This window comes from Arachis ipaensis, chromosome B6, assembly GCF_059453495.1.
Source record: "Arachis ipaensis isolate K30076 ecotype BB chromosome B6, ASM5945349v1, whole genome shotgun sequence".
In the NCBI taxonomy this organism is placed as follows: Eukaryota; Viridiplantae; Streptophyta; class Magnoliopsida; order Fabales; family Fabaceae; genus Arachis; species Arachis ipaensis.
In genome coordinates, this window is record NC_142441.1 from 117,730,589 (window position 1) to 117,802,677 (window position 72,089).

A 72,089-nucleotide genomic window follows, 5' to 3' on the forward strand; every position below is an offset into this window, starting at 1 on the left:
TAATAAATCTTAAGTCACGATGACCGCCAGCTGCTGCAACAAATGATTGATATGTCTTACTTGGTATAATATTAGCTTCATCATTATTCTCAATTATGCAGTATACATACTTAGCCCCCTATGTTATTTAAGCATCTCTACTTGGTTCGGACAACATGGATGTAAATGAGTAAAAACAACCTTTGAAATAACCTAAGCATTAGTGTTCTTTACTATATGTACATAAATTCTTGCAGGATAATTTTTTTCAGCTGAGGGGTTTGTCTTCTGAGTAGGCAATATGTTGGATTTTCATTTTCTCTCTCTCTCTCTTACATGTAATGAGTTGATTCTTAATTTTATTTCCCTTCTTTTTTTTAGTTTTTTATTTTGGTAGAAAAATCTGCAAGTTTAGAATAATATTTGTATAATTTTTTAGCTTCTTCAAGTGTATTGGAAGTCATCCCAACCTTTGGTATAAATTGTTGATCAACATCATACATAAACTACAAAAGCACATGAAGTTTATAAGAATGACACCATATTAAATTAAACAAAACACCAAAATAATGATCTTCAAAATCACAAATTTCATTAGCTCGTAGGTAAATGAAAATCACATAAAAGTAAAAAGCACAAGAACTAAGTCCATTTAGCACCAAATGTATAACACAGAAAACCCATAATATCAATGACAATATCGTATATGAAAGTAATCAAACAAAATAAACAACAAAGGAGTTAAATCTACTTCACATTGAAATGTGTTTTAGACAACCCCAAAACTATCTTTAAGCGTAACATAAATAGATTGATTGAAAAACAATTCAAACTCCTCGATTCCATTCACATTCAAATCAATAATTCTGAACAATGATTTACACAAACAAAAGTGTAACAAAAATAAACTTCTTCAACTTCTATACAAAGCAACCACACGAGCATTGGTGCGCGGAATTACACTTCGCACAACTGAACCAGCAAGTGCACTGGGTCGTCCAAGTAATACCTGAGTGAGTCAGGGTCTATCCCACGAGAATTGTTGGCTTGAATCAAGCTGTGGCTATTTTGTAGATCTTAGTCAGGCAGATAGAAAAGTTGTTTGTTTGTTTAAAGTGCATAAAAGTAAAATAAATATAACGTTACTCAATTGAAGGTGAATGCAATGATTAGAAGATGGTTAAGGCTTCATAAATGCTTTATTCTTCTGGATTAATTCGGTCTCACTGTCTACGCCAACTGTGAATGATTTCTTCTATAGCAGGCTGTATGTGATCAACGCCTTTCTTGAGAGGTCGCGATTCTCCTCTAGGCTGAACACCAGGGTTAGTGTGCAACTAATCTGAATGAGGGTGAAGCTTCTGCAGTTCATTCCCCTTGATGATCCTACTCAAAACGCCATAGACAAGGTCGAATTTCCTGGATCAAAGAATTTTGCGCCTTTGGTTCTAGCCTTTACCACAAAGACCCTAATCTCCCCATACCTCGGCTGAACTGGTGTCTCGAGAAGTCCCCAATGAAGTCGTGGATTAGCCGTCTAAGAGATGTATAATCAAGCTAGTGGTTCATTGATATCCGATGAAAGACGTTCGCTGATCCTATGTAGAATAGAGATAACCTTGTGTCGGTTCAAGTTATTCATAAGGTTGAAGAACGAAGATACATCTTAGAATAGAGAATCAAACACGAATTGAGATAAACAGTAATACTTTTATTAATCCATAAAACTCAGCAGAGCTCCTCCCCTTAACCTAGGAGGTTTAGAGACTCATACTGATAGAAAATACAATAAAAAGTTCAAAAAATTCTAGGAGATCCCCTAAACAAAGATGATCTTCTCCTTTTAACTAAACTAATGACTAGGGATTACAAAAAAGGGTAAAACAGTCTTTTAGTGCAAAAAATCCACTTCTGGAGCCCACTTGGTAAGTGTTTAGGATGAGCTTTAGTGTCTCCCACGTGTTAAGACTCCCTAGGGGAGTTGAACGCTGGCTAGGAGCCCCCTTTTAGGCGTTGGACGCTGGTCTCCTCCTTGTGGGTGTTGGACGCCAGAATAGGGTAGATAGCTGGCGTGGACTGCCAGTTTTAGACCTTCAATTATGAAGCAAAGTATAAACTGTTATACATTGCTGGAAATTCCTGAATGTTAGCTTTCCATAGCCGTTGAGAACACTCCATTTAGACTTTTGTAGCTCCAGAAAAGCTCTTTCGAGTGCAAGGAGGTCAGATCCTAACAGCATTTGCAGTGCTTTCTCTACTTCAGAATCAGGCTTTTGCTCCAACTCCTCATTTTTAGCCAGAAAATACCTGAAATTGAATAAAAACACACAAACTCATAGTAGAATCTAAAAATGTGAATTTTGCACTAAAACTTATGAAAATATAATAAAACTTAAACAAAACATGCTAAAAACTATATGAAAATAATGCCAAAAAGCATATGAAATATCCGCTCATCAAGCATCAACTATACATGAAGTACGTTAATTAAAAGAAGGAATCAAACCTCTCTTCGCCGTCATCTTCTCCTTCTTTCTTTTCTTCCTCCTTCGATGGCGATTCTCCCTTTCTCATTTTCTTCATCAATCTTTGTGTCTCTCCCCTCACTGTGCTCACTTTTTCTTCTCTTTTCTCTTTCTTCTGCTCCCTTATTTTTCTAACACAACGTAAAACCCTAAGCCTCTTTTGTTGGTTGTTCTCTTTTGATCTTAATTTTGTGTTTTATTGTTAGGTTGCTTTTGTTTTTTTGTTATTAAGTTGAACTTTTATTTTAAAATTTATAGAAACTAGGAATCAAAGATAAAATATGTAAGATTTATTTTTGGGAGAGGCATTAAAAATCATAGACAATACTTAGGAGGGAAAGTTTAAAATAAATTTAAAAACAACTCTTAGAAAAAATAATATATTGACTTTATAATAATTATTTCTGTATATTTGATATAGCAATGCTGTGATAAGTATCTTCTAATTTATCAAGGACATTATTTATAGTGTGTTGATTAAAAATGCATTGTTAAAGCTCTATTTATTAGTCACTAATATAAAGTGTTGTCTATATTTATTTTAGGCAACTCTTTTAAATTATTATCTTAAACATATATTGTAATAGATAAAAAATATTATAGTGTTGTTTAGCTTTTTTGAATTGAAAACCGTCTATTAGCTTAAAAAACTGCGGTCATTGAATAAATTTAAAGTAATATTATATCTTTAAAACTTAATTACAGATATCGAATTTTAACGTTGAGTATCCAAATATATTAATGTTGATCGAAAAATATTTTCGATGAAGGTGAAGTGTTCGAATTGATAAAGCGGTAAAAAACATAAGCAGTTTTCGAAAAGACACATGCGTAAGCATTAGACGGAGGTTTTCGACACGGATTCGATTTTTGAGGTTTTCCGATAAATCAAGCAAGTCAATCGAATAGGATATTCGAATAGGTTATTCGAATAATTGATTCGAATAATTATGGTAGTGGAGAAGTTAAAGGCTTTCATCACGTAAGAAAATCATGGGGAATGTGTACAATCAAAAGTCCGAAAAGGTTACCAAGAAGAAAGCATTCAGAATTGTAAATTTGTAGTTAATTATAATTAATTGTCAGTTACCAAAAGTAGATTGTAAATATTAGGAAGTCTTAAGGAATTATGGTTGGAACTTCGTTTCAGAAATACACTCAAGCACACTCACATCCCCAGAGAATTTCTGAGTTTGCATTCGAGTTCAATTTCTGTAGGGTTGCTTCCATGTTTTTATTCTTCCATTTACATTTTCTGTAAACTCTATTTTTCAAGTAAATTTATCATTTAAGCAACCTTTAATTTTTATGTTCAATTTACATTTAAGTACTTTTATTTTTCATGCTAAAGTCTTTTGACTTAGTTGAAGGCATTTTATTGCTTTATTTAATTTCAACGCAATTTCTTCAATTCAAGTTAATCTTTTATTTTCGAAAACTTTATTTTGTTGTCTTTTATTTTGAATTACAGACTTTAATTCGTCTTTATTCCCAAATCCCATCTAATCAAAGACACTTTGATGCACTTTTAGAAAACTGGTACCTACAAAGAGGAGTAAGTTTCGCTCCCAGACCATTAGATATCGAACCACCATCGATTTGCTAAAAATTGACAAAACAAATTGGCACGTCCGGTGGGACAGTTTTAAAATCAAAGTGTGTCAAATAAGTATTTTGTGGTATTATCCAGTGTATGCGATTACGAAGTGGAAAGATCATTCACATGGCTGATGAAATGTCAAATGTGAATGGTGGTTCATCCACCAATGATAACATACCAGTGTCCATCCAGTAAGCGGACGTGAATTCACGTTCGGAAGGTGCAATCGGAACAGAGAGTATAGCAGTTACAACTGTTCAAACTGGAAATACTGGGCGTGATATTCGTCCACGTGGCACTTTGCCACCATTCCAGCCTCCACTTACCATTGGTTGGCCTCTATATGGTCTTCATCCTGGTTATACCCCACCGGTGGGTGGCTTTGTGCCACCTATTCGTTTTGGGAATACAAGTGGAATGAATAATGTACAAAACCCACAACAGCAGTCCGAGTATTCTCGTGATTATAATGTGGGCTCTACTTCGAATGCCGCTAATTCAATGACAGTATATCGACAACAAGTAGAGGAAAGTCATCATGACTTAGTCAATTTATTGACTCAACAAATGACTACAATTCTGAACCCTATGATGGCTGATCACGAATCGAGATTCGAATGCCTTACCCGACAAGTCGAACGAATTGCTGGAATTGTTGATTATGATGAAGGTGAAAGGCATAACGCCAGGGGAAATAATGAGGGGTTTGAAAATGTTTTTCAAAATGAAAATGTTATTGTTAATAGAGAGATTCCTTATGTAGTTCCCCGGAATCAAAATGCTGATGATTTTCTAGCCAGATTACGTAATAATCATGGCGGTGAACATTATCAAATCACCAGAATTGTGGAAGAAGTGTTGAATCGAGTCGGTTTGAATGTTGGTTTTATGAATCAACCCCATTTTGTGTCTTTTTTTCCCCAAGTTGTTCAAATGGCTGAAGTGCCAAGAGGGTGAAGAATCCAAAGATTATCACAAAATTTGTTGGAGAAGTCGGAGAGTCAACTACTGAACATGTTTCCTGATATTTGGTGGAGATTGGAAATTTAGCCAATGATGAAAATTTGAAAATGAAGTTTTTTCCTTCTTCGTTAACGAAGAATGCATTTACTTGATTTTCAAATCTTCGACCAAATTCAGTAACAACATGGAATCAGTTAGAAACTTCTTTTCATGCACAATTTTATCGAGGGCAAATGAATGTGGCAGTTATTGATTTTGTAGCCTTCAAACGTGAAGATGGTGAAACCATCGATGATTACATGATACGTTTCAAGAATGCTAGAAACAAATGCTATGTTTTATTACCTGAGAATGAAGTGGTGAAAATAGCAACCATGGGGTTAAGATTTTATATGCGCAGGAAGTTACTTAATGTGCATGTTCCTGATTTAGCCCATTTGGCTGAAAAGGTTCGTCAAATTGAACTTATGAAAAAGGAGAAAGAGAAGTATAGGAGTGATCAGCGATCAAAGAGTAAACCCTTTACTCGAAAAGAAAAAGTTGCTTATGTGACTATGGAGTCCTCTGAAGAGGAATTCGATTTCGAAACTAAAGTCGATTTGGCTGAACTTAAGAAAGGCCCTCCTTATGTTTGTTCTTTACTCAAAAAGCTTCCTAGTAATGAGAAGTCGAATGATTCAAAACTAAAAAGTGGGAAGAAATATAGTTTTGATATTTCAAAATCTGATCAGATTTTTGATGTGTTGCTTAAAGATAAATAGTTAATTTTTCCTGAGGGTAAAACTTTACTTTCGATGAAAAATTTGAAAGGAAAGCCTTATTCTAAATTTCACCAAGCAACAAGTCATTCGACTAATAGATGCATTCGTTTCAGGGACTTAATTCAGGAAGCAATTATGGAAGGACGGTTGAAATTTGATGATGGCAAGAAGGAGATGAAGGTTGATACTAATCCCTTCGAAGCAGATGCCAGTTTTGTGGAACCATGTTTTGGGGTTAACATGGTTGGCATGTCCTATGATTTTGATGTGGCTCTTGATGATTTTGAGTCACAGGTTCGGTCAGTGTATCCCAGAGCAGGAGACGGTTTATTGGATTTTCTAGTTCAGCAAAAGATCAAAGACTGGGACGTATCTCTGTGTCCACTGTGTAATGCCGTCTTTGATGCCGAAGCAGCGGAAATCTTTGAGAAGGAGAGAATGAAGAAAGAATTGGTTCACAGAGAAGAGCAAGCATGCCAGAGACAACCTATTCGGCGTTTTGAGGGTCAAAGTTCTAAGACTCCTCAACAGAGTACTGCTGCACCTTTAATCCGATCTCAGGCTATAGGTGTCCAGTGGATTCGAAATTGTCAGGAGTTTCAGAAAAGAGATCATCTGTATCGACCACTTGAGAAAAGCGTTTATTACCATGAGAAAGAAGGGATTAAAAATGAATCCTTTGAAATGTGCTTTTGGTGTATCTGCTGGAAATTTTTTAGGTTTCGTTGTTCATAAGAAAGAAATTGCAATTGATAAAAATAAAGCAGATGCAATATTGGCATTATCCGCACCCAAATCGAAGAAAGAGGTACAATCTTTCTTAGGCAAGGTAAATTATCTTCGAAGATTTATTTCGAATCTTTCAGATCGAACTCGGGTGTTTGCCCCTTTGGTAAAATTAAAGAACGATTCACAGTTCGAATGGACAAAGGCGCATCAATTAGCATTCGATTCGATTAAGACTTATTTGTCTAAGGCTCCAATTATTGCAAATGTTCGTCCATATGAGCCTATGAAATTATATTTTGCAGCGTCTGAGAGCACCATTGGGTGTATGTTAGCCCAAGATGATGAAAATGGGCATGAACGGGCTGTTTATTACCTAAGTCGAGTTCTAACTGATATCGAAACAAGGTATTCTCCGATAGAGAAATTATGTTTGTCTTTGTATCATGCTTGTATGAAATTAAAATGTTATATGGTGGCTAAATCGATAAAAGTTATTGCACAAACTGACTTAATCAAATATATGCTTAGTTTCCCAATGTTACGCAGGCGATTGGGAAAGTGGATGCTAGCATTAACAGAGTTTGATTTACAATATGTCCCGGCCAAGGCTGTAAAAAGACAGGTCATTGTAGATTTTCTTGTGGGTAATTCGAAAGATCTGAATAACCAGAGGGCAAATGTAATCGAAGTGAAAATCGATTATTGGAAGTTATATTTTGATGGGTCAAAACATAAAGATGGCGTAGGAGTTGGAATTTTAATTGTTTCACCAGAGGGAATTCCATCGAAATTTTTATTTGAAATAAAATATCCTTGTTTGAATAATGAGGCAGAGTACAAAGTTTTGATTTTGGGCCTCGAAATCTTAATTGATAAGGGAGTTTTGGAGGTTCAGATATTAGGGGATTCCCAGTTAGTTTTGAAGCAATTATCAAAAGAATTTAAATGTAATAATGAGAGGTTACAGAAGTATTTGACAACTGCTTGGGAGTTGTTAACTTCTTTTCAAAAAGTTTCTTTGGTTCATATTCCAAGGATTCAAAATGAAATGGCTAATGAATTAGCCCAAATTGCTTCGAATTATAAAATCGGTCCAGGAACCCTTAAGAAATTGGCCAGTATTCATAAGATTTTAATACCTGCAAGTGAAAGGAAAGTTTTGTGCATCGATGAATGGGAAGATGTTGACTGGAGGAAGCCTATTGCTCAGTATTTGAAAGATCCCAATATTTCAGTTGATAGAAAGATGAAATTGCGAGCAATGAATTTTGTTTTAATGGCTGATGAGTTGTATAAAAAAGGTATCGATAGGAGTTTATCGAGATGTTTTGGTCAAAATGACCAAAATATTGCTTTGGGTGAAGTTCACAATGGGAGATGCAGTGCCCATCAGGCTGGAAAGAAAATGAGATGGGTGTTATATCGCAATCATGTATACTGGCCATCCATGATTAAAGATTGCATTGATTATGCAAAAGCATGCCTAGAATGCCAGAAACATGGCTCGATTCAACAAATCCCAGCATATGAATTACATTCGAGTAATAAAACCATGGCCATTTAGAGGTTGGACTTTGGATTTAATTGGGTTAATTCACCCTCCTTCATCAAAACAACACAATTTTATCTTGGTAGCAATTGATTATTTTATAAAATGGGTCGAAGCGATTCCCCTGATAGAAGTAAGTCAAAGTGAGATAATAGATTTTATCGAGGAACATATTATTCATCGATTTGGAATTCCTCAAACATTAAGTACTGATCAAGGAACAATGTTTACTAGTCAGCGAATTAAAAATTTTGCATTTTCAAGGAGTATCAATATGGTTACTTCGACTCCTTATTATGCACAGGCTAATGGGCAAGTAGAGGCAGCAAATAAAATTTTGATAGGTTTGATCAAAAAGCATATTGGGAATAAGCCTCGAACGTGGCATGAAACCTTAAGCCAAGTATTGTGGGCTTATCGAAACTTACCAAGGTGGTTCGAAAGGTACTTCTCCATATAAGTTGGTATATGGTCATGATGCAGTGCTACCATTAGAAATAAATCTAAACACTTTAAGAATATCGAAGCAGAGCGACTTACCAGTCGATGATTACTGGAATGTAATGTTCGCTGAATTGAATGAGTTGGATTTGGAGTGAATCTTGGCACTCGATAATATGATTCGACAAAAAGCAAGTATTGCTCGAAGTTATAATCGTCGAATCAAGGAAAAATATTTTGATATAGGTGAACTGGTTTTGAAAGTTGTTTTACCAATGGAAAACAAATCAAAATTTTTTGGTAAATGGTCTCATGCATGGGAAGGACCTTTTCAAATGATAGGGACATATTCTGGAAATGCCTATCAGATTAAAGATATCGAGTCAAAAAGAATAATTAACTCGATTAATGGAAAGTACTTGAAGCAATACTATTATTGGAAGAATTAGAGTTCAGTACACACAAATTCATAAAAAAATGTCATACAGAGAGAGACTTGAAATGAAAAGAAATTCAAGGTGCCAATAGGTGTGCTAAATCAGAGCGTAGCTTTGCCCTTCTGCTGTCTAGAGTCGAAAGCACCTCAATTTGTTTAAATTTGTCAAATTGAACTTTCTCAAGTTTCTTTTCAAACTCTTCTTGTTTAGTTTCAATTGAAACAAGCTCTAGGATAAGGTGTTGTTGTTCCTGTTGGGCAGTGGCCAGAGGTTTGGCTATGATAGCTCATCTCTGACGTATTTTTGCAAGCTTTTCATTAATCCGAGCCAGTTTCGCTTCAAGTTTTTCTTCTTCTTTGTCATAAAAAGCATGGATAGAAATAGTATGAGCAATCCTCAAATCGAATTCCTCATGGGAAGCTTGAACTGGTCGAAGGGCTACAATACAACTTTCTATATTAGATTTAACCTTAGCTTCCTCAGTCTCTGTTTCCTGGAGTTGAAATTGAAAAGCTACGCTCTCATTGAGAAGCTGCTTGAATTTTTGAATTGAGGCAGAATGTGGTAAGGTAGCCAGAATTTCAAAAGAGGAATTCAAAAGCTCAGACAAAAGTTGGTTAAGAATTGTATCATTAATCCATGTGGCAGGAGGATGATCCAAAAGCTTTATGAATATGCCAAGGTGATGATTTTGATTTCTGGGGAAAAAGAGTGATAGCTAGAAAGGAAAGGCAGCGAGCCCTTAGCGACACTATGCAGCTGGGAATGAGTTGAAACCAATGTAGGGGCACCCTTCCTGAAAGCATTTCCGAAATGCGAGAGGTTTGACAGATGACCAGCGGAATAGATCGAAGCTGTTCTTGGGTGTCAGCACTTAATTCGAATGAAGGTCTTGATGTAGCAGGCTTTGGGAGTGTTGGCACTAGTACAGGTACTTCATCCTCTTGAATAACTTGGTCCAGAACAGAGATCAGACTGGCCAATGTAGCACTTGTGGGAGTAGTGGAGGCATCCAATGGTTCAGACACTTGTCTAAGGGGAGTTTGAAAATCAGCCTGTTGAGGAGGACTAGGCAGTTTTGGAGGAGTCTCTAAGACCCTAGATCGAGGAGAATCTGAATTGGTGGTGTCAGCGATTCTAGAAGCAGATTCAGAGTCTGGAGCCACCTGGTTTTCTACAAAAAGTGCAGCTTGATTGTTTGGTGAGGTTGACTCAAGTATATGGGTGTCTGCTGAAGAATGCTGTAAGGGATCTGCTGTCAGGTCAACCATCTGTGCTGTATGAGGAACAGGCGGAAAAATAGTTGGAATTGGTTGAATAGGGCCTGTGAATTGAATTGAATCATGAGATGTGGAGTGTCTTGGGTCATGATGTTGTTGTAGAATTGGTTGATCAGGTGCCACAAAAGATGAAATTGATTGAGCAACAGTGGTAGGCTGGTAAAAAGGTACACATTTATAAGTTTAAAATTTATTTCAATTTAAATAAGAATGTATAGAGATAATTATGTTACCGGAATAAATCTGGGTTCTCGAATTAGCTGGGAACCAGGATCTGAGTCAGCTATATCCTCTGATTGAGGAGAAGCAGCAAAGATTTTCCGAATGTTTTGCTAATTTCCATCAGAACTCTCACTTGACGATTGTAACCGTAACTGATGAAGAAATGAAAATTGAAAGTTAATATGTAGATGTGATTTTCAGATGTGTTAGTTCGAGGTGTATGATTATGTGTGGAACAGTAAATGGGTAATGGTTACCTTTTTGGAAGTCCTGGTAGGGGTTCTTCAACTTTTGTGTTGTGGTTGATGGGAAGAAGTTGTGGTATCAGCTTTTCTTTTTTATGACTTTTTGGGAGAACTTTCAGCAGCAGGATCTGTTCGAATGACAGATTGCTGAATTGCCTCTAAAGTACGATTGTACTTAGAGTAGTAGGTAGTCCACCATTCGAGACAAGATTTAGTGACATATGTGCTGGAGTCATAAACAAGGAAATTGAGGTGATCTTTGTGTTATTGATTTGTTGTGAGGAGGAAATCAAGGTCACGTTGAGAAGACAGAGTAACATGATAGAGTGGTTTGTTGTTCCGAGGAAAAGGGATCGGGATGGCCTGTGAAAATTCTGGCTGTCTGGCTGTAAAGTGAGGAGCATATAATGTCACATTGAGCTTTTCCTTCTTGTGTTGGGGTAATCCTATCGGAATTATTTGAACAGCTAATAGATTTGCCAAATTTCGATTAGCCAGTTCACTTTTTGCTGTGTCATGTGGGAAAAGTAGGTGATCGAGCCATGCAGGACCACGTATTCGGCGTAAAAAGGGGGCAAAATCTAGATCCTCATTGTCGAAAACTTTGCAGGAGTGGAAGAGAGAAAAGACAGCCCAGAATCGGTCCTCACTGTTTGTGTATCTGGGAAGTTGGGTTTATAGTCATCTAATCGAAAACCTTCGATGTGCTATTTATCAGTGCCACCACCTCCAGGTTTCATCATAAATTTTTTGAAAATGGCATTGAGCCATAGTTGGAGGAGCCAGAGAGGGCCACTTGTACTGATTATACTATTGTCTCGGAGGCATTTAACAAATTGGCCAAGTTCTTCGAAAATGTGCCCTAAAAGAAGCTTGGCCAAGTTAAGAACTTTCCCTTCGTGAAGCAAAGCGGCCAAGGGAAAAAAGAGCTTCGTCATTTGAATGCTTCGAGAACAAAAAAGGATTGCATTTAGCTAATAGAATAAAAAGGCTACATGTTTATCATCTGTAACATCAGTACTTTCAGCACCCGTGTTATTAGCAATGAAATCGTTGTAAGAACTGGTCAAGATGAAAGTGTATTGGTGTTCCAGTTGCATGTTAGGAGTACAATCTGGAGAGTTTACTGGAAGCCCTGTGATGGCGGTTACGTCCAAAAGAGACATTCCGATCATTCCACAAGGGAGGTGGAATTTGTTGGTTGTTTTGTTCCAAAAGCAGGTTACCACTCCAATCATCCATGGAAGCGTTGTAAGTGAGAAATGGGAGAGCCTTAGTAGTTCTTGTATTCCTAGAGCCCCCCAGTCAGCACTTTTTGTGGGCTCACGGCGTTGATACTAGGCTGAGAAGTCGTATTCTCGAGGATTAATCTTTGGATTATTCCTCAATGGTTTTTGATTAATGAAGTGGGAGATGTTGAAAGCTTGATTAATCAACAGATCTTCCCCTTCAGCACTAGGGAATAAAGAAAGTTTCTTGTTTGCCCTCTCTAGGGATTCAATCGGTCCAAGAAAACAATTGGTATTGATGAGCGGATAATTTATACCCTTTTTGGCATTGTTTTTAGTATGTTTTAGTTAGTTTTTATTATATTTTTATTAGTTTTTATGAAAAAATCACATTTCTAGACTTTACTATGAGTTTGTGTGTTTTTCTGTAATTTCAGGTATTTTCTGACTGAAATTGAGGGACTTGAGCAAAAATCTGATTCAGAGGCTGAAAAAGAACTGCAGATGCTGTTGGATTCTGACCTCCCTGCACTCCAAGTGGATTTTCTGGAGCTACAGAAGCCCAATTGGCGCGCTCTTAATTGCGTTGAAAAGTAGACAACCTGGGCTTTCTAGAAATATATAATAGTTCATACTTTGCCCGAGATTTGATGGCTCAAACTGGTGTTCAAAGTCAGCCCAAGGAATTCTGGCGTTTAAACGCCCAAACTGGCACTAGAATTGGAGTTAAACGGCCAAACTGGCACCAAATCTGGCGTTTAACTCCAGGAACAGCCCAAGCACGAAAAAGCTTCAATGCTCAGCCCAAACACACACCAAGTGAGCCCCAGAAGTGGATTTCTTCATTATTGGTGCACAAAATTGTGAATTACACTTTTCACAACTCCGATGCCACTAACCAGCAAGTGCACTGGGTCGTCCAAGTAATACCTTACGTGAGTAAGGGTGGATCCCACGGAGATTGTCAGCTTGAAGCAAGCTATGTTTATCTTGTAATTCTTAGTCAGGAAATCAATGATAATTCTTAATTTCAATAGTAAAAAGTAAAAGAGCATCAAATAAATACTTGTTATGCAGTAATTGGGAACAGATTGAGGTTTTGGAGATGCTCTGTCTTCTGAAGTTCTGCTTTCCTACTATCTTGTTCTTCATGCACGCAAGGTTCCTTCCATGGCAAGCTGTATATTGGTGGATCACCGTTGTCAATGGCTACCATCCGTCCTCTCAGTGAAAAAGGTCCATGTACATGGCTGATCATCTGTCGGTTCTCACCTGTGTTGGAATAAGACCCATTGATCCTTTTGTGTTTGTCACTACGCCCAATACTTGTGAGTTTGAAGCTCGTCACAGTCATCCCTTCTCAGATCCTACTCAGAATATCACAGACAAGGTTTAGACGTTCCGGATCTCAAGAATGCTGCCAATTGATTCTAGCTTTTACTACGAAGACTCTGGATTCATGGAGTTGAACGCTCTGTTGTCAAGAGAGGCAATCAAACTCCTGAACTAGGAACCCAAGAGATATACACTCAAGCTATTACAGATAGAACGTAAGTGGTTGTTAGGCACGTGTTCATAGGTTGAGAATGATGATGAGTGTCACGGATAATCACATTTTTCATGGTTAAGTACGAGTGAATATCTTAGAACAGAAACAAGTGTGTTGAATAGAAAATAGAAGTAATTGCATTAATTCATCGAGACACAGCAGAGCTCCTCACCCCCAATCATGGAGTTTAGAGACTCATGCCGTAGAGATACAATATAAAACGTGAAAATGTCATGAGATACAAAATAAATCTCTAAAAGTAGTTTTTATACTAAGCTAGTGACCTAGGTTTGCAGAAAATGAGTAGACTAAGATAGATAGTGCAGAAATCCACTTTCGGGGCCCACTTCGTGTGTGCTTGGGCTAAGTATTGAAGCTTCCATGTGTAGATACTTTTCTTGGAGTTAAACGCCAAGTTGCTGCCTGTTTTTGGCGTTTAACTCCAGTTTTTATGCCAGTTCTGGCGTTTAACGCCAGAATAGGGTAAAGACTTGGCGGTAAATACCAATTTGCATCATCAAAACTAGGATAAAGTATGGACTATTATATATTTCTTGAAAGTCCTGGATATTTACTTTCCAACGCAATTGAGAGCGTGCCAATTGGGCTTCTGTAGCTCTAGAAAATCCATTTTGAGTGCATGGAGGTTAGAATCCAACAACATCTACAGTCCTTTTTCAGCCTCTGAATCAGATTTTTGCTCAGGTCCCTCAATTTCAGCCAGAAAATACCTGAAATCACAGAAAAACACACAAACTCATAGTAAAGTCCAGAAATATGATTTTTGCATAAAAACTAATAAAAATATACTAAAAGTAGCTAGATCCTACTAAAAACTATATGAAAATACCCCCAAAACGCGTATAAAATATCCGCTCATCACAATACCAAACTTAAAATGTTGCTTGTCCTCAAGCAACTAGATAAATAAAATAGGATAGAAAGGAAATCAAGAGGCAATAACATCTCAGAGTTTCATATGAAGCTTAAATTCTCCTTAGATGAGCGGGACTAGTAGCTTTTTGCTTCCGAACAATTTTGGCACCTCCATTTATCCTTTGAAGTTCAGAATGATTGGCATCTATTGGAACTCAGAATTCAGATAGTGTTATTAATTCTTCTAGTTTAGTATGTTGATTATTGAACACAGCTACTTTATGAGTCTTAGCTGTGGCCCTAAGCACTTTGTTTTCCAGTATTACCACCGGATACATAAATGCCACAGACACATAACTGGGTGAACCTTTTCAGATTGTGACTTAGCTTTGCTAAAATCCCTAATTAGAGGTGTCTAGAGTTCTTAAACACACTCTTTTTGCTTTGGATCACGACTTTAACCGCTCAGTCTCAAGCTTTTCACTTGACACCTTCACGCCACAAGCACATGGTTAGGGACAGCTTGGTTTAGCCGCTTATGCCAGGATTTCATTCCTTTAGGCCCTCCTACCCATTAATGCTCAAAGCCTTGGATCCTTTTTACCCTTGCCTTTTGGTTTAAAGGGCTATTGGCTTTTTCTGCTTGCTTGTTCTTTTTCTTTTTCTCTTTTCTTTTTTTTTCCGCAAGCTTTGTATTCACTGCTTTTTCTTGCTTCAAGAATCAATTTTATGATTTTTCAGATTATCAATAACATTTCTCCTTTTTCATTATTCTTTCAAGAGCCAACAAATTAAACATTCATAAACTTCACTATCAAAAATTATGCACTGTTCAAGCATTCATTCAGAAGACAAAAAGTATTGTCACCACATATAAATAATTTGAATTTTTCTTATTAAGAACTCGAAAATAAAATTGCCTCTTTATTCTAAAAAATCTGCCATTTTATTCATGTTTAATGATGATGAGAAAAATAAATTATAGCTTAATTGGAGATAATAAGAAAATAAAAATAAAGATACTAATTACTATTATTCATATGACTCCTAAGGTAGATCTCTAATAGCAAAAGTTATCACAGTGTTACGATTAGGACTCAACAACCTTTATCTTGGGAGATGGATGCTCCTTCAATCTGTGGGGTGTCTGGCCCTTCAAGAGACAGCTTGTGGTGCTTCAGCTCCTGTAGCTCAAGCCCTTGCTTCTCTTGTTCCTTCAGTAGTTTGCAGAGCATGTTATTTTCGGTTTGCTGCTCTTCTTTCAGTTGATCCATAGCTTCTTGCAACTTGATGACAGATGCTTCTAGGCGGGTCCAGTAGTCTATCTGAGGGATTTCTGGGAGGAACTCTTGTGCCCTTTTTTTGATGGAGTTATCCTACACTTGTTGTCCTTCCATTACCTTTTTGGTAATTGGGTGCTCGACTGAGATATACTCATCCACTCCCATCTTCACCCTAGCATCTTTACATAGCAGAGAGATTAGGCTTGGGTAAGCCAATTTGGCATCAGTGGAGTTCTTGTTTGCCATTGTGTAAAGCTGACAAGAAATCAGATGATGAATCTCCACTTCGTTTCCCAGCATAATGCAGTGGATCATCACTGCTCTTTTGACAGTGACTTCAGAGCGGTTGATGGTAGGCAGTATAGAACGCCCAATGAAGTCCAGCCAGCCCCTAGCAATTGGTTTGAGATCTCCTCTCTTGAGTTGATTTGGGACACCCTTTGTATTGGTTATCCACTTGGTTCCAGGGATGCATATGTCCTCTAGAACTTGGTCTAAGCGCTTATCAAATCTCACCATTCTCCTATTAAAGGATTCTGGATCATCTTGTAGTTGAGGCAGCTTGAAGACCTCTCTTATTTTGTCCTGGTGGAAGTAAATAATCTTCCCTCTGACCAAGGTTCAAAAGGTATAGAAGGCGGCTCCAGTTAATCTCTGCTTATCTGTTTGCCACAGATTTGAGTAGAATTCCTGAACCATATTTCTACCCACCTTTGTCTCAGGATTAGCCAGAATTTCCCAGCCTCTTTTTCGAATTTGCTCTTGGATCTCTGGATATTCGTCTTCTTTCAGATCGAATATAACTTCTGGGATCATTGATCTTAGACCCATTATTTTGTAGTTATGGTCTGCATGTTCTTTGGTTAAGAACCTCTCTTGATTCTAAAGTGGTTTTGGAATATTCTCTTTCTTGCCTCTTGAAGTGGTTTGTTTTTCTTTAGGAGCCATGATCTTAGTGAGTCTTAGCTCAGTGATCACGAAAAGCACACCAAACTTAGAGGTTTGCTTGTCCTCAAGCAAAAGAAAGGAAAGGAGGGGAATAGAAGGAGAGACAAATTCGAATTGTGGAGAAGAGGGGTGGCCGAATGTGAATTTAAAGAGGAAGGGGTGTGTTCGAAAATTTTAAAAAAGATATGCTAGAAGATATGATTTGTAAAAAGATAATTATGATATGCAAAAGATGTAGTTTTAAAATTGAAAAGACAAGGGAGAGATTTGAAAAAGATAAATCTAATTTTTGAAAAGATAATTAGATGATTTGAAAAAGATTTGAAAAGAATTTAAAAAGATAGATGAGTTTTAAAAAAGATTTGAAAAGAAGTTGAAGAAGAATGAAGAAAGATTTTTTTAGCTTGAGATTATTTTGAAATTGAAATTAAAAAATGAGAATTTGTAACATGTTCATGCAAGAAATCATGGATGGAAACATGAAAATTTGAAAAAAATTGAAGTGAAAAACAAACTTCCTCCCTTCCACACTTCTGGCGTTAAACGCCCAGTTGTTGCTTGTTTTGGGCGTTTAACGCCCATTTGTTGCTTGTTTTGGGCGTTTAACGCCCAGCCAGGTACCCTGGCTGGCGTTAAACGCCAGAAAGCCTTTATCACTGGGCATTTTTCTAAACGCCCAGGATGCTGCAATTCTGGTGTTAAACGCCCAGAATGGTACCCATTCTGGCGTTTAACGCCCAGAATGGTACCCATTCTGGCGTTTAACGCCCAGAAAGTTATCTTTACTGGCGTTAAACGCCAGAATGGGCACCATTCTGGCGTTTAACGCCCAAAATACCTCTTACTGGTGTTTTTGTGCCAGTGAGCTCCTTTTCTCTACTTTATGCTTTGAATCCTTCTGTAACTCTGTGAATTCTTGCAATTGATAATTAACCTTGAAGATAATTTATATCAAACTCTTATAATTATTATATGAATAACAAATAAACTTCACTAATGGCTGGGTTGCCTCCCAGCAAGCGCTTCTTTATTGTCTTTAGCTGGACTTTACTGAGCTTTAATCTAGTCTCAACTTTGAGCATTCTTGCTCAACATTGCCTTCAAGATAATGCTTGACTCTCTGTCTATTAACAATGAACCTCTTATTAGAGTCAATATCTTGAAGCTCTACATACCCATATGGTGACACACTCATAATCACATATGGTCCCTTCCACCAGGATTTCAGTTTCCCGGGAAACAATTTGAGCCTAGAGTTGAATAGCAGAACTTTCTGTCTTGGCTCAAAGACTCTGGATGACAGTTTCTTATCATGCCACCTTTTTGCTTTCTCCTTGTAAATTTTTGCATTTTCAAAAGCATTGAGTCTGAATTCCTCTAACTCATTCAACTGGAGCAATCTTTTCTCTCCAGCTAACTTGGCAACAAGATTTAGGAATCTGGTTGCCCAGTAGGCCTTGTGTTCCAGTTCCACTGGGAAATGGCATGCTTTCCCATACACAAGATGGTATGGAAAGGTCCCTGTGGGAGTCTTGAATGCTGTTCTGTATGCCCATAAAGCATCATCCAGACTTCTTGCCCAATCCCTTCTACGGGTAATTACAGTCCGTTCCAGGATTCTTTTTAGTTCTCTGTTAGAGATTTCAGCTTGCCCAGTTGTCTGTGGATGATATGGAGTTGCTACTTTGTGGCTAATTCCATATCGAACCATATCAGAGTAAAGCTGTTTATTGCGGAAGTGAGTGCCCCCATCACTGATTAGTACTCTAGGGACACCAAACCTGCTGAAGATATGTTTCTAGAGGAACTTCAGCACTGTCTTAGTATAATTAGTGGGTGTTGCAATTGCCTCTACCCATTTAGATACATAATCTACTGCCACCAGAATATACGTGTTTGAGTATGATGGTGGGAAAGGCCCCATGAAGTCAATACCCCATACATCAAACAACTCAATCTCCAAGATCCCTTGTTGAGGAATGGCGTAACCATGAGCCAGATTACCAGCTCTCTGGCAACTGTCACAGTTATGTACGAACTCTCGGGAGTCTCTATAGAGAGTAGGCCAGTAGAAGCCACATTGGAGAACCTTGGTGGTTGTTCGCTCACCTCCGAAATGGCCTCTGATGAGCGGATAATTTATACGCTTTTTGGCATTGTTTTTACATAGTTTTTAGTATGATTTAGTTAGTTTTTAATATATTTTATTAGTTTTTAAATAAAAATCACATTTCTGGACTTTACTATGAGTTTGTGTATTTTTCTGTGATTTCAGGTATTTTCTGGCTGAAATTGAGGGACCTGAGCAAAAATCTGATTCAGAGGTTGAAGAAGGACTGCAGATGCTGTTGGATTCTGACCTCCCTGCACTTAAAGTAGATTTTCTGGAGCTACACAACTCCAAATGGCGTGCTCTCAATTGCGTTGGAAAGTAGACATCTAGGGTTTTCCAGAAATATATAATAGTCCATACTTTGCCCGAGTTTAGATGACGCAAACTGGCGTTCAACGCCAGCTCCCTGCCCTATTCTGGAATCAAACGCCAGAAACAGGTTGCAAAGTGGAGTTAAACGCCAGAAACACATTATAAACTGGCGTTCAACTCCAAGGAAGACCTCTACACATGAAAGCTTCAATGCTCAACCCAAGCACACACCAAGTGAAACCCAGAAGTAGATTTCTGCATTATTCACTTATCTCTGTAAACCCTAGTAACTAGTTTAGTATAAATAGGACTTTTTACTATTGTATTTACATCTTATTATCTTTAGTTTTATCTTTGGATCACATTTTGGAGGCTGGCCATTCGGCCATGCCTAGACCTTGTTCTTATGTATTTTCAACGGTATAGTTTCTACACACCATAGATTAAGGTGTGGAGCTCTGCTGTTCCTCATGAATTAATGCAAAGTACTACTGTTTTTCTATTCAATTCAAGCTTATTCCTATTCTAAGATATTCATTCGCACACAAGAACATGATGAATGTGATGATTATGTGACGCTCATCACCATTCTCACTTATGAACACGTGCCTGACAACCACTTCCGTTCTACATGAAGATGAGATAGAATGAGTATCTCTTAGATATCTAATACAGGGGACCGAGTCTGAGATATTAGAGTCTTCGTGGTATAAGTTAGAACCCATGGACGGCCATTCCTGAGATCCGGAAAGTCTAAACCTTATCTGTGGTATTCCGAGTAGGATCTGGGAAGGGATGGCTGTGACGAGCTTCAAACTCGCGAGTGCTGGGCGTAGTGACAGACGCAAAAGGATAGTAAATCCTATTCTAGTATGATCGAGAACCGACAGATGATTAGCCATGCAGTGACAGCGCATTGGACCATTTTCACAGAGAGGACGGGATGTAGCCATTGACAACGGTGATGCCCAACATAAAGCTTGCCATGGAAGGGAGTAGGAATGATTGGATGAAGACAGCAGGAAAGAAGAGGTTCAGGAGAAACGAAAGTATCTCTATACGCTTATCTGAAATTCTCACCAATGAATTACATAAGTACCTCTATCCTAGTTTATATTTTAATTATGTTTTAATTATCAATTCTCTATAACCATTTGAATCCGCCTGACTGAGATTTACAAGGTGACCATAGCTTGCTTCAAGCCGACAATCTCCGTGGGATCGACCCTTACTAACGTAAGGTTTATTACTTGGACGACCCAGTGCACTTGCTGGTTAGTTGTGCGAAGTTGTGACAAAGTGTGTGAATGACGTTCTGAGCACCAAGTTTTTGGCGCCGTTGTTAAGGATCACAATTTCATGCACCAAGTTTTTGGCGCCGTTGCCGGGGATTGTTCGAGTTTGGACAACTGACGGTTCATCTTGTTGCTCAGATTAGGTAATTTTATTTTATTTTTAAACTTTTTGTTTTTGTTATTTTTATTTTCAAAAAATTTTCAAAAAACAAAAAAATAAATTATTCTATATTCTTCAGAATTTTTAAGAATGAATTCTAGAGTTTCAGATGATGCTTTTATCATCACATGAGTCAGTTGATTTCCATCAATTTGGCTGTTGTATGTAATGTCCTGCTGAAGCTTGTTCTGCCCTGTCTAATCTCTTTAGACTGAAGCTTTAGACTAACATTGCATGATTCCTGGAATCTTTATTAAAAATTTTATGTTTCTTATTTTCTTTTTCCAAATAATTTTCGAAAAATCCAAAAAAAAATTTTATAAAATAATAAAAACCAAAAATTTGATGTTTCTTGTTTAAGTCTAGAGTCAATTTTTAAGTTTGGTATCAATTGCATATTTCTATTTTCTCAAAATTTTTGAAAAAATTCATCCATGGTGTTCTTCATGATCTTCAAGTTGTTCTTGATAAGTCTTCTTGTTTGATCTTCATATTTTCTTGTTTTGTGTCTCATCTTGTTTTTCATATGCATTCTTGCATTCATAGTGTCTAAAAACTAAAAATTTCTAAGTTTGGTGTCTTGCATGTTTTTCTTTTCTTAAAAATTTTCAAAAATAAGTTCTTGGTGTTCATCTTGACATTCGAAGTGTTCTTGGTGTTCATCTTGACAATCGAAGTGTTCTTGGTGTTCATCTTGACATTCATAGTGTTCTTGCATGCATCATTTGTTTTGATCCAAAACTTTCATGCATTGAGTCTTTTTCTTGTTTTTCTCTCTCATCATTAAAAAATTCAAAAATAAAAAAATATCTTTCCCTTATTTCACTCATGAATTTCGAAAATTTGAGTTGACTTTTTCAAAACTTTTTAAAAATTTAGTTGTTTCTTATGAGTCAAATCAAATTTCCAATTTAAAAATCTTATCTTTTTCAAAATCGTTTTCAAAAATCAAATCTTTTTCATTTTTCTTTCATAATTTTCGAAAATTCTAAATTTATTTTCAAAAATCTTTTTCTTATTTTGTTTCATAACTTCAAATCTTTACTAACAATTAATGTGATTGATTAAAAAATATTAAGTTTGTTACTTGCCTAGTAAGAAAGGCTCAATCTTTAAATTTTAAAATCATATATTTTTTGTTTCTTGTTAGTCAAGTAATCAACTTTAATTTCCAAAATCAAATCTTTTTAAGTTTCTTTTTCAAATCTTTTTCAAAATAAGTTTCAATCACATCTTTTTCAAAATCAATTTCAAAATCTTTTCTAACTTCTTATCTTTTCAAATTTGATTTTTAAATCTTTTTCAATTAACCACTTGACTTTTTGTTTGATTTTTATCTTTTTCAAAACTACCTAACTAACTCTCTCTCTAATTTTTGAAAATCACCTTCCTCTTTTTCGAAATTCCTTTTCAATTAACTAATTGTATTATATTTTAATTTAATTTAATTTCATTTTTCTTTTTAATTTTCGAATTTTAACTTTAATTTTTAAATTAAAAATAAAAATTTTATTTTATTTTTCGAATTCTCTCATCTCATCCCCTTCTATTTATTTATTTATCTACTAACACCATTCTTTCACTCAGAATTCGAACCCACTCCTCTCCCTTGTGTTTGGATTCTTATCTTTTTCTTTTTCTATTCTTCTATTCTACTCACATAAAGGAACCTCTCTACTGTGGCAAAGAGGATCCCTATTATTTTCTGTTCCCTTCTTTTTCGTATGAGCAGGAGCAAGGACAAGAACATTCTTGAAGCTGATCCGAAACCTGAAAGGACTCTGAAGAGGAAGCTAAGAGAAGCTAAAACATAACACTCTGAAGAGAACTTTACTGCAATTTTCGAAAAAGAAGGAGATATGACCGAAAATAATGACAATGCAAGGAAGATGCTTGGTGACTTTACTGCACCAAATTCCAACTTACATGGAAGAAGCATCTCAATCCCTGCCATTGGAGCAAACAATTTTGAGCTTAAACCTCAATTAGTTTCTCTGATGCAACAGAACTGCAAGTTTCATGGACTTCCATCTGAAGATCCTTTTCAGCTTTTAACTGAATTCTTGCAGATCTGTGATACTGTTAAGACCAATGGGGTTGATCCTGAGGTCTACAGGCTCATGCTTTTCCCGTTTGCTGTAAGAGACAGAGCTAAAATATGGTTGGACTCTCAACCTAAAGATAGCCTGAACTCTTGGGATAAGCTGGTCACGACTTTCTTAGCCAAGTTCTTTCCTCCTCAAAAGCTTAGTAAGCTTAGAGTGGATGTTCAAACCTTCAGACAGAAAGAAGGTGAATCCCTCTATGAAGCTTGGGAGAGATATAAGCAACTGACCAAAAAGTGTCCATCTGACATGCTTTCAGAATGGACCATCCTGGATATATTCTATGATGGTCTGTCTGAGCTATCAAAGATGTCACTAGATCATTCTGTAGGCGGATCCATTCACCTAAAGAAAATGCCTGCAGAAGCTCAGGAACTCATTGACATGGTTGCTAATAACCAGTTCATGTACACTTCTGAGAGGAATCCTATAAGTAATGGGACGCCTCAGAGGAGGAGAGTTCTTGAAATTGATGCTCTGAATGCCATATTAGCTCAGAACAAAATATTGACTCAACAAGTCAATATGATTTCTCAGAGTCTGAATGGAATGCAAGCTGCATCCAACAGTACTCAAGAGGCTTCTTCTGAAGAAGAAGCTTATGATCTTGAGAACCCTGCAATAGCAGAGGTGAATTACATAGGGAAACCCTATGGAAATACCTATAATCCCTCATAGAGAAATCATCCAAATTTCTCATGGAAGGACCAACAAAAGCCTTAACAAGGCTTTAATAATGGTGGAAGAAACAGGTTTAGCAATAGCAAGCCTTTCCCATCATCCACTCAGCAACAGACAGAGAATTCTGAGCAGAATCCATCTAGCTTAGCAAATATAGTCTCTGATCTATCTAAGGCCACTTTAAGTTTCATGAATGAAACAAGGTCCTCCATTAGAAATTTGGAGGCACAAGTGGGCCAGCTGAGTAAAAGGGTCACTGAAACCCCTCCTAGTACTCTCCCAAACAATACAGAAGAGAATCCAAAAAGAGAGTGCAAGGCCATTACCTTGCTTGGTGTGGCCGAATCCAAAGAGGAGGAGGAGGACGTGAATCCCAGTGAGGAAGACCTCCTAGGACGTTCAGTGACCAATAAGGAGTATCCCTTTGAGGAACCAAAGGAATCTGAGGCTCATCTAGAGACCATAGAGATTCCATTAAACCTCCTTCTGCCCTTCATGAGCTCTGATGAGTATTCTTCTTCTGAAGAGAATGAAGACGTTATTGAAGAGCAAGTTGCTAAGTACCTTGGTGCAATCATGAAGTTGAATGCCAAATTATTTGGTAATGAGACTTGGATAGATGAACCTCCCTTGCTCACCAATAAACTGAATGCATTGGATAGGCAAAAATTACCTCAAAAGAAACAGGATCCTGATAAATTCCTAATTCCCTGTAACATAGGCACATTGACCTTTGAGAAGGCTCTGTGTGACCTGGGGTCAGGCATAAACTTAATGCCACTCTCTGTAATAGAGAAACTAGGAATCTTTGAGGTGCAGGCTGCCAAATTCTCATTAGAGATGGCAAACAAATCCATGAAACAGGCTTATGGACAAGAAGAGGACGTGTTAGTAAAGGTTGAAGGCCTTTACATCCCTGCTGATTTCATATTCCTAGACACTGGAAAGGATGAGGATGAATCCATCATCCTTGGAAGACCCTTCCTGGCCACAGCAAAAGCTGTGATTGATGTGGACAGAGGAGAGTTAGTCCTTCAACTGAATGAGGACAACCTTGTGTTTAAAACTCAAGGATCTCCTTCTGTAACCATGGAGAGGAAGCATGAAAAGCTTCTCTCACTACAGAGTCAACCAAAGCCCCCACAGTCAAACTCTAAGTTTGGTGTTGGGAGGCCACAACCAAACTCTAAGTTTAGTGTTGAACTCCCACATTCAAACTCTAAGTTTGGTGTTGGGAAGTTCCAACCTTGCTCTGATTATCTGTGAGGCTCTATGAGAGCTCACTGTCAAGCTATTGACATTAAAGAAGCACTTGTTGGGAGGTAACCCAATGATATTTAATTATATCTATTTTATTTTCTTTTTGTTATTTCACATTTTATTAGGTTGATGATCATGTAGAGTCACAAAAACTACTGAAAAATAAAAAACAGAATGAAAAATAGCATTAAAAATAGCACACCCTGGAGGAGGAGCATTCTGGCGTTTAAACGCCAGAAACAAGCATCTGTCTGGCATTTAACGCCAGAAATAAGCACCAAGCTGGCGTTTAACGCCAGAAACAAGCATCTACCTGGCGTTAAACGCCAGAAACAAGCAGCAATCTGGCATTAAACACCAGGATTGCACAGCAAGTGCGTTTTACATGCCTAGTTGGAGCAGGGATGTTAAGTCCTTGATCCCACTGGATCTGTGGACCCCACAGGATCCCCACAGGATCTGTGGACCCACAGGATCCCCACCACTTCTTCTCTCCTCTTCACATCTTTTCATAACTCTCTTCCCCAAATACCTTTCACCAATCACCTCACTCACTCTTCCCCATCACCTCTTCACCACTCACATCCATCCACTCTTCCCCATAAACCCCACCTACCTCCAAATTTCAAACTTTTTTCCCTCCTAAACCCAACCCTAATAGCCGAACTCTAAACCTCTCTCCACCTCCTATATAAACCCCTCATTCCTTCTTCATTTTCATACAACACAACTATTTCTTCTTACCTTTAGCCGAATACACACCTCTCTCCCTCTCCTCCATTCTTTTTCTTCTTCTCCTTCTTTCTCTCTTCTTTTGCTCGGGGTCGAGCAAACATTTTAAGTTTGGTGTGGTAAAAGCATTGCTTTTTGTTTTTCCATAACCATTAATGGCACCTAAGGCCAGAGAATCCTCAAGAAAGAGGAAAGGGAAGGCAATTGCTTCCAACTCTGAGTCATGGGAGATAGAGAGATTCATCTCAAAGGTCCATCAAGACCACTTCTATGAAGTTGTGGCCAAGAAGAAAGTGATCCCTGAGGTTCCTTTCAAGCTAAAAAAGAATGAGTATCCGGAGATCCGACTTGAGATCCAAAGAAGAGGTTGGGAAGTTCTCACCAACCCCATTCAACAAGTCAGGATCTTAATGGTTTAAGAGTTCTATGCAAACGCATGGATTACTAGGAACCATGATCAAAGTGTGAACCTGAATCCAAAGCATTGGCTTACCATGGTTCGGGTAAAATACTTAGATTTCAGTCCAGAAAATGTAAGGCTGGCGTTCAACTTGCCAATGATGGAAGAAAACGCACGCCCCTACACTAGAAGGGTCAACTTTGATCAAAGGTTGGACCAAGTCTTCATGGACATATGTGTAGAAGGAGCTCAATGGAAGGTTGACTCAAGAGGCAAGCCGGTTCAATTGAGAAGACTGGACCTTAAGTCTGTAGCTAGAGGATGGCTGGAGTTCATTCAGCGCTCAATTATTCCTACTAGCAACCGGTCTGAAGTTACTGTAGACCGGGCCATCATTATCCATAGTATCATGATTGGGGAGGAAGTAGAGGTTCATGAGATTATACCTCAAGAACTCTACAAGGTGGCTGACAAGTCATCCACTTTGGCAAGGTTAGCCTTTCCTCACCTCATTTGCCATCTATGTAATTTGGCTGGGATTGACATAGAGGGAGACATCCTCATTGATGAGGATAAGCCCATCACTAAGAAAAGGATGGAACAAACAAGAGATCATAGACCTCAACAAGAGCATGAAAAAATTCCTCACCATGAAATCCCTGAGATGCCTCAGGGGATGCACTTTCCTCCATAGAATTATTGGGAGTAAATCAACACCTCCCTAGGAGAATTAAGTTTCAACATGGGATAACTAAGGATGGAGCACCAAGAGCACTCCATCATCCTCCATGAAATTAGAGAAGATCAAAGAGCTATGAGGTAGGAGCAATAAAGGCAAGAAAGATACATAGAGGAGCTCAAGAGCACCATTGGTTCTTCAAGAAGAGGAAGACGCCACCCTTACTAAGGTGGACCTGTTCCTTAATCTCCTTGTTCTTATTTTCCTGTTTTTCATTTACTATGCTTTATGTTTTAATTATGTTTGTGTCTTTACTATATGATCATTAGTGTCTAAGTGTCTATGCCTTAAAGTTATGAATGTCCTATGAATCCATCACCTCTCTTAAATGAAAACTGTTCTAAAAACAAAAGAACAAGAAGTACATGGTTTCGAATTCATCCTTGAAATTAGTTTAATTATTTTGATGTGGTGACAATACTTTTTGTTTTCTGAATGAATGCTTGAACAGTGCATATGTCTTTTGATATTGTAGTTTATGAATGTTAAATATGTTGGCTCTTGAAAGAATGATGAACAAAGAGGAATGTTATTGATAATCTGAAAAATCATAAAAATGATTCTTGAAGCAAGAAAAAGCAGTGAATACAAAAGCTTGCAGAAAAAAATTGCGAAAAAAAAAGAAAAGAGAAATGGCGAGAAAAAAAAGAAAAAGAAAAAAAGCAAGCAGAAAAAGCCAATAGCCCTTAAAACCAAAAGGCAATGGTAGTAAAAAGGATCCAAGGCTTTGAGCATCAGTGGATAGGAGGGCCTAAAGGAATAAAATCTTGGCCTAAGCGGCTAAACCAAGCTGTCCCTAACCATGTGCTTGTGGCTTGAAGGTGTCAAGTGAAAACTTGAGACTGAGCGATTAAAGTCAAGGTCCAAAGCAAAAAAAGAGTGTGCGTAAGAACTCTGGACACCTCTAATTGGGGACTTTAGCAAAGCTGAGTCACAATCTGAAAAGGTTCACCCAGTTATGTGTCTGTGGCATTTATGTATCCGGTGGTAATACTGGAAAATAAAGTGCTTAGGGCCACGGCCAAGACTCATAAAGTAGCTGTGATTCAAGAATCAACATACTGAACTAGGAGAATCAATAACACTATCTGAAGTCTGAGTTCTATAGATGCCAATCATTTTGAACTTCAATAGATAAAGTGAGATGGCAAAACTTTTGAAGAGGCAAAAAGCTACTAGTCCCGCTCATCTGATTGGAGCTAAGTTTCATTGATATTTTGGAATTTATAGTATATTCTCTTCTTTTTATCTTATTTGATTTTCAGTTGCTTGGGGACAAGCAACAATTTAAGTTTGGTGTTGTGATGAGCGGATAATTTATACGCTTTTTGGCATTGTTTTTACATAGTTTTTAGTATGATTTAGTTAGTTTTTAATATATTTTTATTAGTTTTTAAATAAAAATCACATTTCTGGACTTTACTATGAGTTTGTGAGTTTTTCTATGATTTTAGGTATTTTCTGGCTGAAATTGAGGGACTTGAGCAAAAATCTGATTCAGAGGTTGAAGAAGGACTGCAGATGCTGTTGGATTCTGACCTCCCTACACTCAAAGTAGATTTTCTGGAGCTACAGAACTCCAAATGGCGTGCTCTTAATTGCGTTGGAAAGTAGACATCCAGGGCTTTCCATAAATATATAATAGTCCATACTTTGAAAGAGTTTAGATGACACAAACTGGCGTTCAACGCCAGCTCCCTGCCCCATTCTGGAGTCAAACGCCAGAAACAGGTTGCAAAGTGGAGTTAAACGCCAGAAACATGTTATAAACTGGCGTTCAACTCCAAGGAAGACCTCTACACGTGAAAGCTTTAATGCTCAACCCAAGCACACACCAAGTGGGCCCCAGAAGTGGATTTCTGCATCATTCACTTATCTCTGTAAACCCTAGTAACTAGTTTAGTATAAATAGGACTTATTACTATTGTATTTACATCTTTTTATCTTTAGTTTTATCTTTGGATCAGATTTTGGAGGCTGGCCATTCGGCCATGCCTAGACCTTGTTCTTATGTATTTTCAACGGTAGAGTTTCTACACACCATAGATTAAGGTATGGAGCTCTGCTGTTCATCATGAATTAATGCAAAGTACTATTATTTTTCTATTCAATTCAAGCTTATTCCTATTCTAAGATATTCATTCGCACCCAAGAACATGATGAATATGATGATTATGTGACGCTCATCATCATTCTCACTTATGAACACGTGTCTGACAACCACTTCCGTTCTACATGAAGATGAGATAGAATGAGTATCTCTTAGATATCTAATACAGGGGACCGAGTCCGAGATATTAGAGTCTTTGTGGTATAAGTTAGAACCCATGAACGGCCATTCCTGAGATCCGGAAAGTCTAAACCTTGTCTGTGGTATTCCGAGTAGGATCTGGGAAGGGATGGCTGTGACGAGCTTCAAACTCGCGAGTGCTGGGCGTAGTGACAGACGCAAAAGGATAGTAAATCCTATTCCAGTATGATCGAGAACCGACAGATGATTAGCCATGCAGTGACAGCGCATTGGACCATTTTCACAGAGAGGACGGGATGTAGCCATTGACAACGGTGATGCCCAACATAAAGCTTGCCATGGAAGGGAGTAGGAATGATTGGATGAAGACAGTAGGAAAGCAGAGGTTCAGGAGAAACGAAAGCATCTCTATACGCTTATCTGAAATTCTCACCAATGAATTACATATGTACCTCTATCCTAGTTTATATTTTAATTATGTTTTAATTATCAATTCTCTATAACCATTTGAATCCGCCTGACTGAGATTTACAAGGTGACCATAGCTTGCTTCAAGCCGACAATCTCCGTGGGATCGACCCTTACTCACGTAAGGTTTATTACTTGGACTAACCAGTGCACTTGCTGGTTAGTTGTGCGAAGTTGTGACAAAGTGTGTGAATTACGTTTTGAGCACCAAGTTTTTGGTGCCGTTGTTAAGGATCACAATTTTGTGCACCAAGTTTTTGGCGCCGTTGCCGGGGATTGTTCGAGTTTGGACAACTGACGGTTCATCTTGTTGCTCAGATTAGGTAATTTTATTTTAATTTTAAACTTTTTGTTTTTGTTATTTTTATTTTCAAAATATTTTCAAAAAACAAAAAAATAAATTATTCTATATTCCTCAGAATTTTTAAGAATGAATTCTAGAGTTTCAGATGATGCTTTTATCATCACATGAGTCAGTTGATTCCCATCAATTTGGCTGTTGTATGTAATGTCCTGCTGAAGCTTGTTCTACCCTGTCTAATCTCTTTAGACTGAAACTTTAGACTAACATTGCAGGATTCCTGGAATCTTTATGAAAAATTTTGAGTTTCTTATTTTCTTTTTCCAAATAATTTTAAAAAAATCCAAAAAAAAATTTTATAAAATAATAAAAACCAAAAATTTGATGTTTCTTGTTTAAGTCTAGAGTCAATTTTTAAGTTTGGTGTCAATTGTATATTTCTATTTTTTCTCAAAATTTTCGAAAAAATTCATGCATGGTGTTCTTCATGATCTTCAAGTTGTTCTTGATAAGTCTTCTTGTTTGATCTTCATATTTTCTTGTTTTGTGTCTCATCTTGTTTTTCATATGCAATCTTGCATTCATAGTGTCTAAAAACTAAAAATTTCTAAGTTTGGTGTCTTGCATGTTTTTCTTTTCTTAAAAATTTTCAAAAATAAGTTCTTGGTGTACATCTTGACATTCGAAATGTTCTTGGTGTTCATCTTGACATTCATAGTGTTCTTGCATGCATCATTTGTTTTGATCCAAAACTTTCATGCATTGAGTCTTTTTCTTGTTTTTCTCTCTCATCATTAAAAAATTTAAAAATAAAAAAATATCTTTCCCTTATTTCACTCATAAATTTCGAAAATTTGAGTTGACTTTTTCAAAACTTTTTAAAAATTTAGTTGTTTCTTATGAGTCAAATCAAATTTTCAATTTAAAAATCTTATCTTTTTCAAAATCATTTTCAAAAATCAAATCTTTTTCATTTTTCTTTCATAATTTTCGAAAATTCTAAATTGATTTTCAAAAGCTTTTTCTTATTTTGTTTCATAACTTCAAATCTTTACTAACAATTAATGTGATTGATTAAAAAATATTAAGTTTGTTACTTGCCTAGTAAGAAAGGTTCAATCTTTAAATTTTAAAATCATATCTTTTTGTTTCTTGTTAGTCAAGTAATCAACTTTAATTTTCAAAATAAAATCTTTTTAAGTTTCTTTTTCAAATCTTTTTCAAAATAAGTTTCAATCACATCTTTTTCAAAATCAATTTCAAAATCGTTTCTAACTTCTTATCTTTTCAAATTTGATTTTCAAATCTTTTTCAATTAACCACTTGACTTTTTGTTTGATTCTTATCTTTTCCAAAACTACCTAACTAACTCTCTCTTTAATTTTCGAAAATCACCTTCCTCTTTTTCGAAATTCCTTTTCAATTAACTAATTGTTTTAAATTTTAATTTAATTTAATTTCATTTTTCTTTTTAATTTTCGAATTTTAACTTTAATTTTTAAATTAAAAACAAAAATTTTATTTTATTTTTCGAATTCTCTCATCTCATCCCCTTCTATTTATTTATTTATCTAGTAACACCCTTCTTTCACTCAAAATTCGAACCCACTCCTCTCCCTTGTGTTTGGATTCTTATTTTTTTCTTTTTCTATTCTTCTCTTCTACTCACATAAAGGAACCTCTCTACTGTGGCAAAGAGGATCCCTATTATTTCTGTTTCCTTCTTTTTCGTATGAGAAGAAGCAAGGACAAGAACATTCTTGAAGCTGATCCGGAACCTGAAAGGACTCTGAAGAGGAAGCTAAGAGAAGCTAAAACACAACACTCTGAAGAGAACTTTACTGCAATTTTCGAAAAAGAAGGAGATATGGCCGAAAATAATGACAATGCAAGGAAGATGCTTGGTGACTTTACTACACCAAATTCCAACTTACATGAAAGAAGCATCTCAATCCCTGCCATTGGAGCAAACAATTTTGAGCTTAAACCTCAATTAGTTTCTCTGATGCAACAGAACTGCAAGTTTCATGGACTTCCATCTGAAGATCCTTTTCAGTTTTTAACTGAATTCTTGCAGATCTGTGATACTGTTAAGACTAATGGGATTGATTTCGAGGTCTACAGGCTCGTGCTTTTCCCGTTTTCTGTAAGAGACAGAGCTAGAATATGGTTGGACTCTCAACCTAAAGATAGCCTGAACTCTTGGGATAAGCTGGTCACGACTTTCTTAGCCAAGTTCTTTCCTCCTCAAAAGCTTAGTAAGCTTAGAGTGGATGTTCAAACCTTCAGACAGAAAGAAGGTGAATCCCTCTATGAAGCTTGGGAGAGATATAAGCAACTGACCAAAAAGTGTCCATCTGACATGCTTTCAGAATGGACCATCCTGGATATATTCTATGATGGTCTGTCTGAGCTATCAAAGATGTCACTGGACCATTTTGCAGGCGGATCCATTAACCTAAAGAAAACGCCTGCAGAAGTTCAGGAACTCATTGACATGGTTGCTAATAACCAGTTCATGTACACTTCTGAGAGGAATCCTGTAAGTAATGGGACGCTTCAAAGGAGGAGAGTTCTTGAAATTGATGCTCTGAATGCCATATTGGCTCAGAACAAAATATTGACTCAGCAAGTCAATATGATTTCTCAGAGTCTGAATAGAATGCAAGCTGCATCCAACAGTACTCAAGAGGCATCTTCTGAAGAAGAAGCTTATGATCTTGAGAACCCTGCAATAGCAGAGGTGAATTACATGGGGGAACCCTATGGAAATACCTATAATCCCTCGTGGAGAAATCATCCAAATTTCTCATGGAAGGACCAACAAAAGCCTCAACAAGGCTTTAATAATGGTGGAAGAAACAGGTTTAGCAATAGCAAGCCTTTTCCATCATCCACTTAGCAACAGATAGAGAATTCTGAGCAGAATCCATCTAGCTTAGTGAAGGAGGATGGAGTGCTCTTGATGTTCCACCCTTAGTTGCTTCCAATAATTGTGTGGAAGAAAATGTATCCCCTGAGGTATCTCAAGGATCTCTTGATTTGTAGTCAAATGTTCTACCACTGAGCTATAGACCCTTGATGAAAGCTTTTGTCTTCCCTTTCCTCTTTCTAGAGGTTTCTCTGGCCTTAGGTGCCATCAATGGTTATGGAAAAACAAAAAAGCTATGCTTTTACCACACCAAACTTATTACTGTTTTTTGGATGGCTACTCAGGCTATAACCAGATTGCAGTAGATCCCCAGGATCAAGAGAAAACAGCATTCACATGTCCATCTGGAGTGTTTGCTTATAGAAGGATGCCATTTGGGTTGTGTAATGCGCCTGCAACCTTCCAGAGATGCATGCTCTCTATTTTCTCTGATATGGTGGAAAAATTTCTGGAAGTCTTCATGGATGACTTCTCAGTATATGGAGACTCATTCAGCTCCTGTCTTGATCACCTGAAACTTGTTCTGAAAAGATGCCAAGAGACCAACCTAGTTTTAAACTGGGAAAATTGTCCCTTCATGGTGACTGAGGGGATTGTCCTTGGGCATAAAATCTCAAACAAGGGAATAGAGGTAGATCAAGCAAAAATAGAGGTAATTGAAAAATTACCACCACCTGCCAATGTTAAGGCAATCAGAAGCTTTCTGGGGCATGCAGGATTCCATAGGAAGTTTATAAAGGATTTTTCAAAAATCGCAAAACCTCTGAGCAATCTGCTAGCTGCTGACATGCCATTTGTGTTTGACACAGAGTGCCTGCAGGCGTTTGAAACGCTGAAAGCTAAGCTGGTCACAGCACCAGTCATTTCTGCACCAGACTGGACGTTACCATTTGAGCTAATGTGTGATGCCAGTGATCACGCCATTGGTGCAGTATTGGGACAGAGGCATGACAAGCTTCTGCATGTCATTTATTATGCTAGTCGTGTTTTAAATGATGCTCAGAAAAATTACACAACCACAGAAAAAGAATTACTTGCAGTGGTTTACGCCATTGACAAGTTCAGATCATACTTAGTAGGATCAAAAGTGATTGTGTATACTGATCATGCTGCTCTTAAATATCTACTCACAAAGCAGGATTCAAAACCCAGGCTCATCAGATGGGTGTTGCTTCTGCAAAAGTTTGATATAGAAATAAGAGACAGAAAAGGGATAGAGAACCAAGTGGCTGATCATCTGTCCCGGATAGAGCCAATAGAAGGGACGTCCCTCCCCTCTCTTGAGATCTCTGAGACTTTTCCGGATGAGCATTTATTTGCCATTCAGGAAGCACCATGGTTTGCCGATATTGCAAACTATAAAGCTGCAAGGTTCATACCCAAGGAGTACAACAGGATACAAAAGAAAAAATTAATTACTGATGCAAAGTACTACTTGTGGGATGAACCTTATCTCTTTAAGAGATGTGCAGACGGAATTATCCGTAGGTGTGTGCCTAGAGAAGAAGCACAGAGGATCCTATGGCATTGCCATGGATCTCAATATGGAGGCCATTTTGGAGGTGAGCGAACAGCCACCAAGGTCCTCCAATGTGGCTTCTATTGGCCCACACTCTATAAAGATTCCCGAGAATTTGTACGTAACTGTGACAGTTGCCAAAGAACTGGTAATCTGCCTCATTGTTACGCCATGCCTCAACAAGGAATCTTGGAAATTGAGTTGTTTGACGTATGGGGAATTGACTTCATGGGACCTTTCCCACCATCATACTCAAACACTTATATTCTGGTGGCAGTTGACTATGTATCAAAATGGGTTGAGGCCATTGCCACACCCACCAATGATACTAAAACAGTGCTGAAGTTCCTCCAGAAACATATCTTTAGCAGGTTTGGTGTCCCGAGAGTACTCATCAGTGATGGGGGCACTCACTTCTGCAATAAACAGCTTTACTCTGCCATGGTTCGGTATGGAATTCGCCATAAGGTGGCTACTCCATATCATCCACAAACTAATGGGCAAGCTGAAGTCTCTAACAGAGAATTAAAGAGAATCCTAGAACGGACAATAAATAGCTGTAGAAAGGATTGGGCACGGAGCTTAGATGATGCTCTGTGGGCTTACAGAACAGCATTCAAGACCCCTATAGGGGCCTCTCCATACCAACTGGTGTATGGTAAGGCATGTCACCTGCCCGTGGAACTGGAACATAAGGCCTACTGGGCAACCAGATTCCTAAACTTTGATGCCAAATTAGCAGGAGAAAAAAGATTGCTCCAGCTAAATGAGCTAGAGGAGTTCAGATTCACAGCTTTCGAAAATGCCAAGCTTTATAAAGAGAAATAAAAAAAGTTCCGTGAAATAGAATCTTTGAACCAGGACAGAAGGTTCTGCTGTTCAACTCTAGACTCAGGCTATTCTCCGGGAAATTGAAATCCCGGTGGAGGGGACCATACGTGATTACAAGCGTATCACCATATGGTTATGTAGAGCTTCAAGATATTGACTCTGACAAGAAGTTCATTATTAATGGACAGAGAATCAAGCACTATCTTGAAGGCAATGTTGAGCAAGAGTGCTCAAGGTTGAAGCTAGATTAAAAGCTCAACAAGGTCCAGCTAAAGACATTAAAGAAGCGCTTGTTGGGAGGCAACCCAATTTTTATTTATTTTCATGATTTTTCATGTTTTATTAGGTTCATGATCATGTGGAGTCACAAAATAAATATTAAAGATTGAAAACGGAATCAAAAATAGCAGAAGAAAAATCACACCCTGGAGGAAGCACCTGTCTAGCGTTCAACGCCAGAACAGAGCATGATTCTGGCGCTGAACGCCCAGAACAAGCATGGTTCTGGCGTTCAACGCCAGAAATGGCTAGTAAATGGGCGTTGAACGCCCAAAATGGGCACCAACCTGGCGCTGAACACCCAGAGTTGTGTGCAAGGGCATTTTGCATGCCTAAATTGGTGCAGGGATGTAAATGCCTTGACACCTCAAGATCTGTGGACCTCACAGGATCATTTCAAGATCTGTGGACCCCACAGGATCCCCACCTTCCCTCCTCATAATCCTAGTTTTTTTTTCCACATCTTCTTCTTCATCTATTCCTTCTTCTTTTGCTCGAGGGCGAGCAACATTCTAAGTTTGGTGTGGTAAAACAATTATGTGAAGGATCTATAGCTCAGTGGTAGAACATGTGGCTGCAAATCAAGAGATCCCTGAGATACCTCAGGGGATGCACTTCCCTCCATATAATTATTGGAAGCAACTGAGGATAGAAATACCAAAAATCACTAGGAATCAAGCTACAAAGTCAAGGAAGAGACATAAAAGAGCTCAAGAACATCATTGGTTCCTCAAGAAGGAAATGCCATCATCACTAAGGTGGACTCGTTCCTTGTTCTTACTTTCTCTGTTTTTCATTTTCTCTATGTTAAGTGCTTATCTATGTTTGTGTCTTCATTACATGATCATTAGTAGTAATTAGTGTCCATTTTGATTTTATCCCCAATTAAGTTATAGTCTATTTTTCTCATCATCAGCAAACATGAATAAAATAGTAGATCTTTTGAATAAGAGGCAATAAAATTTTGAGTTTTTAATAAGAAAAATTCTAATTAGTAACATGTGGTGGCAATGCTTTCTGTCTTCTGAATGAATGCTTGAACAGTGCATATGTCTTTTGAATTTGTTGTTTAAGACTGTTAAATATGTTGGCTCTTGAAAGAATGATGAACATGGGACATGTTATTGATAATCTGAAAAATCATAAAAATGATTCTTGAAGCAAGAAAAAGCAGCAAAGAACAAAGCTTGCAGAAAAAAAAAAGAAAAAAAAAGAGAGAGAAAGCAAGCAGAAAAAGCCAAAGCTCTTAAAACCAAGAGGCAAGAGCAAAAAGCCAATAACCCTTAAAACCAAAAGGCAAGGGCAAATAAAAAGGATCCCAAGGCTTTGAGCATCAGTGGATAGGAGGGCCTAAAGGAATAAAATCCTGGTCTAAGCGGCTAAACCAAGCTGTCCCTAACCATGTGCTTGTGGCGTGTAGGTGTCAAGTGAAAACTTGAGACTGAGCGGTTAAAGTCAAGGTCTAAAGCAAAAAGAAGAGTGTGCTTAAGAACTCTGGACACCTCTAATTGGGGACTTTAGCAAAGCTGAGTCACAATCTAAAAGGTTCACCCAATTATGTGTCTGTGGCATTTATGTATCCGGTGGTAATACTAGAAAACAAAGTGCTTAGGGCCACGGCCAAGACTCATAAAATAGCTGTGTTCAAGAATCATCACACTGAAATAGGAGAATCAATAACACTATCTGAATTCTAAGTCCTATAGATGCCAATCACTCTGAGCTTCAATGGATAAAGTGAGATGCCAAAACTGTTCAGAAGCAAAAAGCTACTAGTCCCGCTCATCTAATTAGAATCTGAGCTTCACTCAAAAACTCTGAGATATTATTGCTTCTCAACCTATTAGTCTTCTATTTTATTTGTCTAGTTGCTTGAGGACAAGCAACAGTTTAAGTTTGGTGTTGTGATGAGCGGATATTTTATACGCTTTTTGGGGTTAATTTCATATAGTTTTGAGTATGTTCTAGTTAATTCTTAGTCTATTTTCATTAGTTTTTAGGAAAAATTCATATTTCTAGACTTTACTATGAGTTGTTTGTTTTTCTGTAATTTCAGGTATTTTTCTGGCTGAAATTGAAGGAGCTGAGCAAAAATCTGATTCAGGCTGAAAAAGGACTGCTGATGCTGTTGGATTCTGACCTCTCTGCACTCAAAGTGGATTTTCTGGAGCTACAGAACTCGAAATGGCATGCTTCCAATTGCGTTGGAAAGTAGACATCCAGGGATTTCCAGCAATATATAATAGTTCATACTTTGCACAAGGATAGACGACGTAAACTGGCGTTCAACGCCAGTTCTCTGCCCAATTCTGGCATCCAGCGCCAGAAAAGGATCAAAAGCTGGAGTTGAACGCCCAAACTGGCACAAAAACTGGCGTTCAACTCCACAAATGTCCTCTACACGTGAATTGCTTAAATCTCAATCCCAGCACACATCAAGTGGGCCCCAGAAGTGGATCTCTGCATCATCCATCGTAGTTTACTCATTTTTTGTAAACCTAGGCTACTAGTTTAGTATTTAAACAACTTTTAGAGACTTATTTTGCACCTCATGACATTTTAGATCTAAACTTTGTACTCTTTGACGGCATGAGTCTCTAAACTCCATTGTTGGGGGTGAGGAGCTCTGCTGTGTCTCGATGAATTAATGCAAGTATTCCTGTTTTCTATTCAAACATGCGTGTTCCTATCTAAGATATTCATTCGCACTTCAACATGAATGTGATGAACGTGACAATCATCATCATTCCCCCACGAACGTGTGCCTGATAACCACCTCCGTTCTACATCAGATTGAATGAATATCTCTTAGATTCCTTAATCAGAATCTCCGTGGTATAAGCTAGATTGATGGCCGCATTCATGAGAATTCGGAAAGTCTAAACCTTGTCTGTGGTATTCCGAGTAGGATTCAGGGATTGAATGACAGTGACAAGCTTCAAACTCGCGAGTGCTGGGCGTAGTGACAGACGCAAAAGGAGGGTGAATCCTATTCCAGCATGATCGGGAACCTCAGATGATTAGCCGTGCTGTGACAGAGCATTTGGACCATTTTCACAAGAGGAGGGGATGTAACCATTGACAACGGTGATGCCCCCAACACACAGCTTGCCATAGGAGGACGTGCGTGCGTGAACAAGAAGACAGAGGAAAGCAGAGATTCAGAAGACAAAGCATCTCCAAAACTCCAACATATTCTCCATTACTGCATAACAAGTAACCTTTAATCCATGCTCTCTTGTTTATTCACAATTCAACTAATAAACATAATTGACTTCCTGACTAAGATTTACAAGATAACTATAGATTGCTTCAAACCAACAATCTCCGTGGGATTCGACCCTTACTCACGTGAGGTATTACTTGAACGCCAGTTTACGTCTTCTATTCTTGGCCAAAGTATAGACTATTATATATTGCTGGAAAGCCCTGGATGTCTACTTTCCAACGCAATTGGAAGCGCGCCATTTCGAGTTCTGTAGCTCAAGAAAATATACTTTGAGTGCAGGGAGGTCAGAATCCAACAGCATCAGCAGTCCTTCTTCATCCTCTGAATCTGATTTCTGCTCAAGTCCCTCAATTTCAGCCAGAAAATATCTGAAATCACAGAAAAACACACAAACTCATAGTAAAGTCCAGAAATGTGAATTTAACATAAAAACTAATGAAAACATCCCTAAAAGCAACTAGATCCTACTAAAAACATACTAAAAACAATGCCAAAAAGCGTATAAATTATCCGCTCATCACTTAGCAAATATAGTCTCTGATCTATCTAAGGTCACTTTAAGTTTCATGAATGAAACAAGGTCCTCCATTAGAAATTTGGAGGCACAAGTGGGCCAGCTGAGTAAAAGGGTCACTGAAACCCCTCCTAGTACTCTCCCAAGCAATACAGAAGAGAATCCAAAAAGAGAGTGCAAGGCCATTACCTTGCTTGGTGTGGCCGAACCCAAAGAGGAGGAGGAGGACGTGAATCCCAGTGAGGAAGACCTCCAGGGACGTTCAGTGACCAATAAGGAGTATCCCTTTGAGGAACCAAAGGAATCTGAGGCTCATCTAGAGACCATAGAGATTCCATTAAACCTCCTTCTGCCCTTCATGAGCTTTGATGAGTATTCTTCTTCTAAAGAGAATGAAGACGTTATTGAAGAGCAAGTTGCTAAGTACCTTGGTGCAATCATGAAGTTGAATGCCAAATTATTTGGTAATGAGACTTGGAAAGATGAACCTCCCTTGCTCACCAATGAACTGAATGCATTGGATAGGCAAAAATTACCTCAAAAGAAACAGGATCCTAATAAATTCCTAATTCCCTGTAACATAGGCACATTGACCTTTGAGAAGGCTCTGTGTGACCTGGGGTCAGGCATAAACTTAATGCCACTCTCTGTAATGGAGAAACTAGGAATCTTTGAGGTGCAGGCTGCCAAATTCTCATTAGAGATGGCAAACAAATCCATGAAACAGGCTTATGGACAAGTAGAGGACGTGTTAGTAAAGGTTGAAGGCCTTTACATCCCTGCTGATTTCATAATCCTAGACACTGGGTAGGATGAGGATGAATCCATCATCCTTGGAAGACCCTTCCTGGCCACAGCAAAAGCTGTGATTGATGTGGACAGAGGAGAGTTAGTCCTTCAACTGAATGAGGACAACCTTGTGTTTAAAACTCAAGGATCTCCTTCTGTAACCATGGAGAGGAAGCATGAAAAGCTTCTCTCACTGCAGAGTCAACCAAAGCCCCCACAGTTAAACTCTAAGTTTGGTGTTGGGAGGCCACAACAAACTCTAAGTTGGGTGTTGAACCCCCACATTCAAACTCTAAGTTTGGTGTTGGGAAGTTCCAACCTTACTCTGATTATCTGTGAGGCTCCATGAGAGCTCACTATCAAGCTATTGACATTAAAGAAGCGCTTGTTGGGAGGCAACCCAATGATATTTAATTATATCTATTTTATTTTCTTTTTGTTATTTTGTGTTTTATTAGGTTGATGATCATGTAGAGTCACAAAAACTACTGAAAAATAAAAAACAGAATGAAAAACAGCATTAAAAACAGCACACCCTGGAGGAGGAGCATTCTGGCGTTTAAACGCCAGAAACAAGCATCTGTCTGGCATTTAACACCAAAACAAGCACCAAGCTGGCGTTTAACACCAGAAACAACCATCTACCTGGCGTTAAACGCCAGAAACAGGCTACATTTGGGCGTTTAACGCCAGAAACAAGCAGCAGTCTGGCGTTAAACGCCAGGATTGCACAGCAAGGGCGTTTTACACGCCTAATTAATGCAGGGATGTTAAGTCCTTGACCCCACTGGATCTGTGGACCCCACATGATCCCACAGGATCTGTGGATCCCACAGGATCCCCACCACTTTTTCTCTCCTCTTCACATCTTTTCATAACTCTCTTCCCCAAATACCCTTCACCAATCACCTCACTCACTCTTCCCCATCACCTCTTCACCACTCACATCCATCCACTCTTCCCCATAAACCACAGCTACCTCCAAATTTCAAACTCTTTTCCCTCCCAAACCCAACCCTAATAGCCGAACCCTAAACCTCTCCCCACTCCTATATAAACCCTTCATTCCTTCTTCATTTTCACACAACACAACCCTTTCTTCTTATCCTTAGCCGAATACACACCTCTCTCCCTCTCCTCCATTCTTCTTCTTCTTCTCCTTCTTTCTCTCTTCTTTTGCTCGGGGATGAGCAAACATTTTAAGTTTGGTTTGGTAAAAGCATTGCTTTTTATTTTTTCATAACCATTAATGGCACCTAAGGCCAGAGAATCCTCAAGAAAGAGGAAAGGAAAGGCAATTACTTCCACCTCTGAGTCGTGGGAGATAGAGAGATTCATCTCAAAGGTCCATCAAGACCACTTCTATGAAGTTTTGGACAAGAAGAAAGTGATCTCTGAGGTTCCTTTCAAGCTCAAAAAGAATGAGTATCCAGAGATCCGACTTGAGATCCAAAGAAGAGGTTGGGAAGTTCTCACCAACCCCATTCAACAAGTCGGGATCTTAATGGTTCAAGAGTTCTATGTAAACGTATGGATCACTAGGAACCATGATCAAAGTGTGAACCCGAATCCAAAGCATTGGCTTACCATGGTTCGGAGGAAATACTTAGATTTCAGTCTGGAAAATGTAAGGCTGGCATTCAACTTGCTAATGATGGAAGAAAACGCACGCCCCTACACTAGAAGGGTCAACTTTGATCAAAGGTTGGACCAAGTCCTCATGGACATATGTGTAGAAGGAGCTCAATGGAAGGTTGACTCAAGAGGCAAGCCGGTTCAATTGAGAAGACTGGACCTTAAACCTGTAGCTAGAGGATGGCTGGAGTTCATTCAGCGCTCAATCATTCCTACTAGCCACCGGTCTGAAATTACTGTAGACCGGGCCATCATGATCCATAGTATCATGATTGGGGAGGAAGTAGAGGTTCATGAGATTATACCTCAAGAACTCTACAAGGTGGCCGACAAGTCATCCACTTTGGCAAGATTAGCATTTCCTCACCTTATTTGCCATCTATGTAATTCAGCTGGGATTGACATAGAGGGAGACATCCTCATTGATGAGGATAAGCCCATCACTAAGAAAAGGATGGAACAAACAAGAGATCATGGACCTCAACAAGAGCATGAGGAAATTTCTCACCATGAAATCCCTGAGATGCCTCAGGGGATGCACTTTCCTCCACAGAATTATTGGGAGCAAATCAACACCTCACTAGGAGAATTAAGTTCCAACATGGGACAACTAAGGATGGAGCACCAAGAGCACTCCATCATCCTCCATGAAATTAGAGAAGATCAAAGAGCTATGAGGGAGGAGAAACAAAGGCAAGGAAGATACATAGAAGAGCTCAAGAGCACCATTGGTTCTTCAAAAAGAGGAAGACGCCACCCTCACTAAGGTGGACCCGTTCCTTAATCTCCTTGTTCTTATTTTCCTATTTTTCGTTTACTATGCTTTATGTTTTAATTATGTTTGTGTCTTTACTATATGATCATTAGTGTCTAAGTGTCTATGCCTTAAAGTTATGAATGTCCTATGAATCCATCACCTCTCTTAAATGAAAACTGTTCTAAAAACAAAAGAACAAGAAGTACATGGTTTCAAATTCATCCTTGAAATTAGTTTAACTATTTTGATGTGGTGACAATAGTTTTTGTTTTCTGAATGAATGCTTGAACAGTGCATATGTCTTTTGATATTGTAGTTTATGAATGTTAAATATGTTGGCTCTTGAAAGAATGATGAACAAAGAGAAATGTTATGGATAATCTGAAAAACAATAAAAATGATTCTTGAAGCAAGAAAAAGCAGTAAATACAAAAGCTTGCAGAAAAAAATTGCGAAAAAAAAGAAAAGAGAAATGGCAAAAAAAAAGAGAAAGAAAAAAAGCAAGCAGAAAAATCCAATAGCCCTTAAAACCAAAAGGCAAGGGTAATAAAAAGGATCCAAGGATTTGAGCATCAGTGGATAGGAGGGCCTAAAGGAATAAAATCCTGGCCTAAGCTGCTAAACCAAGATGTCCCTAACCATGTGCTTGTGGCATGAAGGTGTCAAGTGAAAACTTGAGACTGAGCGATTAAAGTCAAGGACCAAAGCAAAAAAAGAGTGTGCTTAAGAACCCTGGACACCTCTAATTGGGGACTTTAGCAAAACTGAGTCACAATCTGAAAAGGTTCACCCAGTTATGTGTGTGTGGCATTTATGTATCCAGTGGTAATACTGGAAAACAAAGTGCTTAGGGCCACGGCCAAGACTCATAAAGTAGCTGTGTTCAAGAATCAACATACTGAACTAGGAGAATCAATAACACTATCTGAAGTCTGAGTTTCTATAGATGCCAATCATTTTGAACTTCAATGGATAAAGTGAGATGCCAAAACTATTCAAGAGGCAAAAAGCTACTAGTCCCGCTCATCTGATTGGAGCTAAGTTTCATTGATATTTTGGAATTTATAGTATATTCTCTTCTTTTTATCTTATTTTATTTTCAGTTGCTTGGGGACAAGCAATAATTTAAGTTTGGTGTTGTGATGAGCGGATAATTTATACGCTTTTTGGCATTATTTTTACATAGTTTTTAGTATGATTTAGTTACTTTTTAATATATTTTTATTAGTTTTTAAAAAAAAATCACATTTCTGGACTTTACTATGAGTTTGTGTGTTTTTCGATGATTTCAGGTATTTTCTGGCTGAAATTGAGGCACATGAGCAAACATCTGATTCAGAGGTTGAAGAAGGACTGCAGATGCTGTTGGATTCTGACCTCCCTGCACTCAAAGTGTATTTTATGGAGCTACAGAACTCCAAATGGTGTGCTCTTAATTTTGTTGGAAAGTAGACATCTAGGGCTTTCCAGAAATATATAATAGTCCATACTTTGCCCGGGTTTAGAGGACACAAACTGGCGTTCAACGCCAGCTTCCTGCCCTATTCTAGAGTCAAACGCCAGAAATAGGTTGCAAAGTGGAGTTAAACGCCAGAAACACGTTATAAACTGACGTTCAACTCCAAGGAAGACCTCTACATGTGAAAGCTTCAATGCTCAGCCCAAGCACACACCAAGTGGGCCCCAGAAGTGGATTTCTGCATCATTCACTTATCTCTGTAAACCCTAGTAACTAGTTTAGTATAAATAAGACTTTTTACTATTGTATTTACATCTTTTTATCTTTAGTTTTATCTTTGGATCACATTTTGGAGGCTGGCCATTCAACCATGCCTAGACCTTGTTCTTATGTATTTTCAACGGTAGAGTTTCTACACAGCATAGATTAAGGTGTGGAGCTCTGCTGTTACTCATGAATTAATGCAAAGTACTATTATTTTTCTATTCAATTCAAGCTTATTCCTATTCTAAGATATTCATTCGCACCCAAGAACATGATGAATGTCATGATTATGTGATGCTCATCACCATTCTCACTTATGAACATGTGCCTAACAACCACTTCCGTTCTATATGAAGATGAGATAGAATGAGTATCTCTTAGATATCTAATACAGGGGACCGAGTCCGAGATATTAGAGTCTTCGTGGTATAAGTTAGAACCCATGGATGGCCATTCCTGAGATCCGAAAAGTCTAAACCTTGCCTGTGGTATTCCGAGTAGGATCTGGGAAGGGATGGCTGTGACGAGCTTCAAACTCGCGAGTGCTGGGCGTAGTGACAAACGCAAAAGGATAGTAAATCCTATTCCAGTATGATCGAGAACCGACAGATGATTAGCCATGTAGTGACAGCGCATTGGACCATTTTCACAGAGAGGACGGGATGTAGCCATTGACAATGGTGATGCCCAACATAAAGCTTGCCATGGAAGGGAGTAGGAATGATTGGATGAATACAGCAGGAAAGCAGAGGTTCAGGAGAAACGAAAGTATCTCTATATGCTTATCTGAAATTCTCACCAATGAATTACATAAGTACCTCTATCCTAGTTTATATTTTAATTATGTTTTAATTATCAATTCTCTATAACCATTTGAATCCGCTTGACTGAGATTTACAAAGTGACCATAGCTTGCTTCAAGCCGACAATCTCCGTGGGATCGACCCTTACTAACATAAGGTTTATTACTTGGACGACCCAGTGCACTTGCTGGTTAGTTGTGCGAAGTTGTGACAAAGCGCGTGAATTACGTTCTGAGCACCAAGTTTTTGGCGCCGTTGTTAAGGATCAGAATTTCGTGCACCAGCCTCCATATTATGATCCATGGCAATGCCATAAGATCTTCTGTGCCTCTTCCTTGGGCACACATCTACGGATTATCCTATCTGCACATCTTTTAAAGAGATATGGTTCATCCCATAAGTATTACTTTGCATCAGAAATCAATTTCTTTATTTGCTGCCTGCTGTACTCTTTGGGTATGAATCTTACAGCTTTATAGTTTGCAATGTCTGCAAACCATGGTGTTTCCTGAATGGCAAACAATTGCTCATTTGGAAAGGTTTCAGAGATCCCAATAGAGGGGGAGGACGCCCCTTCTACTGGTTCTATCCGGGACAGATGATCAGCCACTTGGTTCTCTGTCCCTTTTCTGTCTCTTATTTCTATTTCAAACTCTTGCAGAAGCAACACCCATCTTATGAGCCTGGGTTTTGAATCCTGCTTTGTAAGTAGATATTTAAGAGCAGCATGGTCAGTGTACACAATCACTTTTGATCCTACTAAGTATGATCTAAACTTGTCAATGGCATAAACCACTGCAAGCAGCTCTTTTTCTGTGGTTGTGTAATTTTTCTGTGCATCATTTAAAACACGGCTAGCATAATAAATGACATGCAGAAGCTTGTTATGCCTCTGTCCCAGTACTACACCAATGGCATGGTCACTGGCATCACACATTAGTTCGAATGGTAATGTCCAGTCTGGTGCAGAAATAACTGGTGCTGTGACCATCTTAGCTTTCAGAGTTTCAAATGCCTGCAAACAGTCTGTGTCAAACACAAATGGCATGTCAGCAGCTAGCAGATTGCTCAGAGGTTTTGCAATTTTTGAAAAATCCTTTATAAACCTCCTATAATATCCTGCATGCCCCAGAAAGCTTCTGACTGCCTTAACATTGGCAGGTGGTGGTAATTTTTCAATTACCTCCACTTTAGCTTGATCCACCTCTATTCCCTTGTTTGAAATTTTATGCCCAAGGACAATTCCTTCAGTCACCATAAAGTGACATTTTTCCCAGTTTAAAACTAAGTTGGTCTCTTGGTATCTTTTCAGAACAAGTGGTAAATGGTCAAGGCAGGAGCTGAATGAGTCTCCAAATACTGAAAAGTCATCCATGAAGACTTCCAGAAATTTCTCTACCATATCAGAGAAGATAGAGAGCATGCACCTCTGAAAGGTTGCAGGTTCATTGCACAGATCAAAAGGCATCCTTCTGTAGGCAAACACTCCAGAAGGACATGTGAATGCTGTTTTCTCTTGATCCTGAGGATCTACTGCAATTTGGTTGTAACCTGAATAACCATCCAAAAAGTAGTAATATTCATGACCTGCTAGTCTCTCTAGCATCTGGTCTATGAATGGTAAAGGAAAGTGATCCTTCTTGGTGGCTGTATTGAGCCTTCTGTAATCAATACACATATGCCATCCTATAACTGTTCTTGTAGGAACCAGTTCATTCTTTTCATTATGAACTACTGTCATGCCTCCCTTCCTGGGGACAACATGGACAGGGCTCACCCAGGGGCTTGGTGCATGAAATTGTGATCGTCAATGGCGCCAACAACTTGGTACGCACAATTGTAATCTCAACTCTTTATCACAACTCCGCACAACTAACCAGCAAGTGCACTGGGTCGTCCAAGTAATAAACCTTGCATGAGTAAGGGTCGATCCCACGGAGATTTTCGGCTTGAAGCAAGCTATGGTCATCTTGTAAATCTCAGTCAGGTAGATTCAAATGGTTATGGAGTTTAAAATAATTAAAATATAAATAAAACATAAAATAAAATAGAGATACTTATGTAATTCATTGGTGAGAATTTCAGATAAGCGTATGAAGATGCTTTGTTCCTTCTGAACCTCTGCTTTCCTATTGCCTTCTTCTAATCATTCATACTCCTTTCCATGGCAAGCTTATGCTGGGTTTCACCGTTGTCAATGGCTACCTCCCGTTCTCTCAGTAAAAATGGTCCAAATGCGCTGTCACCGCACGGGTAATCAGCTATTGGTTCTCGATCATGTTGGAATAGGATCCATTGATCCTTTTGCATCTGTCACTACGCCCAACACTCACGAGTTTGAAGCTCGTCATAGTCATTCCTTCCCAGATCCTACTCAGAATACCACAGACAAGGTTTAGACTTTTCGGATCTCAAAAATGCTGCCAATTGATTCTAGCCTATACCACGAAGACTCTGATCTCATAGAATGGAAGGCTCGGTTGTCAGGCGAGGCAACCGTGCGTCATGAACCAGGAGGCTAAGAGATACGCACTCAAGCTATTGCAAGTAGACCAGAAGTGGTTGTCAGGCATGCGTTCATAGGTGAGAATGATGATGAGTGTCATGGATCATCACCTTCTTCAGGTTGAAGAACGAGTGTATATCTTAGAGAAGAAATAGGCTTGAGTTGAATAGAAAAACAATAGTACTTTGCATTAATTTATGAGAAACAGCAGAGCTCCAAACCTTAATCTATGGTGTGTAGAAACTCCACCGTTGAAAATACAAAAGTGATAATGGTGTTCATTGGCTTTGGCCCCAGAGGGGGAACCAGAATGACCAAGACCAGATTCAAAGATAATATGAAAATACAATAGCAAAAGGTCCTATTTATAGAGAACTTGTAGCCTAGGGTTACAGAAATAAGTAATTAATGCAAAAATTTCTTCCGGGCCCACTTGGTGTGTGCTTGGGCTGAGCATTGAAGCTTTCACATGTAGAGACTTTTCTTGGAGTTAAACGCCAGCTTTTGTGCCAGTTTGGGCGTTTAACTCCAGCTTTCATGCCAGTTCTGGCGTTTTGATGCCGGAATTTTTATGTTGACTTGGAACGCCGGTTTGGGCCATCAAATCTCGGCAAAGTATGGACTATTATATATTGTTGGAAAGTCCGAGATGTCTACTTTTTAACGCAATTAAAAGTGCCCCTGGGCTTCTATAGCTCCAGAGTGCAGGGAAGTCAGAATCCAACAACATCTGCAGTCCTTTTTCAGCCTCTGAATCAGATTTTTGCTCAGGTTCCTCAATTTCAGCCAGAAAATATCTGAAATCACAGAAAAACACACAAACTCATAGTAAAGTCCAGAAATGTGATTTTTATTTAAAAAATAATAAAAACATAATAAAAACTAACTAAAATATACTAAAAACATACTAAAAACAATGCCAACAAGCGTATAAATTATCTGCTCATCACAACACCAAACTTAAATTGTTGCTTGTCCCCAAGCAACTAAAAAAAAGTAGGATAAAAATAAGAGAATATACAATGAATTCCAAAAACATCTATGAAGATCAGTCTTAATTAGATGAGCGGGGCTATTAGCTTTTTGCTTCTGAACAGTTTTGGCATCTCACTTTATCCCTTGAAGTTCAGAATGATTGGCATCTATAGGAACTCAGAATTCAGATAGTGTTATAGATTCTCCTAGTTCAGTATGTTGATTCTTGAACACAGTTACTTTATGAGTCTTGGCCGTGACCCTAAGCATTTTGTTTTCCAATATTACCACCGGATACATAAATGCTACAGACACATAACTGGGTGAACCTTTTCAGATTGTGACTTAGCTTTGCTAGAGTCCCCAATTAGAGGTGTCCAAAGCTCTTAAGCACACTCTTTTTACTTTGGACCACGACTTTAACCGCTCAGTCTCAAGTTTTCACTTGACACCTTCACGCCACAAGCACATGGTTAGGGACAACTTGGTTTAGCCGCTTAGGCCAGGATTTTCTTCCTGTGGGCCTTCCTATCCACTGATGCTCAAATCCTTGGATCCTTTTTATTTTACCCTTGCCTTTTAGTTTAAAGGGCTATTGGCTTTTTCTGCTTGCTTTTTCTTTCTCTTTTTTTCTTTATTTTTCTTTATTTTTCGCCTCTCTTTTTTTTTCGCATATATTTTTTTCTGCAAGCTTTTCACTGCTTTTTCTTGCTTCAAGAATCATTTTTATGAGTTTTCAGATTATCAATAACATTTCTCCTTTTCTATTTTTCTTTCAAGAGACAACAATTTTAACATTCTTAAACAACAAATTCAAAAAAAATATGCACTGTTCAAGCATTCATTCAGAAAAACAAAAAGTATTGCCACCACATCAAAATAATTAATCTATTTTAAAATTCGAAATTCATGCACTTCTTTTTCTTTTTTGATTAAAACATTTTTCTTTTAAGAAAGGTGATGGATTCATAGGACATTCATAACTTTAAGACATAGACACTAAGACACTAATGATCATGTAGCAAAGGCACAAACATAGATAAAACATAAAGCATAATTTTCAAAAAATAGAAAAATAAGAACAAGGAAATTAAAGAACGGGTCCACCTTAGTGATGGCGGCTTGTTCTTCCTCTTGAAGATCTTATGGAGTGCTTGAGCTCCTCAATGTCTCTTCCTTGCCTTTGTTGCTCCTCTCTCATGACTCTTTGGTCTTCTCTAATTTCATGGAGGAGGATAGAATGCTCTTGGTGCTCCACCCTTAGTTGTCCCATATTGGAATTCAATTCTCCTAGGGAGGTGTTAATTTGCTCCCAAAAATTTTGTGGAGGAAAAGTGCATCCCTTGAGGCATCTCAGGGATTTCATGATGAGGAATTTCCTCATGCTCTTGCCCATGAGTGGGATCTCTTGTTTGCTCCATCCTTTTCTTAGTGATGGACTTGTCCTCATCAATGAGGATGTCTTCCTCTATGTCAATTCCAGCCGAATTACAGAGGTGACAAATGAGATGAGAGAAGGCTAACCTTGCCAAAGTAGAGGACTTGTCCGCCACCTTGTAGAGTTCTAGAGATATAACCTCATGAACTTCTACTTCCTCTCCAATCATGATGCTATGGATCAAGATGGCCCAGTCTATAGTAACTTCAGACCAATTACTAGTGGGAATGACTGAGCGTTGGATGAACTCCAACCATCCCCTAGCTACAGGCTTGAGGTCATGCCTTCTTAGTTGAACCGACTTCCCTCTTGAATCTCTCTTCCATTGAGCGCCCTCTTCACAAATGTCTATGAGGACTTGGTCCAACCTTTGATCAAAGTTGACCCTTCTAGTGTAGGGGTGTGCATCTCCTTGCATCATGGGCAAGTTGAATGCCAACCTTATATTTTCCGGACTGAAATCTAAGCATTTCCCCCGAACCATTGTAAGCCAATTCTTAGGGTCCGGGTTCACACTTTGATCATGGTTCTTGGTGATCCATGTATTGGCATAGAACTCTTGAACCATTAAGATCCCGACTTGTTGAATAGGGTTGGTGAGAATTTCCCAACCTCTTCTTCGAATCTAATGTCGGATCTCCGGATATTCACCTTTTTTGATCTTGAAAGGGACCTCGAGAATCACCTTCTTCTTGGCCACAACTTCATAGAAGTGATCTTGATGCACCTTTGAGATGAATCTTTCCATCTCCCATGACTCAGAGGTGGAAGCTTTTGCCTTCCCTTTCCTCTTTCTAGAGATTTCTCTGGCCTTTAGTGCCATAAATGGTTATGGAAAAATAAAAAACAACGCTTTTACCACACCAAACTTAGAAGGTTTGCTCGTCCTCGAGCAAAAGAAGAAAGAGAAGAGTAGAAGAAGAAAAATGGAGAAGATGGAAGGGGCTTAGTGGTTCAGCCAAGGTGGAGAAGTAGTGTGTATGATGTGTGAAAATGAAAGAGTGAAGATTGGTTTATATAGGAGTGGAGAGAGGGGTAGGGTTCGGCCATGTATGGGTGGGTTTGGGAGGGTAAGTGGTTTGAATTTGAATGGTGAGGTAGGTGGAGATCCTGTGGGGTCCACAGATCCTGAGGTGTCAAGGATTTCACATCCCTGCACCATGTTGGCGTGCAAATGCCCCTTGCTTGCCAATCCTGGCGTTAAACGCCAGGTTGCTGCCCATTTCTGGCGTTTAACGCCAGCTTGTCTCCCATTTCTGGCGTTTAACGCCAGCTCTGTGCCCTTTTCTGGCGTTAAACGCCCAGAATGGTGCCAGACTGGGCGTTTAACTCCCATTCTGCTACCCTTACTGGCGTTTAAACGCCAGTAAGCTTCTCCTCCAGGGTGTGCTATTTTTAATACTATTTTTCATTCTATTTTTGCTTTTTCAGTTGTTTTTGTGACTTCACATGATCATCAACCTACAGAAAACATAAAATAACAATGGAAAATAAATAGATATAATAAAATTAGGTTGCCTCCCAACAAGCGCTTCTTTAATGTCAGTAGCTTGACAGTGGGCTCTCATGGAGCCTTACAGATACTCAGAGCATGATGATGGCCTCCCAACACCAAACTTAGAGTTTGAATGTGGGGCTCTGTTTGACTCTGCATTGGGAGAAGCTTTTCATGCTTCCTCTCCATGGTTACAGAGGGAGATCTTTGAGCCTTAAACACAAGGGAGTCCTTATTCACTTGAAGGACCAATTCTCCTCTATCAACATCAATCACAGCTTTTGCCGTGGCTAGGAAGGGTCTGCCAAGGATGATGGATTCATCCATACACTTCCCAGTGTCTAGGATTATGAAATCAACAGGGATGTAGTGGTCTTCAACCTTTACCAAGACATCCGCTACAAGTCCATAAGCCTGTTTCCTTGAATTGTCTTGTGAGATTCTTGCAGCTTGTACCTCAAGGATCCCTAGCTTCTTCATTACAGAGAGAGGCATGAGGTTTATGCTTGACCCTAGGTCACACAGAGCCTTCTCAAAGGTCATGGTGCCTATGGTACAAGGTATTGAGAACTTTCCAGGATCCTGTCTCTTTTGAGGTAATTTCTGCCTAGTCAAGTCATCCAGTTCTTTGGTGAGCAAGGGGGGTTCATCCTCCCATGTCTCATTACCAAATAACTTGGCATTTAACTTCATGATTTCTCCAAGGTACTTAGCAACTTGCTCTTCAGTAACATCTTCATCCTCTTCAGAGGAAGAATCCTCATTAGGGAACTCCTTGGAGGCCAGTGGACAACCATTGAGGTCTTCCTCAGTGGAAATTACTGCCTTTCCCTTCTCTGTGCATTCGGCCATGTGGGACGTGTTTATGGCCTTGCATTCTCTCTTTGGGTTCTCTTCTGTATTGCTTGGGAAAGTACTAGGAGGGAGTTTAGTAACTTTCTTACTCAGCTGACCCACTTATGCCTCCAAATTTCTAATGGAGGATCTTGTTTCAGTCATGAAACTTTGAGTGGTTTTAATTAGATCAGAGATTACAGTTGCTAAGTCAGAGTGGCTCTGCTTAGAATTCTCTGTCTGTTGCTGAGAAGATGATGGAAAAGGCTTGCTATTGCTAAACCTATTTCTTCCACCATTACTGTTGTTGAAGCCTTGTTGAGGCCTCTGTTGGTCCTTCCATGAGAGATTTGGGTGATTTCTCCATGAAGGATTATAGGTGTTTCCATAGGGTTCTCCCATGTAATTCACCTCTTTCATTGCTGGGTTCTCAGGATCATAAGCTTCTTCTTAAGATGAAGCTTCTTTGGTACTGCCTGTTGCTGCTTGCATTCCAGACAGACTCTGAGAAATCATATTGACTTGCTGAGTCAATATTTTGTTTTGAGCCAATATGGCATTCAGAGTGTCAATCTCAAGAACTCCTTTCTTCTGATTCGTCCCATTATTCACATGATTCCTTTCAAAAGTGTACATGAATTGGTTATTTGCAACCATTTCAATGAGTTCCTGAGCTTCTGCAGGCGTCTTCTTCAGATGAAGAGATCCTCCAGCAGAGCTGTCCAATGACATCTTGGACAGTTCAGACAGACCATCATAGAAGATACCTATGATGCTCCATTCTGAAAGCATGTCAGAAGGACACCTTCTGATCAATTGCTTGTATCTTTCCCAAGCTTTATAGAGGGATTCACCTTCCTTCTTTCTGAAGGTTTGGACTTCCACTCTAAGCTTACTCAATTTTTGAGGTGGAAAGAATTTGCCATGAAGGCATTGACTAGCGTTTCCCAAGAGTTCAGGCTTTTCTTAGGTTGTGAATCCAACCATATCCTAGCTCTGTCTCTTACAGCAAAAGGGAAGAGCATAAGTCTGTAGACCTCAGGGTCAACCCCATTGGTCTTAACAGTATCACAGATTTGCAAGAATTCAGCTAAGAACTGATGAGGATCTTCTAATGAAAGTCCATGAAACTTGCAATTCTATTGCATTAGAGAAACTAATTGAGGCTTAAGCTCAAAGTTGTTTGCTCCAATGGCAGGGATAGAGATGCTTCTCCCATAGAAGTCGGGAGTAGGTGCAGTAAAGTCACCAAGTACCTTCCTTGCATTGTTAGCATTGTTGTTGTTTTCGGCTGCCGTGGCTTCTTCTTTTTTGAAAAGCTCTGTTAGGTCCTCTACAGAGAGTTGTACTTTAGCTTCTCTTAGCTTTCTCTTCATGGTCCTTTCAGGTTCAGGATCAGCCTCAACAAGAATGTCTTTGTCCTTACTCCTGCTCATATGAAAGAGAGAGGAGAAGAAAGTATGAAATCCTCTATATTATAGTATAGAGATTCCTTGAGATGTCAGAGGAAAAGAAGAATAGAAGGAGGAGGTAGAGAGGAGAGAATTTGAACTTATAGAGAGAGGGAGTCCGAATTGCACATTGAGGAAGAGTGCTAGTCCCTTAAATAGAAAAATGTGAGAAGGGGGGAAGAATTTTCGAAAACAAATTAAAAAGATTTTGAAATAATTAAAAGAAATTTTGAAAAATTGATTGATGATTTTCGAAAATTAATGTTGAGAGAGTAGTTATGTGATTTTGAAAAAGATTTTGAAATTGGCAATCAAAAAGTTATTTTGAAAAAGATGTGATTGAGAAGATATGATTGAGAAGATATGATTGAAAAACAAACAAAAAATAGAAAGTTTTAAAATTAAAGTTGATTATTTGACTAACAAGAAATTAGAAGATATGATTCTAGAATTTAAAATTTGATCCTTTCTTAATAGGCAAGTAACAACTTGAAAATTTTGAATTAAATCATTAATTGTAGCAAGGATTTTCGAAAATAGTAAAAAATATAAAATGGAAAGAAATTGATTTTGAAAAGTTATGATTGAAAAGATATGATTTGAAAAAGATTTGATTTTGAAAAATTATGAAAATTTGCAAAAGATTTGTATTAAAAACAAAATCTTACCTCTTGTGCCATCCTGGCGTTAAACGCCCAGAATGGTATCCATTCTGGCGTTTAACGCCCAAAATACTACCCTTTTGGGCATTTAACGCCCACCTGGCTGGCGTTTAAACGCCAGTTTTCCTTCTTCACTGGGTGTTTTGAACGCCCAGCTTTTTTTGTGTAATTCCTCTGCTGCATGTTCTGAATCTTCAATTCTCTATATTATTGACTTGAGAAGACATAATTTTGAAATTTTTTTTTGAGTTTTTTAATGATGAGAAACTACAAAATGAAACTAATTATGGAAAACTAAGATCAAATAAACAAAGCATGCAAGACACCAAACTTAGAAATTTTCACATTAAAAACACCAACAGATTGAGAATGCATATGAGAAACAACTAAACACACAAAACAAGAGAATTTAAAGATCAGAGCAAGGAAATCATCAAGAACATCTTGAAGATTAATGAAGAACATAATGCATGTAATTTTTGAAAATTAGAAGAATGCAAGAAGAATAAAGACATGCAATTGACACCAAACTTAAAATTAGACACTAGACTCAAACAAGAAACATAAAATATTTTTTATTTTAAGATTTTATAAAATTTTTTTGTGATTTTTCGAAAATTATATGGAAAAGAAAATAAAGAGATTCAAAATTTTTAATAAGAATTCCAGGAATCATGCAATGTTAGTCTAAAACTCCGGTCTAGGAATTAGACATGGCTTACTAGCCAGCCAAGCTTTCAGTGAAAGCTTCGGTCCAAAATACTAGACATGGCCAATGGCCAGCCAAGCTTTAGCAGATCATTACTTTCAATAGCAAAATTGATAGAAATCAACAAGCACTTGTGATGATAAGTTGAAACCTCGGTCCAAAAGATTAGACATGGCTTTACAGCCAGCCAGACTTCAACAAATCATCATGAAACTCTAGAATTCATTCTTAAAAACTCTGAAGAACAGAATAGAAAATTTTTTTGTATTTTTGAAAATTTTTTTCGAAAATAAAAAGTAAAAGCTTAAACATAAAATAAAATTACCTAATCTAAGCAACAAGATGAACCGTCAGTTGTCCAAACTCGAACAATCCCCGGCAACGGCGCCAAAAACCTGGTGCACGAAATTGCGATCATCAATGGCTCCAACAACTTAGTACGCAAAATTGTAATCTCAACTCTTTATCACAACTCCGCACAACTAACCAGCATGTGCACTGGGTCGTCCAAGTAATAAACCTTACGTGAGTAAGGGTCGATCCCACGGAAATTGTCGGCTTGAAGCAAGCTATGGTCAACTTGTATATCTCAGTTAGGCGGATTCAAATGGTTATGGAGTTTAAGATAATTAAAATATAAATAAAACATAAAATAAGATAGAGATACTTATGTAATTTATTGGTGAGAATTTCAGATAAGCATATGAAGATGCTTTGTTCCTTCTGAACCTCTGCTTTCCTATTGCCTTCTTCCAATCATTCATACTCCTTTCCATGGCAAGCTTATGTTGGGTTTCACCGTTGTCAATGGCTACCTCCCGTCCTCTCAGTCAAAATGGTCCAAATGCACTGTCACCGCACGGCTAATCAGCTGTTGGTTCTCGATCATGTTGGAATAGGATCCATTGATCCTTTTGCGTCTGTCACTACGCCCAACACTCGCGAGTTTGAAGCTCGTCATAGTCATTCCTTCCCAGATCCTACTCGGAATACCACAGACAAGGTTTAGACTTTTCGGATCTCAAAAATGCTGCCAACTGATTCTAGCCTATACCACGAAGACTCTGATCTCATGGAATGGAAGGCTCGGTTGTCAGGCGAGGCAACCATGCGTCATGAACCAGGAGGCTAAGAGATACGCACTCAAGCTATTGCAAGTAGAACGGAAGTGGTTGTCAGGCACGCGATCATAGGTGAGAATGATGATGAGTGTCACAGATCATCACCTTCTTCAGGTTGAAGAACGAGTGTATATCTTAGAGAAGAAATAGGCTTGAGTTGAATAGAAAAACAATAGTACTTTGCATTAATTCATGAGGAACAGCAGAGCTCCACACCTTAATCTATGGTGTGTAGAAACTCCACCGTTGAAAATACAGAAGTGATAATGGTGTTCATTGGCTTCGGCCCCAGAGGGGGAACCAGAATAACCAAGACCAGATTCAAAGATAATATGAAAATACAATAGCAAAAGGTCCTATTTATAGAGAACTAGTAGCCTAGGGTTACAGAAATAAGTAATTAATGCAGAAATCTTCTTCCGGGCCCACTTGGTGTGTGCTTGGGCTGAGCATTGAAGCTTTCACATGTAGAGACTTTTCTTGGAGTTAAACGCCAGCTTTTATGCCAGTTTGGGCGTTTAACTCCAGCTTTCATGCCAGTTTTGGCGTTTTGACGACAGAATTTTTATGCTGACTTAGAACACCGGTTTGGGCCATCAAATCTCGGACAAAGTATGGACTATTATATATTGCTGGAAAGCCCAGGATATCTACTTTCCAACGCAATTAAGAGCGTGCCAATTGGGCTTCTGTAGCTCCAGCAAATTAACTTTGAGTGCAGGGAGGTCAGAATCCAACAGCATCTGCAGTCCTTTTTCAGCCTCTGAATCAGATTTTTGCTCAGGTCCCTCAATTTCAGCCAGAAAATACCTGAAATTGCAGAAAAATACACAAACTTATAGTAAAGTCCGGAAATATGATTTTTATTTAAAAATAATAAAACATAATAAAAACTATACTAAAAACATACTAAAAACAATGCCAAAAAGCGTATAAATTATCCGCTCATCAGGGCTATCAGAAATAGGATAAATAATCCCAACCTCCAGTAACTTGGTGACCTCTTTCTGCACCACCTCCTTCATGGCTGGATTTGGCCGCCTCTGTGGTTGAACCACTGGCTTAGCATTGTCCTCCAATAGGATCTTGTGCATGCATCTTGCTGGGCTGCTGCCCTTAAGATCACTTATGGACAATCCAAGAGCTGTCTTGTGTGTTCTTAGCACTTGAAGTAGTGATTTCTCTTCCTGTAGATTTAAAGCAGAGCTTATGATCACCGGAAAAGTGTCACCTTCTCCCAGAAATGCATATTTTAGAGATGGTAGTAGTGGTTTGAGCTCGGGTTTAGGAGGTTTCTCCTCTTCCTGAGGAATTTTCAGAGGCTCTGTTATTTCCTCTAATTCCTCCAGATCAGGCTGAATATCTTTAAAGATGTCCTCTAGCTATGATTCGAGACTCTCAGCCATGTTGATCTCCTCTACCAGGGAGTCAATAATATCAACACTCATGTAGTCTTTTGATATGTCTGGATGCTTCATTGCCTCAACAGCATTCAGCCTGAACTCATCCTCATTGACTCTCAAGGTCACTTCTCCTTTTTGGACATCAATGAGGGTTCGTCTAGTTGCTAGGAAAGGTCTTCTTAGAATGAGAGTTGCACTCTTGTGCTCCTCTATTTCCAGTACTATAAAGTCAGTGGGGAAGGCAAATGGCCCAACCTTGACAATCATGTCCTCAATTATGCCTGATGGATATTTAATGGAGCCATCAGCAAGTTGAAGACATATCCGGGTTGGTTTGACCTCTTCAGTCAAGCCAAGCTTTCTGATAGTGGATGCAGGGATTAGATTGATACTTGCCCCAATGTCACATAGAGCTGTCTTGGTACAAGTACCCTCTAATGTGCATGGTATCATAAAGCTTCCGGGATCCTTAAGCTTTTCTGGTAAGCTTGTTAGAATGACTGCACTGCATTCTTCAGTGAGAAAAACTTTTTCTGTTTCTCTCCAATCCTTCTTATGACTTAAGATTTGTTTCATGAACTTAGCATAAGAGGGTATTTGCTCAAGTGCCTCTGTAAACGGAATCTTGATTTCAAGAGTCCTGAGATAGTCTGCAAAGTGGGCAAATTGTTTATCCTGTTCCGCTTGGCGGAGTTTCTGAGGATAAGGCATCTTGGCTTTGTATTCTTCAACCTTAATTGCTGCAGGTTTATTTCCTACAGAGGTGGTTGGAGAAGCCTTCTTGGAGGGGTTACTATCAGCACTCTCAGGTGTCTGATCCCTCACTGGCATTTGAACGCCAGGATTAGGGGTTGGATGGGCGTTTAACGCCAACTTTCCACCCCTTTCTGGCATTTGAACGCCAGAACTGGACATGGATTGGGCGTTTAACGCTAGTTTTTCACCCTTTTCTGGCATTTGAATGCCAGAAGTAGGCATCCACTGGGCGTTTAACGCCAATCTGTCACCCTTTTCTGGCGTTTGAACGCCAGAATGATTCCTCTCTGGGCTCTTACTGTTCTCAGAGGGATTTTAGATAGTGGTTTGGTCATCCTCTGTCAGTTGTTCCTTTCTTGGCTTTCTGCTACCTTGAGCTAAATTATTTAATGTCTTTCCACTCCTTAGTTGAACAGCTTGGCATTCTTCTGTTATCTGTTCAGATAGCTGCTGTCTTGTCTGATTCAATTGTACTTCCATATTCTTGTTAGCATTTTTAGTGTCTTGTAGCATCTCTTTAAATTCTGCTAACTGTCTTGTTATAGAAGATAGTTGCTGATTGAGTTTAGTAACTTGTTCCTGAGGACTAAAGTCAGTAGATACTGCCTTAGCTTATTCTTTCATGGAGGACTCACTACTTATGTACAGATATTAATTTCTAGCAACTGTATCGATGAGTTCTTGAGCCTCTTCAATTGTTTTTCTCATGTGTATAGATCCACCAGCTGAGTGATCTAGAGATATCTGAGCTTTTTCTGTAAGCCCATAGTAAAAGATGTCTAACTGCACCCACTCTAAAAACATTTCAGAGGGGCATTTCCTTAGCATCCCTCTGTACCTCTCCCAGGCATCATAAAGAGGTTCATTATCTCCTTGTTTGAAGCCTTGGATGTCCAGCCTTAGCTGTGTCATCCTTTTAGGAGGGATATATTGATTCAGGAATTTTTCTGACAGCTGTTTCCATGTTCTTATGCTTGCTGTGGGTTGGTTATTTAACCACCTTTTAGCTTGATCTTTCACAGCGAATGAAAATAGTAGTAGTCTGTAGACATCCTGATCTACCTCCTTGTCACGTACCGTGTTAGCAATTTACAAGAACTGTGCCAGAAACTCAGTAGGTTCTTCCTGTGGAAGACCGGATTACGGGCAATTTTGCTGCACCATGATAATGAGCTGAGGATTTAGCTCAAAACTGCTTGCTTTGATGGGAAGTATACAGATACTACTCCCATATGCAGCAGTATTGGGGTTAGCATATGACCTCAGAGTCCTTCTGGACTATTCATTTCCACTTATGTCCATGATGGAGAAAAGGGAACTGATGTGAATTACAAATAAATTATATTTTTGTTGTTATTTTATTTAATTAAAAGCAACCGAATAAAATAAAATAAAATAAATAGAAAATAAAATACAAATTTTGAAAACTAGAATAATTGATTAATTAAGAAAATTTGAAAAACCTTGGATATGATTTTTGAAAAAGATTTGAATTTTGAAATTCTAAAACTAAGATAAGATAAAATAGGAAGTTTTAAAATGAAAATCTGAATTTTTAAAAGCAGAATTCAAAAATCAATTAAAATAAAGAGAAATGATATTTTTGAATTTAATGAAGAAAGAGAGAAAACAGTAAAAATGACACCAAACTTAGAGTTTTTAGATCAAAACAAAGAAAATAAACAGGAAAACTTTGAATATTAAGATGAACACCAAAAGCAACTTTTTGAAATTTTTTTCAGAAAACTAAAACACAAAGGACACTAAACTTAAAATATGAAACTAAACTCAAACGGAAGACTCTAAACTAAAAAGAAATTTTTTTCCTAATCTAAGCAACAAAATAAACCGTTAGTTGTCCAAACTCGAACAATCCCCGGCAACGGCACCAAAAACTTGGTGCACGAAATTGTGAATTACACTTTTCACAACTCCGATGCCACTAACCAGCAAGTGCACTGGGTCGTCCAAGTAATACCTTACGTGAGTAAGGGTCGATCCCACGGAGATTGTCGGCTTGAAGCAAGCTATGTTTATCTTGTAATTCTTAGTCATGAAATCAATGATAATTCTTAATTTCAATAGTAAAAAGTAAAAGAGCATCAAATAAATACCTGTTATGCAGTAATTGAGAACAGATTGAGGTTTTGGAGATGTTCCGTCTTCTGAAGTTCTGCTTTCCTACTGTCTTCTTCTTCATGCACGCAAGGTTCCTTCCATGGCAAGCTGTATGTTGGTGGATCACTGTTGTCAATGGCTACCATCCGTCCTCTCGGTGAAAAAGGTCTATGTACATGGCTAATCATCTGTCGGTTCTCACTTGTGTTGGAATAAGACCCATTGATCCTTTTGCGTCTGTCACTACGCCCAATACTTGTGAGTTTGAAGCTCGTCACAGTCATCCCTTCCTAGATCCTACTTAGATTACCACAGACAAGGTTTAGACGTTCCGGATCTCAAGAATGCTGCCAATTGATTCTAGCTTTTACCACGAAGACTCTGGATTCATGAGTTGAACACTCTGTTGTCAGGAGAGGCAATCAAACTCCTGAACCAAGAACCCAAGAGATATACACTCAAGCTATTACAGATAAAACATAAGTGGTTGTCAGGAACGTGTTCATAGGTTGAGAATGATGATGAGTGTCACAGATCATCACATTCTTCATGGTTAAGTACGAGCGAATATCTTAGAATAGAAACAAGCGTGTTGAACAGAAAATAGAAGTAATTGCATTAATTTATCGAGACACAGCAGAGCTCCTCACCCCCAATCATGGAGTTTAGAGACTCATGCCATAGAGATACAATATAAAACGTGAAAATGTCATGAGATGCAAAATAAATCTCTAAAAGTAGTTTTTATACTAAGCTAGTGACCTAGGTTTACAGAAAATGAGTAGACTAAGATAGATAGTGCAGAAATCCACTTCCGGGGCCCACTTGGTGTGTGCTTGGGCTGAGCATTGAAGCTTCCATGTGTAGAGACTTTTCTTGGAGTTAAACGCCAAGTTGCTGCCTGTTTCTGGCGTTTAACTCCAGTTTTTATGCCAGTTCTGGCGTTTAACGCCAGAATAGAGTAAAGACTAGGCGTTAAACGCCAATTTGCGTCGTCAAAACCTGGGCAAAGTATGGACTATTATATATTGTTGGAAATCCCTGGATGTCTACTTTGCAACGCAATTGAGAGCGCGTCAAATGGGCTTCTGTAGCTCCAGAAAATTCATTTCGAGTGCAGGGAGGTCAGAATCCAACAGCATCTACAATCCTTTTTCAGCCTCTGAATCAGATTTTTGCTCAGGTCCCTCAATTTCAGCCAAAAAATACCTGAAATCATAGAAAAACACACAAACTCATAGTAAAGTCCAGAAATGTGATTTTTGCATAAAAACTAATAAAAATATACTAAAAAGTTGCTAGATCATACTAAAAACTATATGAAAATATCCCCAAAAAGTGTATAAAATATCCGCTGCTCAATTATCTGCACTTAGTTACTCATTTTCTGTAAACCCTAGTAACTAGTTTAGTATAAATACTACTTTTAGAGACTTATTTTATATCCTTTTGACCGTCTAAGTCTTTGGACCACCTTTGGAACCATTGTACACATTTGGAGAGGCTGGCCATTCGGCCATGCCTAGACTCTTTTCACTTATGTATTTTCAACGGTGGAGTTTCTACACCCCATAGATTAAGGTGTAGAGCTCTGTTGTTCTTCATGAATTAATGTAAGTACTATTATTTTTCCTTCAATTCACGCCTATTTCTTCTCCAAGATATACTCTTGTTCTTAATTCAATTAAGTCAGAATGAAGGTGTGATCCATGACAATCACCCAATCTTCGTTACTCGTTTAACCAAGATCTGTGTGCCTAACAACCACAAAGCGGTCTACATGATGTTCAACGTAGTCATTGGACGCCAGCTGGAGTATACTCTCTTGAATATCTAATACAGAGGACCGAGTCCGTGAGATTAGTATCTTCGTGGTATAGGCTAGAACAAAGGCAGCATTCCTGGGATCCGGAAAGTCTAAACCTTGTCTGTGGTATTCCGAGTAGGATCCGGGATCCGAAAAGTCTAAACCTTGTCTGTGGTATTCCGAGTAGGATCTGGGAAGGAATGACTGTGATGAGCTTCAAACCTGCGAATGTGGGGCGCAAGTGACAGTGCGCAAAAGGACAATGGTCATATTCCGACGCTAGCGAGAACCGACAGATGATTAGCCCTGCAGTGACAGCGCAGATGAATTTGTTTTCATCCGAGAGGATCATACAGCTTGCCATGGAAGGAGGTAACGCATGGTTGGAAGAAGAAAATAGGAAAGCAGAGGTTCAGAAGCAACAAAGCATCTCCATACGCTTATCTGAAATTCCCACCAATGAATTACATAAGTATTTCTATATTATTTTATGCTTTATTTATATTTTAATTATCAAAATCCCATAACCATTTTAATCCGCCTGATTGAGATTTACAAGATGACCATAGCTTGCTTCAAGCTGACAATCTCCGTGGGATCAACCCTTACTCACGTAAGGTATTACTTGGACGACCCAGTGCACTTGCTGGTCAACTACACGGAGTTGTGAATAGAAGTGTTGTGATCACGATTTCGTGTACCATGTATCTGTGCCTACTGTGAAGGGGATTAAGATCCTAGTATCATTAGTTTGCAGTCGAGGGTCGTCAATGACTTCATCATTGACTTGATTTAATATGCGAAGAGTTGGTGGAGCCGGCGGTGCTACCATAGGACCTTTTCCTTTGTCTTGAACAGTAGCATGAGAAGAGGAAGCGGCCATTGTAAAATGAAGGAAAGAAAATGAAAAGTTAGAGATTGTGTAATGTGATAGGGATGCAGAGAATAATGGGTTCAGGAAAAGTTTGAATAAGGGTGAGATTGGTGAATTTAAAGTGTTACTATAGCCGTTATTGTAGAAAGAATGCGAAAAGGGAATAACTTCGCGTTGAAGTTGAAGTGAAAGGAAGAAGAAGCATGAGTCTCGGAAAACGTGTCGAGTGGGTCAGTATTAATGGAAAGTTAAATGAAAGTTATTACTGATTTAAAAATTGGAGTTTGAATTTGGATCAAGTGTTTTATCTTCCAATAAAGGAATCGAAGACAAACACATTAATTCAAGGGGGCAATTTGTTAATCGAAAAATATTTTCAATGAAGGTGAAGTGTTCGAATTGATAAAGCAGTCGAAAACATAAGCAATTTTTGAAAAGACACACGCGTAAGCATTTGACGGAGGTTTTTGACACGGATTCAATTTTTGAGGTTTTCCGATAAATCGAGCAAGTCAATCGAATAGGATATTCGAATTGGTTAATCGAAATAGGTTATTCAAATAATTATGGTAGTGGAGAAGTTAAAGGCTTTCATCACGTGAGGAAATCATGGGGAATGTGTACAATCAAAAGGCGGGAACGGTTACCAAAGAGAAAGCATTTAGAATTGTAAATTTGTAGTTAATTGTAATTAATTGTCAGTTACCAAAAGTAGATTATAAATATTAGGAAGTTTTAAGGAATTAGAGTTGGAACTTCATTTCAGAAATACACTCAAGCACACTCACATCTCCAGAGAATTTCTGAATTTGCATTCAAGTTCAATTTCTCTAGGGTTTCTTCCATGTTTTTATTCTTCCATTTATATTTTCTGTAAACTCTATTTTTCAAGTAAATTTATCATTTAAGCAACGTTTAATTTTTGTGTTCAATTTACATTTCAGGACTTTTACTTTTCATGCAAAAAGAAATAGATTTCGCTCTCAAACCATTAGATATCGAACCATCATCGATTTACTAAAAATCGACAAAAAAATTAAATTCCAGAAGAAAGAAGAGTTTTGTCATCCAAATAAGTCTACAGAATTTGAAGTTATATGTATATACGAATCCTTGTGAATCTGAACAAACCTTTTCGTGTGACTTTTTTCGATTATTATTATTATTATTATTATTATTGAGATTGCAAGATGTAGTATTAATGGCGGCCCCACTTCTTTTAAATGGTTGATGACCCAGCCTAGTACCGGTGTAACTAACAAATAAAGAGTTAAAGTCTTAAAGACAAACTATAGTACGCCAATAACAAACAAAATGTTGTTTTAGTAAATAAAAAAATAGTTATATTTTTTATTTTTTTTATTAAATTTTAATTTGATATTTAATATTTAAAACATTTTTATTTAAAATGTTTTATTTTAATTTATTTTCTGTTATATAGCCAAAATTAAAAAAATTAAAATATTTTTAACAATAGACAATAATTTTCTGTTAGATAATAACTATTTTTAACAGCTACAAAATCTTTAACAGTGGTCTGCCCGACCGCTCCAATATTGAGTGTTCTAAAATAAGATTTTACTACGGATTAATTTTACAGCAGATTGAAATCGCTTTGTTATTCTAATTAAAAATTGCTAATTTTGTAGCGACGGTTTCCAACCGTTACAAAATTCCAAAAAGGCTTAAACATGTCACATTTGTAAACACATTTTCATTACCTTTTTTATCTTTTTGTTTTTTTATTTCATAACCAATAATTTTTTTTAAATTTATTAAAAAAGTTATTAAAATGAATAACATTAGATGAAATTCAAAAGCAAAATGGTAAAGTGAATATATTTAACACCTTCACTATTAGAATGTCACACTTTCGACTGTGCCATGTACTCTGATAGTAAGAAGTATTACGAATACTTTATATACTTAATAATAAAATAGGAGTCTTTGACTTGAAGCTGTATCGCTGATTTTTTTGAAAACCGGAAAAAAACTACTTTATCTTGAAAACAAACATATTTTTATATACAATACTTCTTACATAAGTAGCTAATAAATATAATATACATATAAAACATACAACTCCTATTTCTCTTACAACATTTTAATAATAATGGTGAGGGATAAATTTATAACATGTGTAAACAAACAGAAACAACATATCTAAGTACTTAACTAAAACTCCGTAAGCTTCTTCATCTGTCCTGAAAAGATAAAACTGTAGGGGGTGAGAACCTAACCACATGGTCTCATCACGGAGTTTTAGAATTGTCATAAGAAGATATTGAATAAAAAAAACTATTTTTCAAGCTCAGTAATTATCGTTGTCTTATAAATCTTTTAAAAATGATGGTTTAACCACCCAAAAATTCAAAATCCTTTTTATAATAAATCAATTAAGTATCCAGAAATCCCAAAACTCACTTTTCTTATAAAATAATCTTAAAAGTTTCCTAACAGTATGAATGACCAATCTGTTCCAAACATAGGTTCATTAAGTCTATCCTGAACCAGCTTGATTTTTCATACTTTACTAAACCTCAATCAAAAACCAATCACGCAATCAACCAACACTATCATCAATTCAGAATCAAAACTCAATCTCAAAAGTACCACATTAGAACAAACACAGGCAAAACAGAAAAAGAAAACATAGGTATAGATAAATGTTATAGCAAGTAGCTCAGATAGCAGTTAAAGACAGTTAAGCAGTTAGGCAAACAAAAATAAATTTAAACTCAAACAAAGCATACAAATGCATATGATGAATGCCTGTCCTATGGCTGATGAGTCTGATCTATCTGTTATATAGCCAACTCGACATGTCTTGGTAGCTAACCCTGGACAGAACACCAAACATAGAGCAAGTGAGACAACGCCTCAACCCTTGCATCTTACCCGCGTACCCGGAGCAGGGAACAACTTCACCCTTGCTTCTTACCCAGATAGTGTTACAATTCTCAACCCAGAGTAAGTGGTGACAGAACTCAACCCTTGCATCTTATCCGAAGTCTCAAACTCTTATACAAAGCAAGTGGATAACACCATTGCATCTTGTTCGGTTACATATATCTCAATCAAAATTTAATTTCATTTTCAACTACATTCTCAATATCATTCAATTCAGTTTCATAATTCAAACTCAGTTTTCATCATTCTTATTCCTCATCTCTTTCCCGAAGCAAGTGGACAACATCATTGCCCCTTACTCGGGGTCTCAACTGTTATTCAAATTCAATTTTGTTTTTATATTCATTCTCAAATTCATTATTTTTCATTTACATTCATTTAAATTCAATCATAATCATCATACCTCTCATTCCGTCCATCAATAATTCCAAATCAAGCATAATTCTTTTCTAAATAATTTGAACTCGAAGCATACTTCTTGCCTCAATAAATCAAACTTAAAACAACCCTTTCCATAAAAAATTGAAATCAAATACTATAATTCTTAAATCCAATTTTCTTTTTAAAGAATTCTTTAAACAAATTCTCAGAGTTTTATAAAATTTCGGCAGCATCTCCTCTAAAACTCGAAATATGCCACCCTTACGGGTCCCATCAATACCACATTTTCCAACACATTCTCAACCAGCTTCAATATCAAACAATTATCAAATATCAAATCCTTTCTAATTTTTAAACCAATTTTGATATCAGATCAGGTTTAATGTCAAACCTTTTCAAAATCAATTTATTTCTCTAATTCAATTTATTTCCAATAAATCAAACTCATTTCCAATATCAAAATATTTATAAAATCAAACCAATTAAAAATCAAAACAGTTAAAAATCAAACCACTTACAAAATCAAATTATTTTCATATCCAATTCTCATAATCATTTCTGATAATTCAAACAAACCAATTCCAATATCCTCAAATCATCCTATCATAATCTAGAAACCAAATTCAAGAAAACAGTCCAACAATGGCCAATTCAACAATCTAAAATAACAAATCAGAATAACCAGTTTTCTCAATAATTCAATAAATCAATAAGATACATCCATCCAAATAGTTTAATTCAATTCATAAGACTCATGTAATTATGAAAATATGTTTTTCATACTAATATTGACTTATAACAACTCTTGAAAGTAAAATGAATTTAAGAAAACGCCCCTACCTCGTTCGCAACTTAACTACGCGACAAACTCAGTTTTTCTCTTGGCCTGCAATAGCAACAGCTGCAACCTCGTCTCCAAACCACTTTCGCAACAACCACAGCAACTCTAATCACAATATATAATAACTGAAACTCAATCATATAGCAATTAACATCGCAAAACCTCAGCGAAATATATCGAAATAGCGATAAAAAGCTTTCAAAGTAAAATAACTCACCGCACAAAGAAAGGAACTAAGTACGAAGTGGTAGCAGCTCCGGTAGTGATTCGGGCTACACCCATGCAACACCCAATGACCAGACGACGGACCTGATGGTGGCAAAAGCTCAGCACGGTGGCTGGCCCTCAGCAGTGATCCCAGTTCCTCCTCTTCGTGTTCTTCTCTTCCTCGAGCTCTCTCTCTCTCCTCAGATTCACGTTCGCTCTCTTTCTGCTTTGGCTCTCCCTCCCTCCAACGACGGTGACTGCTCCACTTCCCTCCGCGGCGAACCAACGACAGCAGCAACGAAGCTCCAGCGGCAACGGAGGCAAGGCTGCGGCGCAGGCAGCAACGCTCTCTTCTCTCACTCACGATGGCGGCGCAAACTCCACGGGACTACGATAGGCATAAATGTCTTCCTCCCACAGTGGTGACACACGCAGAAACAATGGCTGTGGTGAGATGGGTTGGACAACTCTCTCTGCAATTCCAATTTTAACGGCGGCTCGGCAGCAGTGACCAGCTGTCTTGCGTGACGGAGGTGGCGTCTGCGTCAGTCTCCTTCTCCTTCCTCTCCTCTTCTTCCCTCGAGTTCTCACTCTGAGATCTCTTTCTTTCTTTTCCCTTTGTTTCTTCTTTTTTCTGCGTGGGTATGTGTATATGGCCTGGGAAGGGGATGGCGATGGGTGAGTGACAGTCAGGCAGTGGAGATTAGAGTTTTGTGTGCGAAATTAAAAATTTTGGGTAGTTCAATAATTTTAATAAAATTAGGGTAATAGAGTAATTGTAAACTAATTTTAATCCAATAATATTATTATCTATAAAAATACTATTTAATTATTAATTTACAACTAAATACTCTAATTCAATAACTAAAGATAATTAAATTAACTTCCTTTAAATCTTAAGATAAAATTCAAAATTTAATTATTCAAATTAAAGCAGATAAAACTCTCATTATTTTTCAATGACTAAAGTTTTAAATCAATAATAAGAAAGTACTCAATTAATATAAAAATATTTGAAAATATATTCTCGAATAAATAAAATAAATCATAAATAATTTATTATTTAATTTTTAAAATTTGGGGTCTTACATCCTACCCCACTTATAAAAAATTTTGTCCTCAAAAATTGATACAAAATAAAAGAAATTCAATTTATCTTCACTTTTGAACACATTAGAAAAAGCAAAAATAAGGTTTTGGCATATATATGTATATATAATTTTAAATATTGAAAAATCATAAGACGTAACATATAAGGAAGAAGCAATAAGGTCTCAACATATATATACATATATAGTTTTCAAATCCGAGGATATTCATATGGCATAAAATATAGGAAAAAAATGTATGGTACAAAGCAGAAGATATAAGATAGGCTCGGTGCAAAAAGGTTACAAGGCAGACTGGTATTAAAAGTACGAGTATATCATTTTTTACACTAAACGCGTACCAACTTCAGAGCTTCAACCTCCCAAACTTCAGCTCTTAACATTTCTCAAACCCTATGTTTGTGTTACCTATTAGCTCCATTTCGCCTATGATAACCCGTTAGTACTCTCATATATATAAACCATCAATGTTAAGCCAGCCAAACTTATTACCGTGATATATGCAAATGGTAGACTAACGGCATTAATCAATAGACAATCATGTGCATAAAGCTCTAATTTTTGTCATTCGAACAAGACCTTGTACATGACAGACGCTCAGAGTATGCAACTGAAACATAGTCAGTCCATTCCACAGGCTTTATAGGAAAGTCTGCTCTGATACCTGATGAGAGGGAAATTGATGGTATAGAATTTTATAATAAATTCTCATTGTAAGTATAGTTCTAAACCAACAATGAATCCTTACATCAAATTTAATGATTGACACTAGTTCAACCCCAATAAAATAACTGAGAGTATTAATCCCGGACCGTTCTCCCTAGGAATTACAATGAAATGCTTTATTATTGGCTATGAAGGAATATTTTGGGATTTTTGTAATAAGAGACAAGGAATGTAAATTACAAGAGAAATAAACTAATAACTAAGAAAGCTCTTGGCAAGGAATGAGAATTAGAAGTCCTATCCTTATTATCATCATCAATTGTGACAAGAATTATCCATTGCTCCCACTTAGTTAACCTCTAACTATGAAGAAAAGTCAAGTGGATACAATCAACTTGAGTCCACAAGTCCCAGTCAAATCATGAGGAAAGACTAGCTTTAGTGGCATTCAAGTCAATGAGCAACTTCCAATTGTCAATCAACAAGAGAAATTGATAACTCAAGAGTCTCCAATTACTCAACCAAAGCCAAGAGGAGAAAAATGTATCTCATAACTAAAAGAAATATTTCATCAAACACCTAGTGGGCAATAAAAATAAACATCATCAATTGCAAGAATTAAAGGAAGCTATAACTAATCAAAGCAAGAAATCAACAACGGAAACTAAGGCAAATATAAAAAGACATGGAAATCATAAATTGCATTAAAGGAGAATTAAAATCAACAAAAGAGTGCATGAACTAAAATTAACAAAATAAAGGTATTAACAAGAGAAGTAAAATACTAGAACAAGTAAAAGTAAAGGAAAACTAAATAGAAGGAGAAGGAGATAGAGATCTAGATCTCAAAAGGACTAAACTAAGAACCTTAATCTAGAGAGAAGAGAGAGCCTCTCTAGAAAACTACATCTAAACTATGATGAAAACTAAACTATGACTACTTGCTTCATTCCCCCCTTCAATCCTTAGGTTCAATAGCATCAGAAATGAGTTGGATTGGGCCCAAAATAAGCTAGAAATCACTGGCCACGTTTTTCCCTAAAAATGGGCCACGATGATCCCGCGATGTGCACGCATGGATAACGCGTGTGCATCGTGTAAATGCAGAGAAACTATAGCAAAATACATATCATTTTGAAGCCCCGGATGTTAACTTTCCAACGCAATTGGAACTGCCTCATTTAAATCTTTGTAGCTCAAGTTATGATCGATTTAGTACAAAGAGGTCAGGATTGACAGCTTAGCGATTCCTTCATTTCTTCATGAGTTCTCCATTTTTGCATGCTTTTTCTTCATTCCTTCAACCCAATCTTTACCTTCTAATCCTGAAATCACTTAAACAAACATATCAAAGTATCGAATGGGAGGAAGGCGAATTAAATTTAGCAATTTAAGGGCCTAAAAAGTATGTTTTCACTCTTAAGCACAATTTAAGGAGAATTAGCAAAACCATGCTATTTTAGTGAATAAATGTGGGAAAAGTTGATAAAATCTCCTAAATTCAACACAGGATAAACCACAAAATTGGAGTTTATCAATACCATAATGTAACACCCTCACTATCAGAATGTCATGCTTCCGGTTGCGCCACTCCGATAGTAAAAAGTATTACGACTACTTCATATACTTAATAATAAAATTGGAGCCTTTGACTTGAAACTATATCGCTGATTTCTTTGAAAATCGGGAAAAACTACTTTAGCTTGAAAACAAACAAACATATATTTATATACAAGATTTCTTACATAAGTAGCTAATAAATATAATATACATATAAAACATACAACTCCTATCCATCTTACAACATTTTAATAATAAGGGCGAAGGATAAATCTATAACGTGTAAACAAACAGAAATAGTATATCTAAGTACTTAACTAAAACTCCACAAACTTCTTCGTCCGTCCTGAAAAGATAAAACTGTAGGGGGTAAGAACCTAACCACACGGTCTCACAACGGAGTTTCAGAATTGTCATAAGAAGATATTGAATAAGTAAACTATTTTTCAAGCTCAATGATTATCGTTGTCTTGTGATTCTTTCAAAAATTGACAGTTTAACCACCCAAAAATTCAAAATCCTAAAACTCACTTTTCTTATAAAAGAATCTTAAAAGTTTCCTAACAATATGAATGACCAATCTATTCCAAATATAGCTTCATTAAGTCTATGCTGAACCAGCTTGATTTTTCATATTTTACTAAACCTCAATCAGAAACCAATCATGCAATCAACCAACACTATCATCAATTCAACACCAAAACTCAAATAGACAAAATCAAATAGACTACAAAAAAGAAACGCTAAGCACAGTCGAATTTATCGTCGGATTCAGCGTTGCACATTAGCGTTGGATTTATGGACGACTTTATGGACAGTTTTGATGTGGAATTCATTTGGCCAACTCGTTACCAGTGGATTCCAATTTTGGAGTGTAAATTGCCGGTAATACTTGGAGGAAAAATGAGGGAAAAAGACACGAGATTTATCGTGGGATTTACTGTCGGAACAATCTGATGGTAAACCCATTTTAGTGAAATGCTGCGTTTTGGTGACCCACAACGAGTAACCATCTGATTTATTCACCGGTAAATCCGACGGTAACGAGACCTAAAATTCAAAACGCAAACCCTCTCCCCCTTCATTTTGAAATTTCCTCTCTTCTAACCTCTCTTCTCCCTTTATCTCTCCAACTGCCGCCTCTCCCTGCCGTTCATCCTCAGCCCTGCCGCCACCTACCCCTCCACCAGCTCGTTCCTCTTCTCCCCTCTGTCAGCCACGATTCCCTCCTTTTCTCTGTTTGTGTCTGACGTTGCCATCCAGCATCGCCTTCGTCGCCGTCTAGCACCAACACGACTCCCACTTTCTCTCTGTTCTTCTTCCTCTGTTCTCCCCTCAGGTTCCATGGTTCCTCTTTTTCCTTGTTTAAGTTAATTTAGAGTTTAGTTATATGTTAATTTAGCATTTAGTTATATGTTAATTTATAATTTATGGTTTGATTATTATATGTTAATTTAGGGTTTAGCGCTAAGTTAGTTTAAAATTTAGAATTTGGTTATCATATGCTAATTTTGGATTTAGAAGGAAGTTAATTTAGGATTTAGGAATTATTTATATGTTAATTTAGGATTTAATATTTGATTATTATATGCTAATTTAGAGTTTAGGGTTAAAGTTAATTTAGGATTTAGGATTTGGTTATCATATCCTAATATAGGATTTAGGATGAAGTTAATTTAAGAATTATGAATTAGTTATATGTTAATTTAGGAAGAAGTGCAAGATGCTTGAATTTGAAGTAGGAAATGTACCAAGAAAATATTATAAACCTTAAGTTCATATAATATACTTACCTATATTATGCAGTGTTTAATAGTAGCAA

The 72,089-nt window shown here is 37.8% G+C and overlaps 2 non-coding genes across 2 annotated transcripts; both read right to left on the reverse strand.

Annotated features, from left to right (window-relative positions):
* Positions 1–22,748: 22,748 nt before the first annotated feature.
* On the reverse strand, positions 22,749–22,852 carry LOC148562444 (small nucleolar RNA R71). The gene has a single exon (XR_015888055.1). It is a non-coding gene; the product is annotated as a small nucleolar RNA R71 (small nucleolar RNA).
* An 8,841-nt stretch (positions 22,853–31,693) lies between these two features.
* On the reverse strand, positions 31,694–31,797 carry LOC148562445 (small nucleolar RNA R71). The gene has a single exon (XR_015888057.1). It is a non-coding gene; the product is annotated as a small nucleolar RNA R71 (small nucleolar RNA).
* Between the last annotated feature and the right edge of the window lie 40,292 nt (positions 31,798–72,089).